The sequence below is a fragment of the Phyllobates terribilis genome, unplaced genomic scaffold (genome assembly GCF_046119375.1).
Source record: "Phyllobates terribilis strain yellow unplaced genomic scaffold, ASM4611937v1 Scaffold_2__4_contigs__length_985480577, whole genome shotgun sequence".
Classification (NCBI taxonomy): domain Eukaryota; kingdom Metazoa; phylum Chordata; class Amphibia; order Anura; family Dendrobatidae; genus Phyllobates; species Phyllobates terribilis.
In genome coordinates, this window is record NW_027362762.1 from 699055650 (window position 1) to 699127738 (window position 72089).

The following is a 72089-nucleotide window of genomic DNA, read 5'->3' on the forward strand; positions in this document are numbered from 1 at the left end:
CGCAGAATGTCATCATTCATTTACCAAACTAGCCAGTTTATTATTATACAGAAGCAAAGGTTAATTTGTATATTAAAATTAACATGTAGTTGAGCCAATGTTACTTGGCATCCAGTTTGATACAGGATAGGTAAGTCGGTCCAGTTGAAGTCATGATCTTGCATACACTTAGGTTGAAATCATTAAAACTCATATTTATTCCCTCTATAAATTCCATGTCAACAAAATTCTAGTTTTAGCAAGTAGTTTAGGATATCGACTTTGAACATCACACACAACATTTTTCCAACAAATGTTCAGAAACAGATTTATAAATCACTTCCTCAAAAGTCCAGTGGGTCAGAAGTTTACCTACAAGTTCACTGTGCCTTTAATCCTTTACTGCTACGTGACATACAATTTCATGATATAATGGGTGTGGGTATATAGAGCAGGCTCAGAAACTCCACACAAGCCAGGTACCGGCAGTGTTATACAGCCGGCATCAAACTCTAACATCAACGATCAGAGGTAGTTCCGATCGCTGCTGTTTAAATGCAACTGTCGATCTCTAACAGCAACATTTAAGTGGTGCAATCTTACCCCACCCAATGAAAAAAGCATTTTCAGTACAGCTATATCTGTAAAAGTGTGATCTATCAAAATATACAATTATTTAACCCATAAGATAAAAGTTGTCAAAAGATTAGAAATGCCAAATTGCCATTTTTTTTAATCACAGCACCTCCTTTTAAAAAATATAATAAAAAGCGATTGATATGTTATCCCCAAAATGCTACTATTACAAACTACAGCTCGGAACACAAAAAAATCAAGCCCTCAAACAGCCCCATCGACTGCAAAATAAAAAGTTATTGACCTCGGAAAATGATGACACAAACCAATTTTTTTTTTACAAAGCTCAGAAATTAGAGAAGCATTTTGCCAGGACAATAAACACTTCATAAACAAATCCTAAAAGAGATTGTTGTATTGCATTCACCCAAACTTGTAAGGGAATGGTGTCATTCAGATGGTGCCATTCAGTTCCACAAAAAACAAGGCTTCATGTGACTATGTCTAGCTGAGCTTTACAGGAGTATTAACATGGTTCGAGGGATCTTTAGCAGGCTCCCAGCTTTCATGGTGAGTGACTCATCAGCTCCTCATGATTGGCATTTAAATCCTCTAGTCAGTGATTGTCAGCAACATCTAAATAGTTAACAGCAGTGATAGGAGCTCGCTCTGGTAGCTGCTGTTACAGGCATCTGCCACATATGAAGCGGGCTCAGCTCCTGAGACTGCTTCATACACCCTTCATACACCCTGTAGCAACCTATGATGAAAATATACATCACATTATCATATTGTATGTGGCCTTCATATAGCTTGACTTTTCTTTTTTAAAACAGATAAGAGACACACTAATATAATTGTTATAGTGTAATAAATGGAAATTCATTTTCCCTTCTTTCACTTTATGCTCTAATGTACATGCATGCATATTTTAAGACTTAATCTAATTAAGCTGTAAAAATATATGAAACATAAAGTTATTTAATAGTCCTTTTATCAGCAATGGATTTCGCAGTATCCAGAACTCTCAAATGTTTAATGTGCACTGGTTTAAACAATGCTGTCTAGTTTAGTAAAAAGATTTATCATACCTTGTAAGAATTGTAACTCTGTACTGTCTCTGTACTGTAATTTGAGTCCCATATACCGCGGGTGAAATAAGTATTACACACGTCACCAATTTTCTAAGTAAATATATTTCTAAAGGTGTTATTGACATGAAATTCTCATCAGATGTCGGTAACATCCCATCCAATCCACATTGTCAAAGAAATGAAACTATACACTGTGTTCAGAATTATTAGGCAAATGAGTATTTTGATCACATGATACTTTTTATACATGTTGTCCTACTCCAAGCTGCATAGGCTTGAGAGCCAACTACCAATTAAGTAAATCTGGTGATGTGCATCTCTGTAATGAGGAGGGGTGTTGAATAATGACATCAACACCCTATATAAGGTGTGCTTAATTATTAGGCAACTTCCTTTCCTTTGGCAAAATGGGTCAGAAGAGAGTTTTGACGGGCTCTGAAAAGTCCAAAATTGTGAGATGTCTTGCAGAGGGATGCAGCAGTCTTGAAATTTCCAAACTTTTGAAGCGTGATCACCGAACAATCAAGCGTTTCATGGAAAATAGCCAACAAGGTCGCAAGAAGCGTGTTGGCCAAAAAAGGCACAAAATAACTGCCCATGAATTGAGGAAAATCAAGCATGAAGCTGCCAAGATGCCATTCGCCACCAGTTTTGCCATATTTCAGAGCTGCAACGTTACTGGAGTATCAAAAAGCACAAGGTGTGCAATACTCAGGGACATGGCCAAGGTAAGGAAGGCTGAAAAACTACCACTTTTGAACAAGAAACATAAGATAAAACTTCAAGAATGGTTCAAGAAATATCTTAAGACTGATTTCTCAAAGGTTTTATGGACTGATGAAATGAGAGTGACTCATGATGGGCCAGAGGCTGGATCAGTAAAGGGCAGAGAGCTCCACTCCGACTCAGACGCCAGCAAGGTGGAGGTGGGGTACTGGTATGAGCTGCTATAATCAAAGATGAACTTGTGGGACCTTTTCGGGTTGAGGATGGAGTGAAGCTCAACTCCCAGACCTACTGCCAGTTTCTGGAAGACAACTTCTTCAAGCAGTGATACAGGAAGAAGTCGGTATCGTTCAAGAAAAACATGATTTTCATGCAGGACAATGCTCCATCACATGCATCCAACTACTCCACAGCGTGGCTGGCCAGTAAAGGTCTAAAAGAAGAAAAAATAATGACATGGGCCCCTTGTTCACCTGATCTGAACCCCATAGAGAACCTATGGTCCATCATAAAATGTGAGATCTACAGGGAGGGAAAACAGTACACCTCTCGGAACAGTGTCTGGGAGGCTGTGGTGGCTGCTGAACGCAATGTTGATCGAAAACAGATCAAGCAACTGACAGAATCTATGGATGGAAGGCTGTTGAGTGTCATCATAAAGAAAGGTGGCTATATTGATCACTAATTATTTTGGTTTTTGTTTTTGCATGTCAGAAATGTTTATTTCTAAATTTTGTGCACTGATATTGGTTTACCTGGTGAAAATAAAAAAGTGAGATGGGATTATATTTGTTTTTTATTAAGTTGCCTAATAATTCGGGACAGTAATAGTTACCTGCACAAACAGATATCCTCCTAAGATAGCCAGATCTAAAAAAAAACACTCCAACTTCCAAAAATATTAAGCTTGGATATTTATGAGTCTTTTGGGTTGATTGAGAACATAGTTGTTGATCAATAATAAAAATAATCCTCTAAAATACAACTTGCCTAATAATTCAGAGCACAGTGTAGATGTCCATCAATTAAGTTATAAGTAATAATAAGAAATGACATAGGGAAAAAGAATTGAACACGCTTACTGAAATTTGATTAATACTTCATACAAAAGCCTTCTCAATATATATATTGTGGTAGATCGGCTCACTTGGTTGCACATAGAAGTAGACACAGGAACACTGTCTCTTTAAATCTTCTGTGGTTTATTAAGGGAACTGCAAAAAGCACGGCAACATTCGCAAAACAAACATGGCCTTCCTGGCCTAACATAACCAAACCCCTCCTATCTGCTTACTATTCCCCTAAAACGCCGCCTCTGTGCTAAATTACCATATTCCCCCCTCCCCTACACGTCACAGGGCCTGTCACAGGTTGTGCTCTGCCTCCCCTCCCGCGCATGCGCAAAGCGCCGCTCCCTCCGGCCCCATTAGGCTGCGTACTGCGCCGCAGCCTTGTATTGCGCAAGCGACAGTGAGTCACTGAGACTTCCGCTCCGCTGGCAGTACGCAGCCAAATGTGGCCGGAGGGAAACAAAGCGCGCTCCATGGGAGGGGAGGCAGAGCAGGGCACGTCACAGGGCCCTGTGACGTGCAGGGGAGGGGGGAATATGGTAATTTAGCACAGAGGCGGCGATTTAGGGGAATAGTAAGCAGATAAGAAGGACGCCAAGCCTCTGGAAAACAGACTTTATAAAACCAGATTTCTCTGCAATCAGACCTCTGCTATCGGCCATACAGGTATGTCTAGATTTACTTTTCTATCACCTGTATGGCCATAGTAGAGTTCTGATCTCGCCCAGGGGGGTGACAGGTTCCCTTTAAGCAGAGGGATGGGGATCTTTGAAAATACCATTACAGCCCTTGAAGTGGATTGGATTTGTGGCAAGTCAGAGTGTGCCGCCCCTGGATCTCTGTCAGCCCTTTTGATGTATGTCAGGCAGCTGACACGGATTGAAGAATATACTTGCCTAGCATTTCACCTGACTATGTGATTGTCATAGTCATGTGTTTTTAAATAAAACTGTTGACATTAACCCCTTAAGCCCCGAGGGTGGTTTGCACGTTAATGACCAGGCCAATTTTTACAATTCTGACCACTGTCACTTTATGAGGTAATTACTCTGGAACGCTTCAACGGATCCCCCTGATTCTGAGACTGTTTTTTCGTGACATATTGCACTTCATGATTGTGGTAAAATTTCTTCGATATCACTTGCGTTTATTTGTGAAAAAAACGGAAATTTGGCGAAAATTTTGAATATTTAGCAATTTTCAAAATTTGAATTTTTATGCCCTTAAATCAGAGAGATATGTCACACAAAAGAGTTAATAAATAACATTTTCCACAAGTCTACTTTACATCAGCACAATTTTGGAATCAAAATTTTTTTTGTTAGGGAGCTATAAGGGTTAAAAGTTGACCAGTGATTTCTCATTTTTCCAACAAAATTTACAAAACCATTTTTTAGGGACCACATCACATTTGAAGTCACTTTGAGAGGTCTTTATGACAGAAAATACCCCAAAGTGACACCATTCTAAAAACTGCACCCATCAAGGTGCTCAAAACCACATTCAAGAACTTTATTAACCCTTCAGGTGCTTCACAGGAATTTTTTGAATGTGGAAGAAAAAAATGAACATTTAACTTTTTTCACAAAAATGTTAATTAAGACCCAATTTTTTTTATTTTCACAGAGGTAACAAGAAAAAATGGACCCCAAAATTTGTTGTGCACTTTCCCCTGGGCACGAAGATACCCAATACGTGGGGAAAAAACTCTGTTTGGGCGCACGGCAGGGCTTGGAAGGGAAGGAGCGCCATTTGACTTTTTGATTGTAAAATTTGCTTGAATAATTAGCGGACGCCATGTTGTGTTTGGAGAGCCCCTGTGTGCCCAAACATTGGAGCTCCCGCACAAGTGACCCCATTTTGGAAACTAGACCCCCCAAGGCACCTATCTAGATGCATAGTAAGCACTTGGAACCCCCAGGTGCTTCACAAATTGATTCGTAAAAATGAAAAAGTGAAAAAAAAAACACTTTTTCATTTTTATGAATCAATTTGTGAAGCACCTGGGGGTTCCAAGTGCTCACTATGCATCTAGATAGGTGCCTTGGGGGGTCTAGTTTCCAAAATGGGGTCACTTGTGAGAGAGCTCCAATGTTTGGGCACACAGGGGCTCTCCAAACGCAACATGATGTCCGCTAACAATTTGAGCCGACAATTTGTTAGCGGATACCATGTTGCATTTGGAGAGTCCCTGTGTGCCCAAACATTGGAGCTCCCCCACAAGTGACCCCATTTTGGAAACTAGACCCCCAAGGCACCTATCTAGATGCATAGTGAGCACTTGGAACCCCCAGGTGTTTCACAAATTGATTCATAAATATGAAAAAGTGTTTTTTTTTCATTTTTTCATTTTTACGAATCAATTTGTGAAGCACCTGGGGGTTCCAAGTGCTCACTATTAGTGTTGAGCCACCCCCGTAGTGTTCGAGTTCGGTTCGGTTCGTCGAACACCCGTGTGTTCACCGAACTGTTCGTCGAACTGTTCGTCGAACACCTTTGAACACCGTTAAAACCAATGGCAGGCAAACAAAAACACATAGAAACACATAGAAAACACCTTCAAAGGTGTCCAAAAGCTGACAAACTGCTCAGAAGACACAACTAACACATGGAAAAGTGACAAGTACATATAGTCATGCGAAAAGAAAAGAGGTGGAGGAGTAAAAGGAGGGGGAGACACAGATATAGGCATGTCATGCCCTTCTAAAATCCAAAAAGTGAGAAGCCGACACGGCCAGTCCGCTCCTGCCCGTGCCACCTCCGTGTCGCCGGGTTTGTGCCAGAGCCGCGGTGAACCCTGATGGCCAGCCCCCCTCTCCCAATACTGGTGCCTGTCCACTGGTGGGTCGAGCGAGCCCCCCTGTGGTGGAGGCAGCTCTAAGCTTTTTAATTTAAATTGTCTCTCTAATTTGAATGAATACACTTTAAATCCATTTACAAGGATCTATTGGAGGGCAAGTCTCATGCCAGCAGCCGCGTAATTCCAGCTCCAGTAGAGTCCACTAAAGCTGCTGCAGTTAAAAAGCTTTTATAAGGATCGAGCTCGGCTGTCCACCGCAAGGCATCCTACTGCCAGTCCCAGCCCCTATGCCTTGGGGTGCCTCCTGATGCTCTTCACTGAGTATCCCATGGTCCCGAAGCATTTCCTTTGAAAAAATTAAGTGTCTAAACTACAGGTGGTGTACCTTGCTTAACAACCGGGATAATCCGCTGACTAGCAGACACTGCTACTAGGCACAAAGTATTTCCTGGGCTAGATGCAGTTAAAAATTTGTAATTAGATACTCTCGTTGGATGCTGAGAAAGCATTCCATAGAGTCTCCTGGCACGCCATATATGATTCTCTTAAAAAGCTTGGGGTAGGGGTCTAGGGGACCCTTTTATAGCCAAAATCACGGCCCTGTATCGCAATACGTCACCTAGGCTGAAGATAAATGGAACTGTAGCACCCTGAGGGCTCGGTTGCTACAGACGTATTGCACCTCACCCAGAGGTGTGATATCTCACTCTCAGGTAAGGATGGAGTGTGGATCAGGACCCGACACCTGCATGCATTACACCACATTGCCGTGGGGCAGGGCGACCAATATGCCCCTGAGATGGGCACGACAGTCCCTGTCCCTGGCTGGAGTGGGGGGAGGGAACACTGAGGAAGGGGAACCCTGTAGTGCAGGAGCAGGGAGGAAGCAGTTCCTGGGTGCATTGAGAAGGGAGTATAAAAGGTGGGCACCATCTTAGTTCAGTGCAGAGAAGTCTGAGCAGAAGTGGCAGGGAGCAGGGGCTCTGCATGAGCTCTGCTCCGGAGGCGGGCCTAGTAACAGAGGCCCAGGCCTGGAAGAGGGAGAAGGAAGGAAGAGGAGCGGAGAAGGCTCCAGGAACGAGGAATGAAGGGATCCCAGGGGTGCGGACGGGCGAGTCGCCACCGCACGCCCGAATCCACCTGCGTGGAGGGGTCAGGCCAAAGGGGGAGACCGGTCCCCGAACTAGTGGAGGCAGGAAACGACCCTCAGCTAGAAACCGGAGGCTCTGACATTTTATGTGGCGCAGCCCCTCGCTACACCCGCTAGGAAGGCACCACATAGGGTCAGGGAAACTGGCGCCAAGTTTACCAAGAGGAGGCCCGAGGCAGCCGGACAGAAGTGTTGGTAAGAAAGGCCAGACAAAGGACACACAAAGGGGGTCCTGTGAAGTGCTCCAAAGTTATCTGGGAGTTGTCTGAGCCCCTCACCTGGTGAGCACAGTACGACGTGGGCAGCCGTTACCTGCAGACGTGGTCTGGATAATAAGAACTGTGAGTAAAGGCCCTGGACTGCATCACTGACTCCGTGTCGTTACTGCTGCTGCCCTGCACCATCACCCCCATCCTCCGCATACACTGCCCTGAGGCTATACTCCTCCCGTGGGGAGTTATGCTACGCTCTGCTGCACCCACAACACCAGCCTCAGCGGTCTGCCCTGTAGCGGCGATTCACTCTGACTGCAATCCACGGGTGGCGTAGTCGGACATTTAAACATCAAAACCACATAAATAGTTCCGCCACTGGTTTGACCGCCCTGAGCCATGGAACCGGGTCGCCGCCACGAAGACTACAACCACCAGCATCCACCAAAGAGGGTCCGGCTCCGGGTGTCCCAAGGCCCAGGGGGTGCGTCAGAACATTTTCATCACCTTTCACAATCACCAATGGGACAAGGCAGGGATGTCCTCTGTCCCCTCTCTTATACATCCTAGTGACGGAGCACCTGCTCTCATCAATTCGCCATAACCCCAATTTTAGGTGGATTGAGGTGGGAGGCACCGAGTACAAGTGCTCTCTATTTGCTGATGATGTCCTAGTATATATCACTCAATCACATATATCCATCCATGCTGTTATGGCTGAAATAGATCACTTTGTTACATGGTAAAATTTTAAAATCAATGCAGCGAAGTCTGAGGCCCTCGATGTCTCCCTCCCCAAATCCATATAGGATTCCATCCAGTCCAACTTTCCCTTTGCCTGGCCCTCACAGGGTATCAAATACTTAGGAATTCCTATTCATAGAGACCTCTCCCATCTATGTTATCTTAATTTTGGGCCCTTTATTGAACAATTCCATACAGACCACGGTTGGCAAGTTAGAACTGTAAGATTCACTACGTGAACCGCTGGTGTTTTGTGGAAAAGCACATGTACACCGCGTTCCAAATTATTATGCAAAAAGTGTTTAGGAGTGATAAGGGAAGAATTTGTTTGTTTGTCAGTTAAACTCATTGATGGTGATGTGTGTCAGGGCTCTTTATATCACTGTAAGCAATTGCAGACACCTGTGCTAATTAGTTTGGCAGGTGTGTCCAATGAAAGGCAAGACTACTTAAGAAGGCTCTCTCACATTATTAAGCAGCCTACATTTTCTGCCAAAATGGGAAAGAAAAAGGATGTGTCGGCTGCTGAGAATCAACAAATTGTGGAGTGTTTAGGTCAAGGCATGACTACAATCAACATTGTGCGATGATCAGGATGAAGTGTCTTGGCAATCAAGAAGTATGTAGCTGATTCACAGTACACACGTGTGCGTGCTGATAAGGGCAAATTGAGGACTCTTTCCTACAGGCAATTACGTCAGGTTGAAAGAGCAGCGGCAAAAAAGCCTTGTCATAGCAGCAGACAAGTTTTTGAAGCTGCTTGTGCCTCCAACGTCCCCCGAACAACAAGATGCAGGGTCCTTCAGAGGTTTGCAGCTGTGCATACGCCATCCTGTCGACCTCCTCTATCCACTTCACACAAGCAGAAACGGCTCCAGTGGGCCAAACATTACATGAAGACTGATTTCAAAACTGTTTTGTTCACGGATGAGTGCCGTGCAGCGCTCGATGGTCCAGATGGATGGAGTGGAGGATGGCTGGTTGATGGACACCCCACGCAAACACGGCTACAGCGCCAACAAGGAGGAGGTGGAGTAATGTTTTGGGCTGGAATCATGGGGAGAGAGATTGTCGGCCCCTTTAGGATCCCTGAAGGAGCTAAAGATGAACTCCATAATGTATGTGGATTTTCTCAAACAGCACTTCCTGCCATGGTTCAAGAAGAAGAACCGTGTATTTCACAGCAAGATCATTTTTCTGCATGATAATGCACCATCTCATGCTGCACATAAAACATCTGCATCTCTGGCTGATATGGGCATAAAAGGGGACAAACTTATGGTGTGACCCCCATGCTCCCCTGACCTCTACCCCATTCAGAACCTTTGGAGCATCATTAAAAGGAGTGTCTATGATGGCGGGAGGCAGTTCACATCTAAGCAACAGCTCTGGGAGGGTATTCTGTCCTCATGCAAAACAATTGAAGCAGAAACCATCCAAAACCTGACAAATTCAATGGACGAGAGAGTTCAGAAGCTCCTTTCGAACAAGGGGTCCTATGTGAAAATGTAACATCACCTAGAATAAAGTTTTGAGTTGAAAACTGTTTGATTTCAGTTTCTAACAACCTGCTAATGCTTAAAATTTCAAAAATGACCATTTTTTTGGTCTTTATTAAAATGAAAAGGTTGATCGAAAAGTTTGGGGGATCTAAGAGTGTGGCAACCCAGTAGTCATGATTACTTCGAATTCTGACAATATGAGGGTCATGCTGCAGGTAGTGCAGCAAGAAGGCACTTATGTGTCTTGCGCATCTCGGAGCCCCAAAATTATTTTCCGGGCTAGATGCAGCTAAAAATTATTTTTAATTTTAAATCTGGTGGAGCTTATTATAGATGGCCTAATAGGATCAGTGCTGCACACTGCTACAAAGCCCAAATTATTTTCCAGTCAAGATACAGATAAACATGATTAGTAATTTGAAAGCTTAAAACGTTTGGTAGGGTGATTTTAACCAATCATCAAGCTTTTACTCTCCCCAGGATGACACAGGGGTAGAAAAGTCGTTTCGGATCCATGATTTGTTCATCTTTATGAACGTGAGTCTGTCTACATTATCAGTGGAGAGCCGCGTGCGCTTATCTGTCAGCACACCACCAGCAGCGCTGAACACACGTTCAGACAGAACGCTGGCTGCGGGGCATGACAAGATCTCCAAGGCGAAAGTGGCTAGCTTCGGCCATTTATCCAGATTGGAAGCCCAAAAAGAGCAAGGGTCCAGTGACACAGTCGTGGCTTCAATGTTTACTTGGAGATACTCCTGTACCATCGTCTCTAGGCGTTGACTATGTGTCAGACTTCTTGTCTCCTGTGGCCTTGCAAAGGATGGGCTAAAAAAGTGGTGAAATGATTCCGCAAAATTGATGTTACCAGCAGATACTGTGGTTCTGTTACGGTTTGAGTGCTGAACACTTGACGGTCCCACGGTTGGCAAGTTGGAACTGTGAGATTCACTACGTGCACCACTGGTATTTTGTGGAAAAGCACATGTAAGATTCTGCAACAGTCTCTGCTGATACTCCTGCATGCGTGCATCCCTTTCTATGGCAGGAATAATTTCTGCAAATTTACTTTTGTACCGGGGATCTAACAGTGTGGCAACCCAGTAGTCAGGATTATTTCTAATTCTCACAATTCGAGGGTCATGTTGCAGGTAGTGCAGCAAGAAGGCACTCATGTGTGTTGCGCATCCAGGAGCACCAAGTCCCTGTTGTGTTGGTGGCGAGGTAACAATCATGCTTCCTTCCTCTGTCCTCTCCCCCCAACCTCGCACAACAGAAATGTGATCAAGGTCTCCCTCATCTGATGAGTCTTCCATCAGTTCGTCCTCCACTTCTTCCTGGGCTCCTGCACCTTCCTCACTAGTTTGGCTGCTACCATGCGCCCTGGTAAAACCATCTCCCCCACCCTCACATGCCTGCCGCCTTGGTGCTGCCGACCTTCTGAACCTTGCAGATGTTAGCCCTTCCGCATACAACTCCTCCTCCTCTACTTCCTCCACCTCCTCTTGTGCCACCACCTGACTCCGAATTCTGTTTAACATGTGCTCCAGCATGTAAATCACCGGAATAGTCATGCTGATAATGGCATCGTCAGCACTAAACATCTTCGTCGCCATTTCAAAACTGTGCAGAAGGGTGCATAGGTCCCTGATCTGAGACCACTCCTCCAGCGTGATTTGCCCCACCTCTGAATCTCGTTGGCCCAGGCTATACGTCAGAACGTATTGCACCAGGGCTTGTCGGTGCTGCCACAGTCGCTGCAACATGTGCAGAGTTGAATTCCACCGGGTAGGCACATCGCATTTTAGCCGGTGAAGTGGCAGGCCCAACGACTTCTGTAGAGATGTAAGTCGCTGAGCTGCGGGATGCGAACGGCGGAAGTGAGCACACAGCGACCGTGCCCTCTGCAGAAGGCCATCTAGTCTGGGATAGTGGGCTAAAAATTGCTGGACAACCAGGTTCAACACGTGAGCCATACAAGGCACGTGTGTGACATTGCCCCGGCGAAGGGCCGCACCCAGGTTTGCAGCATTGTCGCACACGGCCTTCCCTGGTTTCAGGTCCAGTGGAGACAACCATTCATGAAATTGGTTCTCCAGAGCTGACCACAACTCCTCAGCTGTGTGACTCACATTTCCCAGACATTTCAATGTAAAAACCGCCTGATGACGTTGAGCCCTACTGCCAGCATAGTAAGGAGGTGTGCAGGATCCCTTCTGCGCAGTTAGAAAGCTTGTGGCATGACCAGACAGGCTTTGGGTGCAGGTGGAAGACCGAGAGGAGGTTGAGGAGGCAGAAGCAGTGGAGGAACTTTGACATAAAGAGGATTGACGCACAACTCGTGGGGACGGCAAGACTTGGACAGCAGCCCCTTGTCCTGCTGTCACCATAGTTACCCAGTGCCCAGTCAGCGACATGTAACGCCCCTGTCCATGCCTACTCGTCCAAGTGTCTGTGGTGAAATGCACCCTGTCACACACAGAGTTTCTCAAAGAAGCGGTGATGTTGTGTGCGACATGCTGGTGGAGCGCAGGCACACCTTTCTTTGAGAAGTAGTGCCGACTGGGCATCTGGTACTGGGGCACTGCGACGGACATAAGGTCTCGAAAATCCTCTGTGTCCACCAGGCGGAAAGGCAGCATTTCTGTAGCCAAGAGCTTGCAGATGGTGAAATTCAACCTCTTAGCTTTCTCATGGCTAGGAGGAAATGGTCTTTTACTTGTCCACATCTGAGGGACCGAGGGCTGGCTATTGTGCTTAGACGGGGTTGATAAGGGTGTCCCCGGCAAACTGCCGGTCTGTGAGGAAGATGCAGGCGGACATGTTAGGTTGCCTTCATCCAAAGATGGTGCTATCGATGTCGGACAGCGCTCAACACCAGCTGGTGTTACCACCTCCAAAGAAAATGATGACCTGCCAATCACGCTGGCTGTTGCGGGTAAAGAGGTGGCAGGTCTGCGCCCCAAAACAGGTGTGACTGCTGTCCCCCCAGTCACAGAGGATGAAGAGGCCGCGGATGCACAAGATATGGCAGACGGTGGTTGGCTCGGCCGGCTAGGCCGCATTGTAGCACACTGAGCTTCCCACTGCAACTTATGCTTCATGTCCATGTGCCGGTTCATGCATGAAGTACTCAAACTATGTATTTTTTGGCCTCTACTTAGCTTTTGCTGACAAATGTTACAGATAACACGAGTTGGGTCATCTTTATCGATCTGAAAAAATGCCCAGGCTATGCAAGGCTTAGCACCCATGCGACCTGAAGAGCCACCACGACTTGTGGTGAGAGGCAGAGTTGTGTTTGAGGATGCAGTTGTTGACGTGCTTCCAGTACTACGTCTCTGTCCAGGAAGGCGCAACCTGACCTCGTCGTCACTAGCATCTTCCTCCACCTCCTCTGCTGACCTCATCTCTTGGCTGTCTGTGGGTTGACAGTAAGTGGGATCTCCGACCTCATCATCATCACCCTGTGCGTTATCACACCCGTCGTCCTCAGAGCCAACCTGTTCCTGCCCTGACAAAAAACTAAAGTTGTCGCTCCAATCAGGTATTTGAGTCTTATCATCGTCTTCCTCATTGTCTCCACCAACAGGAGTTACAGTTTGGGAATGAGGGTCTACATTATGGTCAGAACCTTCTGCGTCTGGTCCTGGATCCGACTCATAAAGATTCTGGGCATCAGTGCAGATCATTTCCTCGTCTGGATTCACAGAAGCGCTGGAGTCGACCTCTGATTCCCAGGCTATAGTATGAGTAAACAGCTCTGCAGACTCAACCATCTGTTCTACCTCATACTCAGACGGGCAGCTGGAGATTTGGGAGCTGTGAGGAAGCAAGTGCGATTTGGGTGACACCTTTGAGGACTGGAGTATTTGTGATGTTGAAGTTGATGTGGAGGAGAGCCCACTTAAAGGAGCACTTGATATCCGTTGAAGCACCTGCTGTTTTTGTGCCTCATCTGGAATTTGTAGCGATTGGCGTGGCCGTAAGAAAGGGATCTTATCACATTGTCCGCTAAAAGAAGTAGACATTTTAGTTTGGCTGGAAGATGGTCTTTCTTCTGCAGATGTTACTGTTGCTTTAACACCTACTCCACGGACACAACCTTTTTTCCCCTTCCCAACACGCCTATTCCCCTTTCCACCAGCAGCAGGCCTTTTTCCACTCATTTTGGTGGTTAACTAATTCACAACTCTGGAGTTGTTTGCACAAAAAAACAATGGATGGTAACCGAGCAGAGCTGAGTGGCCAAACTGTGGTATTAGGCCAAAACTATTGGCTGGGTTAGATGCAGAAAAAAATTATTTTGAATTTGCAACCTGATGGAGGTCAGTATAGATGGACTAATAGAGAAAGTCCGACACACTACTAGAAGGCCAAATATTTTTTCAGAGGTAGATGCAGAAAAAAATATATTCAGTTTGCAACCTGATGGAGGTCAGTATAGATGGATTAATAGAACAAGACCCACAAACAGCTAGAAGCCCAATATTTGTTCAGAGGTAGATGCAGAAAAAACTATATTCAGTTTGCAACCTGATGGAGGTCAGTATAGATGGACTAATAGAACAAGTCCCACACACTGCTAGAAGCCCAAATATTTTTTCAGAGGTACTGTAGATACAGATAAAAATTAGTTTTAATTTGCAACCTGATGGAGGTCAGTATAGATGGACTAATAGAGAAAGTCCGACACACTACTAGAAGGCCAAATATGTTTTCAGAGGTAGATGCAGAAAAAAATATATTCAGTTTGCAACCTGATGGAGGTCAGTATAGATGGACTAATACAACAAGTCCCGCACACAGCTAGAAGCCCAAATATTTTTTCAGAGGTACTGTAGATGCAGATAAAAATTATTTTTAATTTGCAACCTGATGGAGGTCAGTATAGATGGACTAATAGAGAAAGTCCGACACACTACTAGAAGGCCAAATATTTTTTCAGAGGTAGATGCAGAAAAAAATATATTCAGTTTGCAACCTGATGGAGGTCAGTATAGATGGACTAATACAACAAGTCCCACACACAGCTAGAAGCCCAAATATTTTTTCAGAGGTACTGTAGATGCAGATAAAAATTAGTTTTAATTTGCAACCTGATGGAGGTCAGTATAGATGGACTAATAGAGAAAGTCCGACACACTACTAGAAGGCCACATATTTTTTCAGAGGTAGATGCAGAAAAAAATTATATTCAGTTTGCAACCTGATGGAGGTCAGTATAGATGGATTAATAGAACAAGACCCACACACAGCTAGAAGCCCAATATTTTTTCAGAGGTAGATGCAGAAAAAAATATATTCAGTTTGCAACCTGATGGAGGTCAGTATAGATGGACTAATAGAACAAGTCCCACACACTGCTAGAAGCCCAAATATTTTTTCAGAGGTACTGTAGATGCAGATAAAAATTAGTTTTAATTTGCAACCTGATGGAGGTCAGTATAGATGGACTAATAGAGAAAGTCCAACACACTACTAGAAGGCCAAATATTTTTTCAGAGCTAGATGCAGAAAAAAATTATATTCAGTTTGCAACCTGATGGAGGTCAGTATAGATGGACTAATAGAGAAAGTCCGACACACTACTAGAAGGCCAAATATTTTTTCAGAGGTAGATGCAGAAAAAAATATTTTCAGTTTGCAACCTGATGGAGGTCAGTATAGATGGATTAATAGAACAAGACCCACACACAGCTAGAAGCCCAATATTTTTTCAGAGGTAGATGCAGAAAAAACTATATTCAGTTTGCAACCTGATGGAGGTCAGTATAGATGGACTAATAGAACAAGTCCCACACACTGCTAGAAGCCCAAATATTTTTTCAGAGGTACTGTAGATGCAGATAAAAATTAGTTTTAATTTGCAACCTGATGGAGGTCAGTATAGATGGACTAATAGAGAAAGTCCGACACACTACTAGAAGGCCAAATATTTTTTCAGAGGTAGATGCAGAAAAAAATATATTCAGTTTGCAACCTGATGGAGGTCAGTATAGATGGACTAATACAACAAGTCCCGCACACAGCTAGAAGCCCAAATATTTTTTCAGAGGTACTGTAGATGCAGATGAAAATTATTTTTAATTTGCAACCTGATGGAGGTCAGTATAGATGGACTAATAGAGAAAGTCCGACACACTACTAGAAGGCCAAATATTTTTTCAGAGGTAGATGCAGAAAAAAATATTTTCAGTTTGCAACCTGATGGAGGTCAGTATAGATGGATTAATAGAACAAGACCCACACACAGCTAGAAGCCCAATATTTTTTCAGAGGTAGATGCAGAAAAAACTATATTCAGTTTGCAACCTGATGGAGGTCAGTATAGATGGACTAATAGAACAAGTCCCACACACTGCTAGAAGCCCAAATATTTTTTCAGAGGTACTGTAGATGCAGATAAAAATTAGTTTTAATTTGCAACCTGATGGAGGTCAGTATAGATGGACTAATAGAGAAAGTCCGACACACTACTAGAAGGCCAAATATTTTTTCAGAGGTAGATGCAGAAAAAAATATATTCAGTTTGCAACCTGATGGAGGTCAGTATAGATGGACTAATACAACAAGTCCCGCACACAGCTAGAAGCCCAAATATTTTTTCAGAGGTACTGTAGATGCAGATGAAAATTATTTTTAATTTGCAACCTGATGGAGGTCAGTATAGATGGACTAATAGAGAAAGTCCGACACACTACTAGAAGGCCAAATATTTTTTCAGAGGTAGATGCAGAAAAAAATATATTCAGTTTGCAACCTGATGGAGGTCAGTATAGATGGACTAATACAACAAGTACCGCACACAGCTAGAAGCCCAAATATTTTTTCAGAGGTACTGTAGATGCAGATAAAAATTATTTTTAATTTGCAACCTGATGGAGGTCAGTATAGATGGACTAATAGAGAAAGTCCGACACACTACTAGAAGGCCAAATATTTTTTCAGAGCTAGATGCAGAAAAAAATTATATTCAGTTTGCAACCTGATGGAGGTCAGTATAGATGGACTAATAGAGAAAGTCCGACACACTACTAGAAGGCCAAATATTTTTTCAGAGGTAGATGCAGAAAAAAATATATTCAGTTTGCAACCTGATGGAGGTCAGTATAGATGGATTAATAGAACAAGACCCACACACAGCTAGAAGCCCAATATTTTTTCAGAGGTAGATGCAGAAAAAAATATATTCAGTTTGCAACCTGATGGAGGTCAGTATAGATGGACTAATAGAACAAGTCCCACACACTGCTAGAAGCCCAAATATTTTTTCAGAGGTACTGTAGATGCAGATAAAAATTAGTTTTAATTTGCAACCTGATGGAGGTCAGTATAGATGGACTAATAGAATGATGCTATGCCCAAAAGATTTTACTTCACTAGGTGCAGTAAAAAAATTGGTATTCTATACACAGGTGGTATAGCTTGCAACACAGATAGGCTACTCCACTGACTAACACACTCTGCAATAGGCCAAAAAGGATTAGCTTTGCTAGATTCAGCCAAATGCTGTGAAAAAAACTTGCACAGCACTGGCACAGACCTGCCTGGCAAAAACTGATAGGAACTCATGTAACCTAGTCCTGAAAAGGACTGCAATTACAATTAGTCTTTACTCCCACAACCGATCTATTTAAGAGCACAGACCTCCCTGATAAAAGTCGTAGGAAATGCTGTAACCTAGTCCTTAAAAGGACTGCAATCACAACTATTCCCTACTCCCAAGCTATCTGTATATTTGTGCGAAAATTGGCTTGAAATTAACAAGGTATAGCGCACACAGCAACAGCGGTGCCGTCTAACACGCAGCTGCAGCAGTGAGAAAATGGTGGTGACGGGGAAAATGGCTTGGTCTTATAGGGCAAGGACATGTGACATACACTGCCAATGACACATGCCCTTGCTTGTGTGAAAAAAAGCACTTCGCTCCGTGTGTGCGCTGCTGATAGGCTGACAGATTGCACCTCCCCACTGTAAATGCGGGAAAGAGAAAAAAAAATGGAGATCTTCATTGTTCCTGCAGAGATCCATCCCCTGCCCCTCCCCCCACCCCGCTGTACACTCAAACTGCGTATTAACATTAATTTTCATCATTACTGAGAAAAAATCCAGTTATGATTTTGGTGCACGAACAGTTATCGAACATAACCTCGAACAGCCGAATTTTTCTCAAATTGTTCGTGTTCGCCGAACGGCTCGAACACCGCCCAAAACAGCTCGAATTTGAGATTGGCGAACAGTTCGAGTAGAACAACGCTCATCTCTACTCACTATGCATCTAGATAGGTGCCTTGGGGGGTATACTTTCCAAAATGGGGTCACTTGTGGGGGAGCTCCAATGTTTGTGCACGCAGTAGCTCTCCAAACGCAACATGGCATCCTCTAACAATTTGAGCCGATTTTCCATTCAATTTGCTAGCGGACACCATGTCGCGTTTGGAGAGCCCCTGTGTGCCCAAACTTTGGAACTCCCCCACAAGTGACCCCATTTTGGAAACTAGACACCCCAAGGCACCTATCTAGATGCATAGTGAGCACTTGGAACCCCCAGGTGCTTCACAAATTGATTCGTAAAAATGAAAAAGTGAAAAAAAAACACTTTTTCATATTTATGAATCAATTTGTGAAACACCTGGGGGTTCCAAGTGCTCACTATGCATCTAGATAGGTGCCTTGGGGGGTCTAGTTTCCAAAATGGGGTCACTTGTGGGGGAGCTCCAATGTTTGGACACACAGGGACTCTCCAAATGCAACATGGTATCCGCCAGCAACTTGTCTGCTCAAATTGTTAGCGGACATCATGTTGCGTTTGGAGAGCCCCTGTGTGCCCAAACATTGGAGCTCCCCCACAAGTGACCCCATTTTAAAAACTAGACACCCCAAGGCACCTATCTAGATGCATAGTGAGCACTTGGAACCCCCAGGTGCTTCACAAATTGATTCGTAAAAATGAAAAAGTGAAAAAAAAACACTTTTTCATATTTATGAATCAATTTGTGAAACACCTGGGGGTTCCAAGTGCTCACTATGCATCTAGATAGGTGCCTTGGGGGGTCTAGTTTCCAAAATGGGGTCACTTGTGGGGGAGCTCCAATGTTTGGGCACACAGGGACTCTCCAAATGCAACATGGTATCCCCTAGCAAATTGTCGGCTCAAATTGTTAGCGGACATCATGTTGCATTTGGAGAGCCCCTGCGTGCCCAAACATTGGAGTTCCCCCACAAGTGACCCCATTTTGGAAACTAGACACCCCAAGGCACCTATCTAGATGCATAGTGAGCACTTGGAACCCCCAGGTGCTTCACAAATTGATTTGTAAAAATGAAAAAGTGAAAAAAAAACACTTTTTCATATTATGAATCAATTTGTGAAACACCTGGGGGTTCCAAGTGCTCACTATGCATCTAGATAGGTGCCTTGGGGGGTCTAGTTTCCAAAATGGGGTCAATTGTGGGGGAGCTCCAATGTTTGGGCACACAGGGGCTCTCCAAATGCAACATGATGTCCGCTAACAATTTGAGCCGACAATTTGTTAACGGATACCATGTTGCATTTGGAGAGTCCCTGTGTGCCCAAACATTGGAGCTCCCCCACAAGTGACCCCATTTTGGAAACTAGACCCCCCAAGGCACCTATCTAGATGCATAGTGAGCACTTGGAACCCTCAGGTGTTTCACAAATTGATTCATAAATATGAAAAAGTGTTTTTTTTTCACTTTTTCATTTTTACGAATCAATTTGTGAAGCACCTGGGGGTTCCAAGTGCTCACTATGCATCTAGATAGGTGCCTTGGGGGGTCTAGTTTCCAAAATGGGGTCACTTGTGGGGGAGCTCCAATGTTTGTGCATGCATTAGCTCTCCAAACGCAACATGGCGTCCTCTAACAATTTGAGCCGATTTTCCATTCAATTTGTTAGCGGACGCCATGTCGCATTTGGAGAGCCTGTGATGTGCCTAAACAGTGGAGCTCCCCCACAAGTGACCCCATTTTGGAAACTATACCCCTCAAGGATTTTATTAAGGTGTATAGTGAACATTTTGAACCCAGAGGTACGACACAGAATTTGATAACATTAGGTCATCATATTGAATAAGTTGTCATTAGTCTTGAGCGCAAGTGCTCGCTACTTGAGTTTGCATCGGGTACTCAGGTATGCACCATGTACAGCGTGTGCTCGAGTGACATGCTCGAGTCCCTGCTCCGCATGTTTCACGGTTATTAGACACCCAAAAAAAAACATGCGGGGATCGCTCGGGCATGGCAGGCAATCCCCGTAAAGTTTTTTTGGCCGCGAAGCATATGGAGCAGAGACTCGAGCATGTCACTCAAATACCCACGATACTCAATGCATACCAGAGCACCCGATGCAAACTCAAGTAGCGAGCACTTGCGCTCAACACTAGTCGCCATATTGTCATCTTTTTTCTTACTTTTGAAAAAAATCCCAACCCCATCACAACCCTAACCCCAACCCTAACCCCAACCCCAGCCCTAACCGTAGCACAACCCTAACCGTAGCACAACCCTAACCGTAGCACAACCCTAACCCTAGCACAACCCTAACCCTAGCACAACCCTCACCCTAGCACAACCCTAACCCCAAACCCAGCCCTAACCCTAGCCCAATCCTAACCCAAGAGTTTATTTTTGACGCCGTTCCTCGTGCGGTATAAGTGATTAGACGACTTTATTCTTCGGGTCGGTGTGATTACAGCAATACCAGAATCATATGGGGTTTTTATGACTGACAGCTGTCACACACAAAAAGACTCATTTTTTGTAAAATCTAGTTTTGCATCGCCATATTTTGAGAGCTATAATTTTTCCAGATTTTGGCAGACAGTCATGTGACGGCTCGTTTTTTGCGGGATGAGCTGTCGTTGTCATTGGTGCCATTTTCAGGCACGTGACATTTTTTGATCGCTTTCTATTCCGATTTTTGGGAGGCAGAATAAACAAAAACCAACAATTCAGGAATTGTTTTTTTTTTTTTTTTTTATTCTGTTCCGCGTGTGGTAAAAGTGATAAGGCAGCTTTATTCTTCGGGTCAGTACTTTTACAGCGGTACCACATTTATATCGTTTTTCTATGTTTTGCACTTTTACATAATAAAAGCAATTTTATAGAAAAAAATATTTTTTAGCATAGCTTTATTCTGAGAGCTATAACTTTTTTATTTTTCGGCTGATGGAGCTGTATGTCAGCTTGTTTTTTGCGGGACGAGATGATGTTTTCAGCGGTACCATTTTTACTTATATTTGTCTTTTTGATCGCGTGTTATTCCATTTTTTATTTGGCGGCATGGTGATAAAGCATTGTTTTTTGCTTTGTTTTTTTTTTTTTTTTTTTACCGTGTTCACTGAAGGGGTTAACTAGTGGGACAGTTTTATAGGTCAGGTTGTTCCGGACGCGGCGATACCAAATATGTGTACTTTTATTGTTTTTTTTTATAATAATATTTATTGATGGGTACATTATATTTTTATTTTTGGTGGATTATTTTATTTATTTTTTTTTTATATTTTTGCAATTTTTTTTTTTTTTTTTTTTTTTTTTCACTTACTGACAGTTTTTATACTTTATTACTTAGTCCCACTCTGGGACTTTCACTTTTTTTTCTCTGATCGCCTGCATGGCACAGGAATGCAGCACCATCCCTGTGTCATACAGGCTATCAGCGCTGCACAGTAAGAAGATTGTTTGGAGATGCACTGCGCATGTCCAAAAAATCTTCCTGCTGTCTGGTGACCCGGATGTTGTCATGACGACATCGGGTCGTCATGGCAACACCCGGGAAGCCTTTGCAGACAGCGCTGGAAGCCGGAAGAGGAGGTGAGTATCTGCGATCACCTCCCCTTGCCCCCGCAATGCTGCGATCGGCTGCGATCGACTTCGATTGCAGCATCGCAGGGGTTAATGTGCTGGGAGCGGTGCAGGACCGCTCCCGGCACATAGTACCGGGTGTCAGCTGTGACAATCAGCTGACACCTGGCGGCGATCGCGCCCGCACAGCCTGTGTGCGCGCGCGATCGCGATGACGTACTAATACGGGTCTGGCTCTTAAGTCCCAGGGCACAGACGCGTATTAGTACGTCAGATGTTATTAAGGGGTTAAACACCAAAAAAATGTGCTGCATATTTTATTTGGACCATACAGTTAGATATGGTCTCACAGTGTGACGTAGAGGCTCTCGGGCACCAGGGCCCATGAGTGACGGCTACAACTACATCGCCTACAGCTGTTCCTCAGAAGATGTTCTTCTGCAAATCATTTTTACAAATATGTCCTGATCTCCGTGGCCAGCAGATCACCAAATCGCATTGCATTTTGCCATGTCAGCATCTGGGAACAAGTGAGACAGGATGCTGTAGAAGTTGCTAAGCAACATGGGCCCAGCATGCTGGATAAAATGTCTTTAATGTATGGCTGTCATGTGTTGCTGAAGCTTTAAATGACACATGCTCAAAAACGTGAGGCGAAACCTTGTGCTCAAAGAGAATCACACTGAATGCTCAGGATAGAAAGATCTTTGAGGCATTGTGTTGTCAAGGTCACACTGGTATTGGGAACATCGACTTGAAAGCTGCAGGTATAAAATGTACAGTAACAGCAATGGGAACTCTATATAGCACGCAGATTTCCAATTTTAATATATTGGATTTATAGCAAGGAGAACATTACTCTTTACAATATATACCCTTAGCTGCTACAGAACCTCTTTTCTCTATTTAAAGAAAGAGATTCCTGCCCAGCATTGATTGATTGATTATAAACATACTGTATATTATATATCATGTATTGATAAAGGCTTAAGGTTTTGGGCAATTTAAAGGAAACATGTTAATGTGGAATTCATATGCAAATCAGGCCAGAAGTGCCCTGGGGTGTGCATTTACTTCAGCTTTCTAGAACAAAGGGAATGTTTTTAATGGGGGACGGGTACCGATACAACCATTCCACTACACTTATATAAAAAGATGCTGACAGAGTCTGCTCTCGGCATAAAGCACTTACTTGGTCCTTGGATTGTAGAAGTTAAAAATGTGAAATTGTGTCTTTTGTCTTCTTGCAGAGCTAAAATTGAAAATGTTTTCTACCTAAACATTTTTAGAAAGAGTTAAGGTGAACTCTAGTTCTCAAGTCAAGGCAAAATTGGTTAATATTTGCTATCAATACTGTTACGCTGTGGAAGCACTAGCGCAGTGCTAAAAGGGAATCTGTCTACAGGTTTTGGCAATGTAATCTGAAGACAGCAGGAGATAGAGGCTGAAGCACAGAATTCAGGGATGTGTCACTTGTGCTGTTGTTTACCAACTGTGAAGGATTTATCACTAAGAGATTAACATTGTCAGACTAGTCCAGCAACTAAGCACCTCACTGTCTATGGACTTTGTACACACATAGCCTGGTGTGGGCGGGGTTAGCTTTCTCAGCTCTGCTTCAGTTTAAATCTAAAAACTCTTGATTTTGTCAGAAAGGCTGCACCCAGTAAACTAAGTGATACATCGTTGAATTCAGCATCTCTTTACATACATTACGCTGCTTTCAGATGAGGTAGCAAAACCTGCTGATAAGATTCCCTTAAAGCTGCCCATATACAGTAGTGTGACTAGAGTGCTGCAAGTAATTGAGCAAAATTTGAACCAGCCACACTTGCACACCTCCACATCAGCATGTAGCTCAAATTAGTGGAGCGCAGTGATGTTGCTCATCTATTAAGACATATGTTCGCTCCCCACAAAAAATAAATGCAAATCTAATAATATACAGTACAGACCAAAAGTTTGGACACACCTTCTCATTTAAAGATTTTTCTGTATTTTCATGACTTTGAAAATTGTACATTCACACTGAAGACGTCAAAACTATGAATTAACACATGTGGAATTATATACTTAACAAAAAAGTGTGAAACAACTGAAAATATGTCTTATATTCTAGGTTCTTCAAAGTAGCCACCTTTTGCTTTGATGACTGCTTTGCAAACTCTTGGCATTGTCTTGATGAGCTTCAAGAGGTAGTCGCCAGAAATGGTCTTCCAACAATCTTGAAGGAGTTCCCAGAGATGCTTAGCACTTGTTGGCCCTTTTGCCTTCACTCTGTTGTCCAGCTCACACCAAACCATCTCGATTGGGTTCAGGTCTGGTGACTGTGGAGGCCAGGTCATCTGGTGTAGCACCCCATCACTCTCCTCCTTGGTCAAATAGCCCTTACACAGCCTGGAGGTGTGTTTGGGGTCATTGTCCTGTTGAAAAATAAATGATGGTCCAACTAAACGCAAACCGGATGGAATAGCATGCCGCTGCAAGATGCTGTGGTAGCCGTGCTGGTTCAGTATGCCCTCAATTTTGAATAAATCCCCAACAGTATCACCAGCAAAGCACCCCCACACCATCACACCTCCTCCTCCATGCTTCATGGTGGGAACCAGGCATGTAGAGTCCATCCGTTCACCTTTTCTGCGTCGCACAAAGACACGGTGGTTGGAACCAAAGATCTCAAATTTGGATTCATCAGACCAAAGTACAGATTTCCACTGGTCTAATGTCCATTCCTTGTGTTCTTTAGCCCAAACAAGTCTCTTCTGCTTGTTGCCTGTCCTTAGCAGTGGTTTCCTAGCAGCTATTTTACCATGAAGGCCTGTTGCACAAAGTCTCCTCTTAACAGTTGTTGTAGAGATGTGTCTGCTGCTAGAACTCTGTGTGGTATTGACCTGGTCTCTAATCTGAGCTGCTGTTAACCTGCGATTTCTGAGGCTGGTGACTCGGATAAACTTATCCTCAGAAGCAGAGGTGACTCTTGGTCTTCCTTTCCATGGACTGTCCTCATGTGAGCCAGTTTCTTTGTAGCGCTTGATGGTTTTTGCAACTGCACTTGGGGACACTTTCAAAGTTTGCCCAATCTTTCGCACTGACTGACCTTCATTTCTTAAAGTAATGATAGCCACTCGTTTTTCTTTACTTAGCTGCTTTTTTCTTGCCATAATACAAATTCTAACAGTCTATTCAGTAGGACTATCAGCTGTGTATCCACCTGACTTCTGCACAACACAACTGATGGTCCCAACCCCATTTATAAGGCAAAAAATCCCACTTATTAAACCTGACAGGGCACACCTTTGAAGTGAAAACCATTTCCGGTGACTACCTCTTGAAGCTCATCAAGAGAATGCCAAGAGTGTGCAAAGCAGTCATCAAAGCAAAAGGTGGCTGCTTTGAAGAACCTAGAATATAAGACATATTTTCAGTTGTTTCACACTTTTTTGTTAAGTATATTCAACATGTGTTAATTCATAGTTTTGATGCCTTCAGTGTGAATGTACAATTTTCAAAGTCATGAAAATACAGAAAAATCTTTAAATGAGAAGGTGTGTCCAAACTTTTGGTTTGTACTGTAAATCTCACAGAAAATGCAGCAATAAGTTAATTTTCTAATAAATACCTAAAAATAAGTCATATATTTATTGATAATAGATACTGTAGTATCGGCGTCTCTGCCCCCTGACAGGCAGAGACGCCGTCCCTCTTGCCGCCGCGCTCCCCGCCCGGCGTCCCCCGGTGCTCCTGCTGCTGCTGCCGGCTCGCACAGCTTTCCGGGCACTGTGCTTAGGGCGCATGCGCTCCCTCCCTCTTAAAGGGGCCGCGCGCGCCGTCCTAAGGAGTCCCTGGCCAATGGCCGGAGGACCCCTCATATAAAAGGCACCTCCTCCAAAATGGAGGTGCCCGTGCAAGGTTGTAGCTATGTGTCCTAAACTCTGCTTCAGCCCTCAGGTCCCTCTGCTAGCCTGACTACCAGTCCAGTCCGCCAGCCTGACTACCAGTCCAGTCCGCCAGCCTGACTACCAGTCCAGTTCGCCAGCCTGACTACCAGTCCAGTCCACCAGTCTGACTACCAGTGCAGTCCGCCAGCCTGCCTACTAGTCCAGTCCGCCAGCCTGACTACCAGTCCTGTCCGCCAGCCTGACTACCTGTCTCCGCCAGCCAAGTGTACTCTCCAGCCCGACGGTCTGCCTACGATCCAAACCCGCCAGTCTGTCTATGGGCCTGGCTTGCCTGCCTACCCAGAGAATGTACCAGTTACCTGCCGTGCCTAACTGTCAGCCTACCTGGAGGCTCCTGCCAGTTACCTGCCTTGCCTATCTGTCAGTCTACCTGGAGGCTCCTGCCAGTTACCTGCCATGCATATCTGTCAGCCTACCTGGAGGCTCCTGTCAGTTACCTGCCGCGCCTACCCGGAGGCTCCTGCCAGTTACCCATGGGAGTCACCTGCTCTCATACAAGGACAGGCCCAGAGTAGCACCTGGTCCCTCTGCTCGTTCCTTCCCTGGTCACGGAGTCGATTGAGCCGCCATGCGACCTTGGTCAGTCCGAGTTGATACCTAGTTACGCCCCTCTGGTCCCTCCTTGCACCGCAGCACAGAGGTTCCACCCCCCGGATCCGTAACAGATGCTATCACTATATAGTGATGAATGAGCACTAAAATGCTCGTGTACTCGTTACTCGGGTCGAGTATATCGTAATGCTCGGGTGCTCGACCCGAGTAATGAGTACAATGTAAGTCAATGGGAAACTCAAGCATTTCTCATGCAGCCCCTTCCCCCCCAGAGGTCTGGAGGGGGTCTAATCGATGGAAATAGTGCTGAAATGACATGGGAACAGCATGGAAGTGACCTGGCAGGTCACTGCTGTGAAAATGTTGTCAGAGTATTACGCCACTTTAACGGACTTACAATAAAATATACACAAACAAAGCTAAAATGGATTTTCTTGGAAAAAATGTTAAGAAACATTCCTTCCATGGTAATGACTTGTATATAAGGCAAAATAAATAGCTATAAACAAAAATGCTCCTTCACACCTTGAGCTATGTTCACACAAAGTGTTTTTGATGTTTCTTGAATTTTTGCCTTGTCTGGCCATGTGGTGTGTGAAACATGATCAGACACATCCTGTTTCATTTATGAAGGAGGGACTCTGAAAGTCACAAAGACTATTTTACAGGACCACCAGGCAACACTTACTATTGTTAGAGGGCCAGCAGTTGGCCCTCACTATTGTTAGAGGGCCATCAGCCGGCAATGCTTTGCATAGCCGTATATTGCTGGTGCAATAAAACATATACATCTGAGGTGGGCAAATTTTCTTTTTCATATATATTCTGTAAAGTTTGAAATTTGGATGTTCAGCTGGCAACCCTCACAATTTATGGATGTCCAGCAGAGTCCCTCACAAGTTATAGAGTGCACATCATTCAACTGTTTATTGTAAAAGGAATGAGAACTACAAATAAAAAAAACACAGTACTTACAGTCAAATATGGTGGAGGTTCAAAGATATTTAAGGGTTGTCTTGCTGCCTCTGGTACAGGGTGCCTTGACTGTTTGCAAGGCATCATGAAATGTGAAAATTACCAAAGGATTTTGGGTCGCACTGTAGTGCCTAGTGTCAGAAAGCTGGGTTTGCATCCTAGGTCATCATACTTCAAGAAGCACCCAGAAATGGATGGAAACAAAGCAACAAAGTACTGGAGAGTTCTGAAGTGGTAATTCCAGCTCCAGTAGCATCATGTCTCCCACCACTACCTCTCACATACCAAAGCTACAGAAAAACTGTGAATAGACACAATAAATCAGTAAATTTTGCTAACTTTTGTTAATTTCGGTCAAATGTGAAAAATTTCTGCCAGCTTCGATGAATTTCTGTCAGCTATGATAAATTTCTGTCAACTTTGACTAATTTCTGAGTACAGATCATCGTAAAAATTATGAATCTGTCAATTAGTGTGTGGAAAAAAAATCAATAAAGTTATGCACTTTGGAAGATATGTATGTGACCAGAATGAACACTCATTTCCAGCTGATGATACCTAGCACCTGTCCCTATTGTAAAAGCAGCTAACAGCGGTATCAATAGGGAATAGAATAGATTTTATTTTTGCAGTATAAGGCAATTATCCCTGGCTGGATCTGTGTAATACGTTATCCATACTGCGATAGCTCACCCGTACACACATTTTAGATAAGAGACGTAATATTTTAGAATAAAAAATAGAATTTAACCGGCTCTGAAAAGTTTTTTTTGGTATGTTACAGCGCTAAACTGTGGAGGACCGCAGATTGTAGATTGTATTAAAAAAACATGAATCTGTCAATGATTTTTGGAAAAAAGGCAATTAAGTTATAGACTGTGTAAGAGATGTATGTGACCAGAATGAACCCTCATTTCCAGTTGATGATACCAGCACCTGTCCCTATTCTAAATGCAGCAAACAGCGGTATCAAAAGGGAATAGAATTTCTTTTGTTTGCTTGCAGCAGCAAGAGTATAAGGCAATAATCCCTGTCTGGATGCATGTACTACGCTTACCAAAGTGCGATAGCTCACCCGTACACGAATTGCAGTTAAGAGAGGTAATATTGTAGAATGAAAAATAGATTTTAACCGGCCCCGAAGGTTTTTTTTGGGGGTACATGGCAGCACTGAACTATGAAAGGAATGCAAGCAACCCTGCCTGCTTTGATGAATTTCTGAATGCAGACTATATTAAAAAACATGAATCTGTCAATGGGTTTTGGAAAAAAAGCAATCAAGTTATGGACTGTTAAAGAAATGTATGCGACCAGAATGAACACTCATTTCCAGCTGATGATACATAGCATCTGTCCCTATTCTAAAGGCAGCTAACAGCGGTATTAATAGGTTGCATCAGCAAGGGGTATAAGGCAATAATCCCTGGCTGGATGCATGTAATAAGCTATCCATATTGCGATAGCTCACCCACACACAAATTTTAAATAAGAGAGTTAATATTGTAGAAAATAGAATCGATTTGAATTGGCCTTCCCATTATTAAGGAGTAGGTCTCATATGCTGTTATTGCATATGCAGTATATGATTCAAGTCAGTTTGAGAAAAAGAGGCTATAACAAAAAAAACTATAAAAACAATGCCAAACAGAAAATTGCAAAAACAGCAAGAAAATAATTTTTACATAGAGATGAATCTTATAACAATACTAACAATTAGTGTTGAGCCACCCCCGTAGTGTTCGAGTTCGGTTCGGTTCGTCGAACACCCATGTGTTCGCCGAACTGTTCGTCGAACTGTTCGTCGAACACCTTAGAACACCGTTAAAACCAATGGCAGGCAAACAAAAACACATAGAAACACATAGAAAACACCTTCAAAGGTGTCCAAAAGCTGACAAACTGCTCAGAAGACACAACTAACACATGGAAAAGTGAAAAGTACATATAGTCATGCGAAAAGAAAAGAGGTGGAGGAGTAAAAGGAGGGGGAGACACAGATATAGGCATGTCATGCCCTTCTAAAATCCAAAAAGTGAGAAGCCGACACGTTCAGTCCGCTCCTGCCCGTGCCACCTCCGTGTCGCCGGGTTTGTGCCAGAGCCGCGGTGAACCCTGACGGCCAGCCCCCCTCTCCCAATACTGGTGCCTGTCCGCTGGTGGGTCGAGCGAGCCCCCCTGTGGTGGAGGCAGCTCTAAGCTTTTTAATTTAAATTGTCTCTCTAATTTGAATAAATACACTTTAAATCCATTTACAAGGATCTATTGGAGGGCAAGTCTCATGCCAGCAGCTGCGTAATTCCAGCTCCAGTAGCGTCCACTAAAGCTGCTGCAGTTAAAAGCTTTTATAAGGATCGAGCTCGGCTGTCCACCGCAAGGCATCCTACTGCCAGTCCGAGCCCCTATGCCTTGGGGTGCCTCCTGATGCTCTTCACTGAGTATCCCGTGGTCCCGAAGCATTTCCTTTGAAAAAATGAAGTGTCCAAACTACAGGTGGTGTAGCTTGCTTAACAGCCGGGATAATCCGCTGACTAGCAGACACTGCTACTAGGCACAAAGTATTTCCTGGGCTAGATGCAGTTAAAAATTTGTAATTAGATACTCTCGTTGGATGCTGAGAAAGCATTCCATAGAGTCTCCTGGCACGCCATATATGATTCTTTTAAAAAGCTTGGGGTAGGGGTCTAGGGGACCCTTTTATAGCCAAAATCACGGCCCTGTATCGCAATACGTCACCTAGGCTGAAGATAAATGGAACTGTAGCACCCTGAGGGCTCGGTTGCTACAGAGGTATTGCACCTCACCCAGAGGTGTGATATCTCACTCTCAGGTAAGGATGTAGTGTGGATCAGGACCCGACACCTGCATGCATTACACCAGATTGCCGTGGGGCAGGGCGACCAATATGCCCCTGAGATGGGCACGACAGTCCCTGTCCCTGGCTGGAGTGGGGGGAGGGAACACTGAGGAAGGGGAACCCTGTAGTGCAGGAGCAGGGAGGAAGCAGTTCCTGGGTGCATTGAGAAGGGAGTATAAAAGGTGGGCACCATCTTAGTTCAGTGCAGAGAAGTCTGAGCAGAAGTGGCAGGGAGCAGGGGCTCTGCATGAGCTCTGCTCCGGAGGCGGGCCTAGTAACAGAGGCCCAGGCCTGGAAGAGGGAGAAGGAAGGAAGAGGAGCGGAGAAGGCTCCAGGAACGAGGAACGAAGGGATCTCAGTGGTGCGGACGGGCGAGTCGCCACCGCACGCCCGAATCCACCTGCGTGGAGGGGTCAGGCCAAAGGGGGAGACCGGTCCCCGAAACTAGTGGAGGCAGGAAACGACCCTCAGCTAGAAACAGGAGGCTGTGACATTTTATGTGGCGCAGCCCCTCGCTACACCCGCTAGGAAGGCACCACATAGGGTCAGGGAAACTGGCGCCAAGTTTACCAAGAGGAGGCCCGAGGCAGCCGGACAGAAGGGTTGGTAAGAAAGGCCAGACAAAGGACACACAAAGGGGGTCCTGTGAAGCACTCCAAAGTTATCTGGGAGTTGTCTGAGCCCCTCACCTGGTGAGCACAGTACGACGTGGGCAGCCGTTACCTGCAGACGTGGTCTGGATAATAAGAACTGTGAGTGAAGGCCCTGGACTGCATCACTGACTCCGTGTCATTACTGCTGCTGCCCTGCACCATCACCCCCATCCTCCGCATACACTGCCCTGAGGCTATACTCCTCCCGTGGGGAGTTATGCTACGCTCTGCTGCACCCACAACACCAGCCTCAGCGGTCTGCCCTGGAGCGGCGGTTCACTCTGACCGCAATCCACGGGTGGCGTAGTCGGACATTTAAACATCAAAACCACATAAATAGTTCCGCCACTGGTTTGACTGCCCTGAGCCATGGAACCGGGTTGCCGCCACGGAGACTACAACCACCAGCATCCACCAAAAAGGGTCCGGCTCCCGGTGTCCCAAGGCCCAGGGGGCGCATCAGAACATTTTCATCACCTTTCACAATCACCAATGGGACAAGGCAGGGATGTTCTCTGTCCCCTCTCTTATACATCCTAGTGACGGAGCACCTGCTCTCATCAATTCGCCATAACCCCAATATTAGGTGGATTGAGGTGGGAGGCACCGAGTACAAGTGCTCTCTATTTGCTGATGATGTCCTAGTATATATCACTCAATCACATATATCCATCCATGCTGTTATGGCTGAAATAGATCACTTTGTTACATGGTCAAATTTTAAAATCAATGCAGCGAAGTCTGAGGCCCTCGATGTCTCCCTCCCCAAATCCATATAGGATTCCATCCAGTCCAACTTTCCCTTTGCCTGGCCCTCACAGGGTATCAAATACTTAGGAATTCCTATTCATAGAGACCTCTCCCATCTATGTTATCTTAATTTTGGGCCCTTTATTGAACAACTCCATACAGACCACGGTTGGCAAGTTAGAACTGTAAGATTCACTACGTGAACCACTGGTGTTTTGTGGAAAAGCACATGTACACTGTGTTCCAAATTATTATGCAAAAAGTGTTTAGGAGTGATAAGGGAAGAATTTGTTTGTTTGTCAGTTAAACTCATTGATGGTGATGTGTGTCAGGGCTCTTTATATCACTGTAAGCAATTGCAGACACCTGTGCTAATTAGTTTGGCAGGTGTGTCCAATGAAAGGCAAGACTACTTAAGAAGGCTGTCTCACATTATTAAGCAGCCTACATTTTCTGCCAAAATGGGAAAGAAAAAGGATGTGTCGGCTGCTGAGAAGCAACAAATTGTGGAGTGTTTAGGTCAAGGCATGACTACAATCAACATTGTGCGATGATCAGGATGAAGTGTCTTGGCAATCAAGAAGTATGTAGCTGATTCACAGTACACACGTGTGCGTGCTGATAAGGGCAAATTGAGGACTCTTTCCTACAGGCAATTACGTCAGGTTGAAAGAGCAGCGGCAAAAAAGCCTTGTCATAGCAGCAGACAAGTTTTTGAAGCTGCTTGTGCCTCCAACGTCCCCCGAACAACAAGATGCAGGGTCCTTCAGAGGTTTGCAGCTGTGCATACGCCATCCTGTCGACCTCCTCTATCCACTTCACACAAGCAGAAACGGCTCCAGTGGGCCAAACATTACATGAAGACTGATTTCAAAACTGTTTTGTTCACGGATGAGTGCCGTGCAGCGCTTGTTGGTCCAGATGGATGGAGTGGAGGATGGCTGGTTGATGGACACCCCACGCAAACACGGCTACAGCGCCAACAAGGAGGAGGTGGAGTAATGTTTTGGGCTGGAATCATGGGGAGAGAGATTGTCGGCCCCTTTAGGATCCCTGAAGGCGCTAAAGATGAACTCCATAATGTATGTGGATTTTCTCAAACAGCACTTCCTGCCATGGTTCAAGAAGAAGAACCGTGTATTTCACAGCAAGATCATTTTTTTGCATGATAATGCACCATCTCATGCTGCACATAAAACATCTGCATCTCTGGCTGATATGGGCATAAAAGGGGACAAACTTATGGTGTGACCCTCATGCTCCCCTGACCTCTACCCCATTCAGAACCTTTGGAGCATCATTAAAAGGAGTGTCTATGATGGCGGGAGGCAGTTCACATCTAAGCAACAGCTCTGGGAGGGTATTTTGTCCTCATGCAAAACAGTTGAAGCAGAAACCATCCAAAACCTGACAAATTCAATGGACGAGAGAGTTCAGAAGCTCCTTTCGAACAAGGGGTCCTATGTGAAAATGTAACATCACCTAGAATAAAGTTTTGAGTTGAAAACTGTTTGATTTCAGTTTCTAACAACCTGCTAATGCTTATAATTTCAAAAATGACCATTTTTTTGGTCTTTATTAAAATGAAAAGGTTGATCGAAAAGTTTGGGGGATCTAAGAGTGTGGCAACCCAGTAGTCATGATTACTTCGAATTCTGACAATATGAGGGTCAGGCTGCAGGTAGTGCAGCAAGAAGGCACTTATGTGTCTTGCGCATCTCGGAGCCCCAAAATTATTTTCCGGGCTAGATGCAGCTAAAAATTATTATTAATTTTAAATCTGGTGAAGCTTTAGTATAGATGGCCTAATAGGATCAGTGCTGCACACTGCTACAAAGCCCAAATTATTTTCCAGTCAAGATACAGATAAACATGATTAGTAATTTTAAATCTGGTGGAGCTTATTATAGATGGCCTAATAGAATCAGTGCTGCACACTGCTACAAAGCCCAAATTATTTTCCAGCCAAGATACAGATAAACATGATTAGTAATTTGAAAGCTTAAAACGGTTGGTAGGGTGATTTTAACCAATCATCAAGCTTTTACTCTCCCCAGGATGACACAGGGGTAGAAAAGTCGTTTCGGATCCATGATTTGTTCATCTTTATGAACGTGAGTCTGTCTACATTATCAGTGGAGAGCCGCGTGCGCTTATCTGTCAGCACACCACCAGCAGCGCTGAACACACGTTCAGACAGAACGCTGGCTGCGGGGCATGACAAGATCTCCAAGGCATAAGTGCCTAGCTCCGGCCATTTATCCAGATTGGAAGCCCAAAAAGAGCAAGGGTCCAGTGACACAGTCATGGCTTCAATGTTTACTTGGAGATACTCCTGTACCATCGTCTCTAGGCGTTGACTATGTGTCAGACTTCTTGTCTCCTGTGGCCTTGCAAAGGATGGGCTAAAAAAGTGGTGAAATGATTCCGCAAAATTGATGTTACCAGCAGATACTGTGGTTCTGTTACGGTTTGAGTGCTGAACACTTGACGGTCCCACGGTTGGCAAGTTGGAACTGTGAGATTCACTACGTGCACCACTGGTATTTTGTGGAAAAGCACATGTAAGATTCTGCAACAGTCTCTGCTGATACTCCTGCATGCGTGCATCCCTTTCTATGGCAGGAATAATTTCTGCAAATTTACTTTTGTACCGGGGATCTAACAGTGTGGCAACCCAGTAGTCAGGATTATTTCTAATTCTCACAATTCGAGGGTCATGTTGCAGGTAGTGCAGCAAGAAGGCACTCATGTGTGTTGCGCATCCAGGAGCACCAAGTCCCTGTTGTGTTGGTGGCGAGGTAACAATCATGCTTCCTTCCTCTGTCCTCTCCCCCCAACCTCGCACAACAGAAATGTGATCAAGGTCTCCCTCATCTGATGAGTCTTCCATCAGTTCGTCCTCCACTTCTTCCTGGGCTCCTGCACCTTCCTCACTAGTTTGGCTGCTACCATGCGCCCTGGTAAAACCATCTCCCCCACCCTCACATGCCTGCCGCCTTGGTGCTGCCGACCGTCTGGACCTTGCAGATGTTAGCCCTTCCGCATACAACTCCTCCTCCTCTACTTCCTCCACCTCCTCTTGTGCCACCACCTGACTCCGAATTCTGTTTAACATGTGCTCCAGCATGTAAATCACCGGAATAGTCATGCTGATAATGGCATCGTCAGCACTAAACATCTTCGTCGCCATTTCAAAACTGTGCAGAAGGGTGCATAGGTCCCTGATCTGAGACCACTCCTCCAGCGTGATTTGCCCCACCTCTGGATCTCGTTGGCCCAGGCTATACGTCAGAACGTATTGCACCAGGGCTTGTCGGTGCTGCCACAGTCGCTGCAACATGTGCAGAGTTGAATTCCACCGGGTAGGCACATCGCATTTTAGCCGGTGAAGTGGCAGGCCCAACGACTTCTGTAGAGATGTAAGTCGCTGAGCTGCGGGATGCGAACGGCGAAAGTGAGCACACAGCGACCGTGCCCTCTGCAGAAGGCCATCTAGTCTGGGATAGTGGGCTAAAAATTGCTGGACAACCAGGTTCAACACGTGAGCCATACAAGGCACGTGTGTGACATTGCCCCGGCGAAGGGCCGCACCCAGGTTTGCAGCATTGTCGCACACGGCCTTCCCTGGTTTCAGGTCCAGTGGAGACAACCATTCATGAAATTGGTTCTCCAGAGCTGACCACAACTCCTCAGCTGTGTGACTCACATTTCCCAGACATTTCAATGTAAAAACCGCCTGATGACGTTGAGCCCTACTGCCAGCATAGTAAGGAGGTGTGCAGGATCCCTTCTGCGCAGTTAGAAAGCTTGTGGCATGACCAGACAGGCTTTGGGTGCAGGTGGAAGACCGAGAGGAGGTTGAGGAGGCAGAAGCAGTGGAGGAACTTTGACATAAAGAGGATTGACGCACAACTCGTGGGGACGGCAAGACTTGGACAGCAGCCCCTTGTCCTGCTGTCACCATAGTTACCCAGTGCCCAGTCAGCGACATGTAACGCCCCTGTCCATGCCTACTCGTCCAAGTGTCTGTGGTGAAATGCACCCTGTCACACACAGTGTTTCTCAAAGAAGCGGTGATGTTGTGTGCGACATGCTGGTGGAGCACAGGCACACCTTTCTTTGAGAAGTAGTGCCGACTGGGCATCTGGTACTGGGGCACTGTGACGGACATAAGGTCTCGAAAATCCTCTGTGTCCACCAGGCGGAAAGGCAGCATTTCTGTAGTCAAGAACTTGCAGATGGTGAAATTCAACCTCTTAGCTTTCTCATGGCTAGGAGGAAATGGTCTTTTACTTGTCCACATCTGAGGGACCGAGGGCTGGCTATTGTGCTTAGACGGGGTTGATAAGGGTGTCCCCGGCAAACTGCCGGTCTGTGAGGAAGATGCAGGCGGACATGTTAGGTTGCCTTAATCCAAAGGTGGTGCTATCGATGTCGGACAGCGCTCAACACCAGCTGGTGTTACCACCTCCAAAGAAAATGATGACCTGCCAATCACGCTGGCTGTTGCGGGTAAAGAGGTGGCAGGTCTGCGCCCCAAAACAGGTGTGACTGCTGTCCCCCCAGTCACAGAGGATGAAGAGGCCGCGGATGCACAAGATATGGCAGACGGTGGTTGGCCCGGCCGGCTAGGCCGCATTGTAGCACACTGAGCTTCCCACTGCAACTTATGCTTCATGTCCATGTGCCGGTTCATGCATGAAGTACTCAAACTATGTATTTTTTGGCCTCTACTTAGCTTTTGCTGACAAATGTTACAGATAACACGAGTTGGGTCATCTTTATCGATCTGAAAAAATGCCCAGGCTATGCAAGGCTTAGCACCCATGCGACCTGAAGAGCCACCACGACTTGTGGTGAGAGGCAGAGTTGTGTTTGAGGATGCAGTTGTTGACGTGCTTCCAGTACTACGTCTCTGTCCAGGAAGGCGCAACCTGACCTCGTCGTCACTAGCATCTTCCTCCACCTCCTCTGCTGACCTCATCTCTTGGCTGACTGTGGGTTGACAGTAAGTGGGATCTCCAACCTCATCATCATCACCCTGTGCGTTATCACACCCGTCGTCCTCAGAGCCAACCTGTTCCTGCCCTGACAAAAAACTAAAGTTGTCGCTCCAATCAGGTATTTGAGTCTTATCATCGTCTTCCTCATTGTCTCCACCAACAGGAGTTACAGTTTGGGAATGAGGGTCTACATTATGGTCAGAACCTTCTGCGTCTGGTCCTGGATCCGACTCATAAAGATTCTGGGCATCAGTGCAGATCATTTCCTCGTCTGGATTCACAGAAGCGCTGGAGTCGACCTCTGATTCCCAGGCTATAGTATGAGTAAACAGCTCTGCAGACTCAACCATCTGTTCTACCTCATACTCAGACGGGCAGCTGGAGATTTGGGAGCTGTGAGGAAGCAAGTGCGATTGGGGTGACACCTTTGAGGACTGGAGTATTTGTGATGTTGAAGTTGATGTGGAGGAGAGCCCAATTAAAGGAGCACTTGATATCCGTTGAAGCACCTGCTGTTTTTGTGCCTCATCTGGAATTTGTAGCGATTGGCGTGGCCGTAAGAAAGGGATCTTATCACATTGTCCGCTAAAAGAAGTAGACATTTTAGTTTGGCTGGAAGATGGTCTTTCTTCTGCAGATGTTACTGTTGCTTTAACACCTACCCCACGGACACAACCTTTTTTCCCCTTCCCAACACGCCTATTCCCCTTTCCACCAGCAGCAGGCCTTTTTCCACTCATTTTGGTGGTTAACTAATTAACAACTCTGGAGTTGTTTGCACAAAAAAACAATGGATGGGAACCGAGCAGAGCTGAGTGGCCAAACTGTGGTATTAGGCCAAAACTATTGGCTGGGTTAGATGCAGAAAAAAATTATATTCAATTTGCAACCTGATGGAGGTCAGTATAGATGGACTAATAGAGAAAGTCCCACACACTGCTAGAAGGCCAAATATTTTTTCAGAGCTAGATGCAGAAAAAAATATATTCAGTTTGCAACCTGATGGAGGTCTGTATAGATGGATTAATAGAACAAGTCCCACACACAGCTAGAAGCCCAATATTTTTTCAGAGGTAGATGCAGAAAAAAATATATTCAGTTTGCAACCTGATGGAGGTCAGTATAGATGGACTAATACAACAAGTCCCACACACAGCTAGAAGCCCAATATTTTTTCAGAGGTAGATGCAGAAAAAAATATATTCAGTTTGCAACCTGATGGAAGTCTGTATAGATGGATTAATAGAACAAGTCCTACACACAGCTAGAAGCCCAATATTTTTTCAGAGGTAGATGCAGAAAAAAATATATTCAGTTTGCAACCTGATGGAGGTCAGTATAGATGGACTAATACAACAAGTCCCACACACAGCTAGAAGCCCAATATTTTTTCAGAGGTAGATGCAGAAAAAAATATATTCAGTTTGCAACCTGATGGAGGTCAGTATAGATGGACTAATACAACAAGTCCCACACACAGCTAGAAGCCCAATATTTTTTCAGAGGTAGATGCAGAAAAAAATATATTCAGTTTGCAACCTGATGGAGGTCAGTATAGATGGACTAATACAACAAGTCCCACACACAGCTAGAAGCCCAATATTTTTTCAGAGGTAGATGCAGAAAAAAATATATTCAGTTTGCAACCTGATGGAGGTCTGTATAGATGGATTAATAGAACAAGTCCCACACACAGCTAGAAGCCCAATATTTTTTCAGAGGTAGATGCAGAAAAAAATATATTCAGTTTGCAACCTGATGGAGGTCTGTATAGATGGATTAATAGAACAAGTCCCACACACAGCTAGAAGCCCAATATTTTTTCAGAGGTAGATGAAGAAAAAAATATATGCAGTTTGCAACCTGATGGAGGTCAGTATAGATGGACTAATACAACAAGTCCCACACACAGCTAGAAGCCCAATATTTTTTCAGAGCTAGATGCAGAAAAAAATTATATTCAATTTGCAACCTGATGGAGGTCAGTATAGATGGACTAATAGAATGATGCTATGCCCAAAAGATTTTACTTCACTAGGTGCAGTAAAAAAATTGGTATTCTATACACAGGTCGTATATCTTGCAACACAGATAGGCTACTCCACTGACTAACACACTCTGCAATAGGCCAAAAAGGATTAGCTTTGCTAGATTCAGCCAAATGCTGTGAAAAAAACTTGCACAGCACTGGCACAGACCTGCCTGGCAAAAACTGATAGGAACTGATGTAACCTAGTCCTGAAAAGGACTCCAATTACAATTAGTCTTTACTCCCACAATCTATCTATTTAAGAGCACAGACCTGCCTGATAAAAGTCGTAGGAAATGCTGTAACCTAGTCCTTAAAAGGACTGCAATCACAACTATTCCCTACTCCCAAGCTATCTGTAGATTTGTGCGAAAATTGGCTTGAAATTAACAAGGTATAGCGCACACAGCAACAGCGGTGCCGTCTAACACGCAGCTGCAGCAGTGAGAAAATGGTGGCGACGGGGAAAATGGCTTGGTCTTATAGGGCAAGGACATGTGACATACACTGCCAATGACACATGCCCTTGCTTGTGTGAAAAAAAGCACTTCGCTCCGTGTGTGCGCTGCTGATAGGCTGACAGATTGCACCTCCCCACTGTAAATGCGGGAAAGAGAAAAAAAAAATGGAGATCTTCATTGTTCCTGCAGAGATCCATCCCCTGCCCCTCCCCCCACCCCGCTGTACACTCAAACTGCGTATTAACATTAATTTTCATCATTACTGAGAAAAAATCCAGTTATGATTTTGGTGCACGAACAGTTATCGAACATAACCTCGAACAGCCGAATTTTTCTCAAATTGTTCGTGTTCGCCGAACGGCTCGAACACCGCCCAAAACAGCTCGAATTTGAGATTGGCGAACAGTTCGAGTAGAACAACGCTCATCTCTACTAACAATAAGAAAAATTGAATTAAAATTAAAAATATGACTGTGAATTTTGTTATCTTTTATAGCAATCAATTTAATTGCATTAAGCGAATCATCAAAAAATACTGCCAGTACTTAATCAGGATGAGGTTCTAGTTAGGATTCTTGGACAGGGCTACAGCTTTATTGAAAAAAAGAGGCAAGTCTTTGGGAGATTTTCTTTCTTCCAGTCTTTATGAAAATAAAAAAACTCCTGCTAAAACGTGGCTGTCACAAACTGATTTTTTCAAGTGTGGAGGTAACAAATGCATAGTTTGTCAATATACAACTAAACCAATTCTATAAAAAATAAAAACTAAGAATCTTTCAAAATTAAATCATTTATTAATTGTGATACCACACATGTTGTGTATTCAATAGTATGCACACAGTGTCATATAATGTACATATGATGCACCACCAGAAAGTTAAAAACAAAGATTGCAGTACATATTGCTGACTTTAAAAAGAAAAAAGCTGTTAAAACTTAGGACGCTGCCAAACATTTTTCTGAATTGCATGAAGGAAGTTACGAGGCTTTCACTTTTTCAGATGTGACAGAGTTAATAAACCCAAACGAGGAGGGGACTGGAAAAAAATCTTATTAAAAAATGAGGCATCATGGATAATGAAATTAAATACTTCATCACATTTGGGACTTAATTATCGCAATGATCTTATGTATATTTATTAAGGTATATGAAAGGGAAAGAAATAAGGGATAAAAGAGGAGTGGGTTGTTGTTTTTTTGGGATACTATATAGTATAAAATTCATTTCACCATTTATGGAAAGCTTTGTCTGGGCAATATAACAGTAAATGTGGATAGCTTTCATCCCAGACACATTTTGAATGTTATCCTCTATGGTAAATGGTTTGTATCTATTCAGACTCTGCGTCTTTTCTGAACAACAATATATGATTGACATCCCACAATGTCTGTCCACTATCTCATCCTTCTTCTCTGCCATATTTCTAAAACTTAACATGGATAAAACAGAATTCATCATCTTTCCACCCTCTCATTCATATCCCCCATCTGACCTATCCATCAACATCAATGGCTGTTCACTCTCCCCAGTCCCACAAGCTCGCTGCCTTGGGGTAACCCTGGACTCTGATCTCTCCTTCAACCCACATATCCAAGCCCTTTCCACTTCCTGCCGACTCCAACTCAAAAATATCTCCCTCATCCGCGCATTCCTCAGCAAAGATTCTGCAAAAACACTAGTGCATGCCCTCATCATCTCCCGCCTTGACTACTGCAACCTCCTGCTCTGTAGCCTCCCTTCCAACACTATCGCGCCCCTCCAATCTATCCTAAACTCTGCTGCTCGACTAATCCACCTGTTCCCCGGCCTCTCCCCTCTGTCAATCCCTTCACTGGCTCCCCATTGCCCAGAGACTCAAGTTCAAAACCCTAACCTTGGCATACAAAGCCATCCACAACCTGTCTCCTCCATACATCTGTGATCTAGTCTCCCCGTACCTACCTCCATGCAACCTCTGATCCTCACAAGATCTCCTGCTCTACTCCCCTCTTATTTCCTCTTCCCACAATCACATCCCCCCTACTCTGGAACTCTCTATCCCAACACATCAGACTCTCGCCTACCGTGGAAGCCTTCAAAAGAAACCTGAAGACTCACCTCTTCCGACAAGTGTACAACCTGCAGTAACCACCGCTTCATCATACCGCTGCATGACCACCTCTACCCCCACCTACTGTATCCTCACCCATCCCTTGTAGATTGTGAGCCCTACCAGTCGCTGACTCGTTTTGTTAAGGTTATGTAAATGTTTTTGCTATGTATACCCCCTTTTTCACATGTAAAGCGCCATGGAATAAATGGCGCGATAATAATAAATAATAATAAAATAATAAATATGATTCAGGGCAGATTAAGATAAAGAGATTATAACAAAAATGTGGATAGCTGTCATCCCAGACACATTTTGAATGTTATGATAAAGAGATTCTAACAAAAACTATAAAGAATGCTGAACATAAAATTGCAAAAACAACAATTGTTATGAGGAAAGAAAAATATTTAAAAATTATTATTTTTTTTATTTTTGTTTGCCTTTATTTCATTATCTTTCATTTTGCTATGTGAAACATTGTTTAAATTGCAGAATATTGTGTATTTTTTGATATTTGAATTTATTGATTCACTGCACATGTGTTTGCATATAATTAATTAATTCTAGTCATCATGTCACTGTAGTGGGAGTGTGTTAATGTTTTTAAATGAGGAAGCAACATACGAGGGACATGTTACGATTAAGACTGCTAAAGTCGAAACACGTCCACACAAGAACAGTGTCCTGTTTGTGAACTGATTTTAATGGAAATGTAATAAACCTGCCAAGATTTTACTGGAGACGCTGGCTTTTTTTGTTATATTGGATTTATTTGCTAATGGCTGAGGGGCTTGCTGGATCTGCGTAACCTATGCAATGGCGGATGCCTACAACGACGAGCTTATCTAGTTTTCTTATAGGGAGGTAATCGTTAGGAAAACAGACAGAACCACAGCAAGCTGTAGCTTCCAGGACTGACAGAAGGTCAAAACCCAAACTCCGATTTTTATTAGATCAAGGTTATGCCCACATAACTCCCCTTGGTGAGCTCATATACGGGCTGGCCGTGGACTGTGATAGGTCTTTTGGAATTTTATGAGATCTGCAACTTTTGACCCCTGAGGTCCCAGGTGGGAAATATTGTCCTCATGTTTCCTGTCACAATTTTACCTTTCTATAGAGATGAAGCATGGCGTGGATAGCATCATCCATCTGATTAATATTAGGTTGGAGGCGTTAGAATGGCCTTATGGTGATGTGAGTGAATGCATTATGATCATACCTTTGATACGACACCGAAAATAGATCTCCCATAAATATCGGATCAATGCAAACTCCAATATTCATCACTGACCACTGGCTCCAGAGAGTCTGAAACAAGTGCTATGAACAAAGGAAGCTCCGCCTCTGAATATACGAATCCTAGGCTTAGTATCTGGTTCTCAGAGCAGATCTCTGCTGTAATTACCTGTTCATGGCAGGAGATCTTATTTCAATGGAGGTTGGAGTGTCAGCACACCAGTTAAAATTAGTTTCTCACTTCCCCAGTTATAATTAATTCCAGATGTTTAATATGAGGGTGATATGTTCCCTCTCCAGAGATGTCTTTATGGATTTTAATTTTTCCCCACGACACCTCCCCCTTTTAGAGGTGGCATGGAAAACTGATTTACAGATCATCTCTCAAGCTCATGTCACGGCACAACCTCCATGGATCCCACAATACCCTCTCCTTCTTGGACTCAGATATGGGCTTCTTTGTGAGATCACTCAGCACCCCAAGACTGGCATCTATGGGTAGTACAGTATGAAACTCCTGGCTAGAGGTAGCCAGAAGTGACATTAAGGCCCCAACCTGACAGGCACCCTCTATTATCCTCTCGGGGTGAGTAACTAGTTCTGTTATCCCACTGGATGATGAGGGTCAAGAAGGCAGTGTGTTACCTGTGTTCTGGGCACTCTGACTGTGGGTGGCAGTGGCAGTAGGCTGATAACACTTTATCATCAGCTTTACAGGCTACGAGAAACTCTTTCCTCTCATCCTCACAGACTGGAGATACTACTTTACCTCCATCCTGACAGGCTATGGGTACTGCTTTCCCACCATCCTAACAGACTGTGGGTAATACTTTTCCCTCACGCTAACGGGCTGTGGGACATACTTTCCCATCATCTTGACAGGCTGTAGATAACACTTTAGCATCACCTTGACATGCTGTGGGCAACACTTTCCCATCACCCTGACAGGCTATGAGTACCGCTTTCCCATCACTTTGACAGACTGTGGAACATACTTTTCCACCATCCTGAGAGGTTGTGGATAACACTTTCCCATCACCTTGACAGGCTGTGGGCAACACTTTCCCATCATCCTGATGGGCTATGAGTGCCGCTTTCCCATCACCCTGACAGCCTGTGGGTAACACTTTTCCCTCACCATGACAGGCTGTGGGACACACCTTTCAACAACCTTGACAGGCTGAGGGGGTTTGAAAAGGCCTGCAGAGAGTACCAGTTGCCTGATGACCAGTGCGCTTGAGGCAAAGCTCTGGAAGTTTTCACCGCTCTTCCTTGAGAATAAGATGGAAACTATGAGGCCATCAAACAGGCCCTGATAAGGAAATATCACCCAACTTCTGAAGTGTACCGAAAAAAGTTCTGGACCCTCCAATGTGGACATCACGACATCTACGGTTACAAATATTAGAGACCTAGAGCAGTTTGCAAAAGAAGAGTGGTCAAAAATTCCTGTTAAGAGTTGTAAGAAGCTTGTTGTTGGTTATAGGAAGCAATTTATTGCAGTTATTTATTCCAAACGGTGAGCAACCAAATATTACGTTGAGTGTGCCAATAATTTTGTCCCGCCCATTTTTGGGCTTTTGAGTGTAATGATGTCAAATTTGCCTTTTTTTTCTAGTTTTTGTGTTGTTCCAATACACACAAAGGAAATAAACATGTGCATAACAAAATAGGGGTAATTGCAATAATTTTCTGGGAGAAATACTTCATTTTATGGAACAATTTCAAGGATGCCAACTGCCAACACTTTCGGCCATGACTGTATAGTCAATTGTAGTTGCTGTGTACAGTGATTCTCGAACGCCTTTCTTGTTAAGTATATAACAAATGTGCATCGCTCTAATTACTGCAGTAGCACAAGTATGGCAGTGTTACATTTTCTACTGGCTACTCCACTGGTCCTAGAAACAGCAAGTATTTCACCCAGGGCAGCTGCTGGTAGACTATTTTATCATCATATTGTATACTACAAACTTTAGAGTCTGAACTTTGCAGTAAAATCGATTTCTTAGCAGCAAAGATTAACTGTTCTAAATCTCACAAAACCTCTATATAGCAATCAATCCAGTTACCAAATAGTCATACTGTATGACCAGAGTGCTTTTCTTAATATAATGCTGTATATTGCAAAATAATTTACCCAGGATAATGTACCAAAATCTAATAGGGTAATAAACTTTATTAACAAAAAAAAAATGGACAACTTATAAATAAATGTGTGCAAAATTGGAAATTTAGATATCATAAAAATCAATATAACTATAACTATAGATAAGGATTTTTTTTGTCTATATAGTGCAACTGAGGCGCCGAGAGATGGGCGGGGGAAGCAGTGAATATTAATTAAGCATTTACATTTGCTTAACTGGCAGATAAGTTATTTAAAAACAAATAAACACACACAAAAGGCTATTATTTAAAAAAACACTCCCCGACAATTAACCTCATTTACCAATTTATTAGAAAGTAAAGGTCCCGCGCAGGTCTGACATTGTCCACGGCACCACGATCACTGCTCCAACGTCCACAGCATATGAAGCCTCGGTCACACAACGAAGCTTGATATGCAGTAGCAGCCGCTGCTGGTTCTCACGCAGAGGGTAGCGCGAGAGCAGGCCACTGTGACGAACGGTGACTTCAGGAAGGTTACCACCTGTCACAGATACTGTGTGACTGCGTGGAAAACAGCATCTGTGACTGGCAATAACTATACTGACGTCACCGCTGATCACAGACACTGTCGGGAGTGCTGCGAGATTGGTGTGACAGCCTATGAAGCTCCGTTCTCTGAATGGGGCTCCATATGCTGGAATTTTAGACGGGGCTCGTCGTGGGACATTGATGTGGATTATGGAGGATCCATTGGACTACAGCAGACTAACATGACATTTTTTGGCGGAAATAATTGGTTAAAGAGGGTGTCTGGGTTTTTATTTGTTAAAATAAAGGACTTTTCTGTGTGTGTGTGTGTGTGTGTGTGTGTGTGTGTGTGTGTGTGTGTGTGTGTGTGTGTGTGTGTGTGTGTGTGTGTTTATTGATTTTTACTTATAGGATTAGGTCAGGTTGTCTGACTGACTGGGGTTGTCTTACTAACCCCAGGGCTTGGTGTTAGCTCCAGCTGCTGACATCAACCCCTAATCCCTTTACACCAATAGCCACCACACCAGGGCAAACGGGAAGAGCTGGGACATGGCTAATGTGATGTGCCAGTTCTGGGGCAGCTGAGGTCTGGTATTTTAGGCTGGGAAGGGGCCAAAAAGCATGGCCCTTCCTTGCCTGATAATATCAGCGTGCAGCTGTCTGCTTTGCCTTAGATGGTTATTAAAAATAAGGGGGACCCCACGCCATTTTTTAAAATGTATTTCTAGAAAGCTGCCGAATATCTTCCGGCTATTTCTCTGTGAACTAAGGTTATCAGAGTTCACAATCTCCAAGTGTTCCAGCAGCTGGAAACTCTAGTAACCTTAAAGTCTCCCTTAAAGGATACCTTAAGGTTGCCACACCTAACAGTCGCTGGGTCACGCAGAGTGAAGTCCAGCAGTCCGACAGTCCTCGTGACCCAGTGGAAACGCTGTAGTACGTCGGACTGCCATACTGCACTCTGCTTAACACGGTGACAGCACAGTCCACCACTCAAACGTGCTACAACGATTTCGCCAGGTCACGCGGATTGGCGGATTGCCGGACTGCCGGTCATGGTGCCTCGTGAGACACCGGCAGTTGTGAACTGATGTAACCTCACAGACATCACTGAGGTTACATCAGTTCATAGTCGGCAGATCTCGCATGGCAGTGTGCCCGGCAGTGGCGGCTGCAAAAGCCTATGGAGAGTCATTACGGCGCTCCATATGCTTCAGATGACGTTGGACATCATAGTATCGTTGGACTAGTTTGGAACTGCATGGGATTTGTTTTGTTTTTTAATAAATGGGAGAACGAGGGCATTTGTCGGGGAATGTTTTCGTGAATACAGGATTTTCCTTTTTTTTTACTGGGTTAGTAATTGGGGTGTCTGACAGAAACCTCTCCATTTCTAACCCCAGGGGTTGATGCCAGTCATCAACCCCAAATCCCATTACCCCAATTGCCACCGCACCAGGGCAATCAGCAAGAGCCTAGCCAGGGTGCCAGAGTTGGGGCATCTAATGTGATGTGCCAGTTCTATGGTGGCTGTGGGCTGGTATTTTAAGACTGGGAAGGGGCCAATAACCATGGACCTTACTAGCCTGATAATATTAGCCCGCAGCTGTCTGCTTTGCCTTAGCTGGTTATTAAAAATAGGGGGGACCCCACGTCATTTTCTTTAATTATTTATTTATTGCTAAAAATGACAGGGAAATATGGTGAGAGATGTTTTTTTTTTCTTCTCCTTTTTTTATTTTGCCCTATATACAAATCATTACACAGGAAATAATGTTTCCTAACCCTTTTTCCTGTAAAATCCATTTTATCTAGGGTTTTGTATGTTTTATTGTCAGTTCATAAAAGTGGCATAACAACCTTCTTCCCAGCAGCGACCTGGGAGTCAGCGATGCATCCAGGGGTCTTCCCCATGCTGTTCCCATTCCATTTCGGCAGTGTTTCCATCCATTTCAGTGATTTTCTGCCCTCCCACCCCAGACCTCCTGGTAGGGTCTGCCAGAAAAATGCTTGAGTTTCCCATTGACTTCCATTATGCTCGTTACTCAAAACGAGCTCCCGAGCATTATGATTTGTTCGATTAGGGTAACGAGCACCCTTCCATTTTAGTGCTTGCCCATCACTAAGGCTGTGTGCCCACGATGCGTTTTTAAGCTTTTCCGCAGCGGCAATTCCGCTGCAGAAATGCTTAAAAAACGCTTGGTAGAAGGCCTGCCATGTTCCTCAATGATAATACGCATGTGCTGTGCACATGCTGCGGAAATTTCTGCTGCGGATTATCATTACGGAAAAAAACGCAGCACTACCAATTATTTTGCAGAAGCGCTGCGTTTTCGCCACCATTGACTTGCATTAGAACGCATGGAATCTGAATTACTGCATCTGTAGATGCGCATTCCATGCGTTTCAATGTGCGGATGGTCCCGGGTGTGGAGGAGAGGAGACTCTCCTCCGGACCCGGGTATCATAGAACATGTAAAAAAAAAGAATAAAATTTAAAATTAAATATTATACTTACCTTCTGATGTCCCCCGGTGTGCTTGTCTTCGCTTGCCGGCAGATCGCGGAGGACTGAAGGACCTGCGCTGACGTCATTTAGTCATGTGACGGCAGATCCTTCAGTGTACCGCGAGCTGCCGGCAAGCCAGGACGGATCGAATAAAGATTCCGGGGGCCATCAGAAGGTAAGTATATATTTATTTTTTTATTTTTTACGGTCACACTATATAAATCCATGCCGTTTGCATGGATTTATATAGTGTGACCAAGTTTTCAAGCACTTTCCAAGTGATGCTAAAATGGCTTGGAAAGCGCTTGTCAACCCGCATGCGGAAATGCATATGAAGAACACTTCACATCCGCATGTCCCTGGGAGCAAAAATGCATGTACAATCCACATGTACAATCCGCATGCGTTTTTTCTGCCTGGGAGATGCAGAAACGTTCAGGAAAAAATCCAGAACATTTCTGCATCGTGGGCACATAGCCTAATGGTTATAAAATGGGCACGAGCTGTGTCTTGTCCTACTTATACTCTTAAACACACAAAAAGAAAATAATCATCACATGCTATGTGTCCGCCCAGATACCATATATACCTACAAATGTGACACATAGTCAGAATACTTAAAATGTAATATTCGTTTCATCATCTAAAATATACAACAGGTTAAAATGGAAAAAGAATGCCCAAAAGAATGAGCGCTAAGGAGTCAGCACTTGCTATGTCATAATTGAATGGTTACAAACTACTATAGTATGGAAATGGTGTACAAAAACACATGCAAGAAATATAAATGTATATCTAAATATTGGTACCACTCACGTTACATGCCATATATATTATTAGATATAAAGTGCCTAGTGCATAAACAAAACATATCAATAAGCATACAGCATGATTATAAACAATATAGATGTTGTAAATATAAATAAATAGTGTAATACACCAAGTGTCCAATATAAAAATATCAACTATATATCACCAGATAAAAACATTATCAGAAGGGAGGCCAACTGTGTCGGGCATGGACAATCTGACACAGGGGGTGAGTGTCTACATCGATGTGATTTTCCAGCCTTTAGTCTTGGCCCTTCTGTTCTACAGCCGGAATACCATGGATGTTTTAAGGAAATTGAAGGATATGTTGGTCCCTGAAAACACGTTGTTGACTTGTCTGGGTGTCGAGGCGTTATATAGTTCCATACTCCATGATAAGGGGTGTGGGGCTGTTGAGCACTTTTTAAGATCAAGAGCCACACATTTACAACCACATCGGTGTTGGAACTCATTGACTTCGTACTGAGGCATAATTTTTTTCTTTTCAATGGGTGTGTCTTCCACCAGCTCAGAGTACTGCGATAGGGAGCCCGTGTGTACCCACGTGTGCAAATTTATTCCCTAGCCTGGTGGGAGGAGAGAATCGTCTTCTCTGAGAGATTTGGGAAATGGACCTATTCCATCATGCTATGGCTACACTTTACCGTCGACGTCATTATTCTTTGGATGGGTACTGTAGATGATTTCACTGAGTTTACGGAAGCATTAAATAATAATGACATTGGTCTTAGGGTTACTTCAAAGTTATAGCAAAGGGAGATCTCCTTTTTGGATTTAAAGATGGCCATACAGCAGAATGGTACACTCTCCACTAGAGTCTTCAGCAAAAAGACAGCAACCAACAGTCTCTTGAAATGGGAGAGCCATCTTCCTGTTCCATTTAAAACTGGAATTCTAAAAGGGCCGTTTCTAAGTGTCAGGAAAAACTCCTCAACACTCAATGACTTTAACATGCAAGCCAAAAAGCTGACGGGAAGATTTCAGAGACGGAGTCATCCTAAACGGGTCCTTATAGTGCCTTTGATCATGCATTAGCAACACCAAGATCCAAACTCTTGCTTCCACAGAAAAGGAAAGAGGAGGATCAACATATTGGAATGGTTGGTGTACCTATGATAATAAACGGAGAGAAATCAGAAATCTGTTTGACACCCATTGGCCTATCCTGAGAATTGATGAGGATCTTTGAAGGATAATTATGGAACATCCCTGTTACTTACCGATGAAGGAGGAACCTTCAGGATGACCTGGTCCATAATCACTTTATACCAGAGGTGCCGAAGACGAAATGGTTGAATCAATGTGGCTTAAAGGGAACATTCAGATGCGGCACATGCAAGACCTGTGAATATATAGGCCGAGGACCAGAGTTTGAAAGTGCATCCACTGGTCAAAAATCTGTATGCTGTGATTTTATAAATTGCAAATCCCAAGGTGTGGTTTATCTGATCACATGTTCTTGCCCCTTTACTTATGTGGGCAAAACCATTTGTCAGTTTTGCAGACGGATTCTTGAACATGTGGGTGATATTAACAGGAAGGAGGATAAACCTTTTGGCAAACACATATGACTGCACCAGAAGGATGATGACAGGTGCCTTCGTTTTCAGGGCATTGAGACTATTCAGCCATCCCCTAGGAAAGATGACTTTGACAACAGAGTATTGCATAAGGAAGCTTAATGGATCTTTCGACTCCAAAGTGTCAAACCACAGGTTCTCAATGATGCGATTTCTTTTGTACCATTTATATAGTTTTACTATTTTAATATTATTTTGATGTTTCTTTATAAGTATGGAGTTAGATATTTCTTCCTTTATAGGTAACAATTACTCAGTAGGCCCCTCCCCATGCCTTCCCTTCCCTATTATTCCCTTGTGGATTTATTTTGTTATCCATTATTGTCCCCTTTGTGGCTTTTCACACATATTAACATGGACTGGTACGCTTTTGTTCTATAGTGTGGCTGGTAGTACTGCATCTCTATTGGACAATGTGTTCCTCTCTGCTGTACTCTCTATTGACTATGTGAGCCAAGCCCACTGTGACGTGAATATGGGGAATCCCACTCTCTGAGATCTGATTCGTTACTTGTTACCCACTCGGATAGGACCGGGTTCCACGTCACTTAGTTAGCAGAGCCGAGAATGACCGGCATCTTGGCGGCGTTATTTGACATATGCTTCTGCACAAACAGGACGCACCTTCAACATCCTGCTTTTAACAATGTATATACGATTATGTCTACCCAAAAACAATTAGGTTTAACTCCCTTGAACCATAGGTAGAGTGAAGCACTGACGTGCTTAGAATGATTAGGAAGGATACGATAAGCACACACTATGGTCAGAGCGTTATGCGATATGGACAATGGTGCAATATCTTTAGGATTGAAAGTTAGATAACTGATGGATTAGGGTGTCGCGTGAGACTGAACATGTGAAGATAGCTACACGCATCCCATAAATTAAGTCTATTACCCTAAATACATAGATCAATAAAATATAATAAAGGGAATCGCCATTTGACTCAAGCTATATGTACTTCTAACTTCAGCTCCATTACCAGCTAGCATGGCTAGAGCAAATATTTGAAATTTGAAGATATCACCTACTTTTAAGCACTTAACCCCATAAGGACGGAGCCAATTATGTCCTTAATGACCAAGCCAAATTTTACAATTCTGACCAGTGCCACTTTATGAGGTAATAACTCTGAAATGATTCCCACTGATTCTGGGACTGTTTTTTGTGACATACTGTACTTCATGATAATAGTAAAATGTATTCAATATGACTTTTGTTTATTTGTGAAAAAATTTGAAATTTGGTGAAACTTTTGAAAATTTTGCAATTTTCAAAATTTTGATTTTCATGCCCTTAAATCAGAGAGATATGTCACACAAAATAGTTAATTACCATTTCCCACATGTCTACTTTACATCAGCACAATTTTGGAACCAAAATTTTTTTTGTTAGGAAGTTATAAGGGTTAAAAGTTGACCAGCGATTTCTCATTTTTCCAACAAAATTTACAAAACCATTTTTTTAGGGACCACATCACATTTGAAGTGACTTTGAGGGGCTTTTATGAGAGAAAATACTCAAAAGCGACACCATTCTAAAAACTGCACCCCTCAAGGTGCTCAAAACCACATTCAAAAAGTTCATTAAACCTTCAGGTGCTTCACAGGAATTTTTGAAATGTGGAAGAAAAAAATTAAAATTTAACTTTTTTCACAAAAATGTTATTTTAGAATGTTATTTTAGACCCAATTTTTTTTATTTTTGCAAGGCTAACAGGGAAAAATGGACCCCAAAATTTGTTGTGTAATTTTACCTGAGCACGCCAATACCCCATATGTGTTGGAAAACCACTATTTGGGCGCACAACAGGGTTCGGAAGGGAAGGAGCACCATTTGACTTTTTGAATGTAAAATTTGCTTGAATAATTAGCAGAAGACTTGTCGCGTTTAGCGAGCCCCTGATGTACCTAAACAGTGGAAACCACCCTCAAGTGACAACATTTTGGAAACTTATCTAGATGTGTGGTGAGCACCCAGAACCCCCAGGTGCTACACAGAAGTTTATAACATAGAGCTGTGGAAATTAAAAAGTCATAGTTTTTCCACAAAAATGATATTTACCCCCAATTTTTTTATTTTCACAAGGGTAAGAGGATTAATGGACCCCAAAAACTGTTGCGCAGTTTCTCCTGAGTATGCCGATGTAAGGGGGAAGACCGGGGTGTAAGTACTTTCAGAGCAAGGGATCCGGAACTGCCGGGGCCGTACCTCTTATTGCAGGGGGAAGACAGACTGCTAGCAGAGGAGTCATGTGACAGGGAAGCAGGGGGGTGTCGAGAGAGAGAGCTGGGAGGTCAGGTGACAGAGGGACTCCTGGTGTGACTAGAGGGAGGAAGAGACGAGTACGCTTTGCGCGGGAAAGCGGAGCTGGATCCGGCTCAGCAGAGCAGCGTGAGAGGGTCCAGGCTCCTGGCTCCAGGACTGGGAGCAAGAGCCGAGTGCAGTGGACCAGAGGAGTCAGGCCAACTAGAGAAGAGACGCAGGATTGGTGGAGCCGGGCACACGAGGTGCCGTGTTATGGACTAGGAGCTCAGCGGGTAAAACCGGAGACCGCCCGCTGCCACCAGAAGACAGAGCATTGTTTGGGCGGGGACGCCTGAAAAATCAACACCGGCATCAGCGTGCATCTGCCTTGTGAGGAGCGAGAGTCAGCTAAGCGAAAAAAAACTGTTGATTATAACCGGTTTGACTCTGCTACATCCAGTTAAACTGTGAACTGTCAGTGATAGACTTTTACCTGCTTTTACCTTGTTTTTCCCCTGATACTCTCTGCATGGAGATTTACCCTGTTATTATAAACTTCCCCTGTTTATTAACCCCGTATTGGCAGCTCTGTGTTTCTGTGTCGCTGCATCTAAAGTGCCCGTGTTACACCGATACACCATATGTGGGGAAAATAAACTTTTTGGGTGCACAGCAGGATTCAGAAGGGAAGGAGCACTTTGTGACTTTTTGAACGCAAAATCGGCTGGAATCGAGAGCGGACGCCATGTCGCGTTGTTTGGAGAGCCCCTGATTCGCCTAAACAGTAGAAATCCCCCACAAGTGACCGCATTTTGGACACTAGATCCCTGAAGGATTTTATAAAGGGGTATAGTGAACATTTTGAACCCAGAGGTACGACACAGAATTTGATAACATTAAGTCATCATATTGAATAAGTTGTCATTAGTCTTGAGCGCAAGTGCTCAATATTTGAGTTTGCATCGGGTACTCGGGTATGCACCAAGTATCGTGGGTGCTCGAGTCACATGCTCGAGTCCCTCCCCGCATGTTTCACGATTGTTAGACACCCAAAAAAAAACATGTGAGGATCGCTCGTGCATGGCAGGCAATTCCCGCAAGTTTTTTTTGGCCGCGAAGCATATGGGGCGGAGACTTGAGCACGTCACTCGAGCACCCGCAATACTCGGATACCCGATGCAAACTAAAGTAGCGAGCACTTGCGCTCAACACTAGTCACCATATCGCCATAATTTTTTTTCTCTTCACTTTTGAAAAAATCCCAACCCCAACCCTAACGCAACCCTAACACAACCCTAACTCTAATCCTAACCGTAACCCTAACACAGCCCTAACCCTATCACAACCCTAACCCCTATCCTAACTCTATGAGAAGACTAACCCTATCAGATCCCTAACCCTAACACAACCCTAACCCTAACACAACCTTAACATAACCCTAACACAACCCTAATCGTAACCCTAACATATCCCTAACCCGAATCCTAACCCTAACACAATGATAACAGTAACTCTAACGCAACTCTAAACATAATCCTAACCCTAACACAACCATAACTCTAATCCTAACCCTAACACAACCCTAACCCTAATCCTAACCCTAACACAACCATAGCTCTAACCCTAACACAACCCTAACCCTAACACAACTGAAACCCTAACCTTAATACAACCCTAAACCTAACACAACCCTAACCCTAATCCTAACCTTAACCCAACCCTAATCCTAACCCAAACCCTAGCACAACCATAACCCTAATCTTAGCCCTAGCACAACCATAACCATAATCCTAACCCTAACACAACCTTAACCATAACCCTAACACAACCCTAACCCTAATCCTAACCCTAACACAACCCTAATCCTAATCTTAACACAACCCTAACTCTAATTCTAATCGTAAACCTAACATAACTCTAACCCTATCAGAACACTAATCCTAACACAACCCTAACCCCAACACAACCTTAACATAACCCTAACCCTAACACAACCCTAATCCTAACCCTAACACAACCATAACAGTAACCCTAACACAACCCTAACCCTAATCCTAACACAACCCTAACCCTAACACAACCCTAATCCTAACACAACACTAACCCTAACACAACCCTAACCCTAATCCTAACCCGAATCCTAATGCTAACCCTAACACAACCCTAACCCTAATTTTAACCCTAACACAACCCTAACCCTAACTTTAACACAACCCTAACCTTAATACAACCCTAACCCTAATCCTAACCTTAACCCAACCCTAATCCTAATCCTAACCCTAACACAACCCTAACCCTAACACAACCCTAACCTTAACCCTAATCCTAACACAACCCTAACCCTAACACAACCCTAACCCTAATACTAACCCTAACACAACCCTAACCCTAACTGCAAAGAATGGAAAAAAATATTTTTTTTATTTTATAAATTTTATCTAACTAAGGGGGGGACATATGGGGATTTGATTTATTATTTTTTTTTATTTTGATCACTGTGATAGGGTTTATCACAGTGATCAAAAGGAACCAATAGGGAAAATTCCATGTTATTGCCAGGCACCAGCCGGCAGATCTCACATTTTCACGGCGCTGGGGAATAAGTACTCTTAACTGCCGCAGTAAAAATGCGTTACGGCGGTCATTAAGGGGTTAATATACCTACTATATAAAGCTAAATATATGGTGTACCAGTCACATTTAACGGTGGTAGTCCCATGTGAAATTATAGGACACATCTATTAGGCTACTTGTGCATGATTATTATTTTATGGGCTTTAGTCTCTCATCTAATGTGAATATGTTACAGTGTCTCGTGATGAGTCGCTAATAGCGATGAGCGAGCGTGCTCGCTACTGCTTGGTACTCGTCCGAGCATCTCACTGCTCAAGATGCTAGGCGCTCAATGAGTATTTCCGGGATGCTTGGGCGGGAGCTCGGGTCCCCACCCTGCATGTTTGGCGCTCTTTAGAGAGCCAATGAACATGCACGTATTGCTTGCCACACACTGTAATGCCATAGCCATGTTGGTTATGGCATTACAGTGATTGGCTGGCCACATAGCGTCATCGGGTCTATATAAGACATTTTACTGCACCATTTGCTTTTTAGCACTGCAGAATACAGACAGATCTTTTCCATCATCATACGTGATCCCATACTACAGCGATAAAAATCCAGAAATTTGTAGTGGTTGTGAAAAATATTGTCCTCCATTTACAGTTTGTAGCAGTGTGTCAGTGACGCTATTCACACGTAGTTACTGGCAATAATAGGAAGCTACAAGCCCACTATTTAAAACCGTGGGCATCCGTCAGACATATCACATATAACTGCGGTACAAATCCAGCCATTTGTAGCAACCATGCAAAATATTGTACTTCATTTACAGTTTGGCAGCAGTGTGTCAGTGAAGCTATTCACAAGTGGTTGCTGGCAATAATAGGAAACTACAAGCCCACTATTTTAAACCGTGGGCATCCATCAGACATATCACATATAACTGCGGTACAAATCCAGCCATTTGTAGCGACCGTGCAAAATATTATCCTCCATTTAAAATGGACAAGGAGCGTGGCAAGGGGCGGGGAAGTGGACGTGATGGTGATGGTGCATGCAGAGTCCGAGGCCGTGGGCAAACTGAAATTGTGCCACAACTAACACCCACATCTTGTCACCTGACCTTCCTGTCCCAATTACTAGGGGACCGCAGCACACCACTATTGAACCCAGAGCAGTGTCAATAGGTTGTTGGTGGGATAGCAGATAATGCTTCCAATCACTTTGCCACCACCACCACCCGTGAGTCTGGACCGCATATTCCTCACCCTGATCCTCCTGCCTTCCACCATGCCGAGTTCCCGGAGACAATTGATCCCACACTTGGACACTCCGAAGAGCTGTTCACTTTTCCATTTATAGATTCGGGCCTCTCACTCGACCAGCTTCAAGTGGGGCAAGAGGAGAACGCATACAAGAAGGCAACGGTGGGAAAGGGCAATTACTGTCGCAAGAGGTGGATGATGATGAGACACAATTGCCAGAAAGTCAGGAGGAGGACCAGGGTGCGGAAGTGGAAGACGAGGTGGTGGATGATGAAGTCACTGACCCAACCTGGCAAGGTGTCATGCAGAGCGAGGACAGAAGCACACAGGGGGAGGGAGGCGTAGCACCACAACAGGCAGGAACAAGCAGTGTGGTGGCCACAAGGTGGGCAACCGTTCCCCATAACACCAACACGAAGGAATTTGCCAGTACAACTCTTAGGTCTTCCCGAGTCTGGTTGTTTTTTAAAGACTCTGCAGATAACCCCAAAAAGTCCATTTGCACCATCTGCCAGGCCAGCATCAGCAGGGGTAGCAAAACTAGCTCAGGGACATGACAGAAAAGCACCCGACTTGGTGAGCCGAATGCCAGGGTCCAGAGCCAGTGTCTGCGCATGACACCACTGCTTGTTCTACTATTGTGCGTGCACGCCTCCGCACATAAGAGCTCAGGAGTGGGCAAGAGCTTCTTGTCAAAGTAATGAAAAAACAAGCAGAGATGTCTGCACATTCCAACGCGTTTCGGCTAAGCCTTATTCATGGAATTTATTCCATGAATAAGGCTTAGGCGAAACGCTTTGGAATGTGCTGTATTTGAGAGCCGTTATACTGCTTTTACTGTAACTCATCCTTGGCTTTTATAATATGAAATTAAAACTGAAGTTTTAACAAGATATCTACAACCCTGGTCCTGCTGGAGACATCTCTGCTTGTTTTTTCATTACTTGAACTTTGGTAGCCCGTGACCTGGGCGTCTCCGCTGCAAGATTATCCTGGGTCTGGATGAGTCTGGCTACTACTTGGTGAGCTGACAACGTTTTCCCTTTTCCCTTTTCCTTTGCTTGATAATTACTTCTTGTCAAAGTCAGCTACAGCTTCCGCCGCCCTTGCCGTTCTTCATCAGCGTTTGCAGCTTCCAGCTCACCGACTGTTGTGAGATGTCCCCACTAGTGATGGATGAGCACTAAAATGCTCGGGTGCTTGTTGCTCAGGTCAAGCGCATTAGAATACTCGGGTGCTCGACCCGAGAAACAAGCCCAATGTAAGTCTATGGGAAACTCGAGCATTTTTCAGGCGGCTCCCCCCGGCGGTCTGCAGAGGGCCTAAAATTTGCCCAAATTGATGGGAACAGTGCTCAAATGGCATGGGAACAGCATGGGGAAGACGCATGGAAGCATTTCTGACTCCCAGGTCACTGCTGTCAACAATGTTGTCAGAGGTATTACGCCACTTTTACAGACTCACAATAAAACATACAAAAACAAAAACAAAATGGATTTTCCTGGGAAATATGTTAAGGAACATCCTTTCCAGTGTAATGACTTGTATATAAGGCAAAATAAATAACTAAAAACAAAAATACTCCTCCACACCTTGGGCTATGTTCAAACGTAGCGTTTTATGCATTTTTGCACTTTTGCATTGCTTTCAACAATGACAAATGCATTCACCGGGAAATGTCAACCTTATTTGGCCATGTGGTGTGTGAGACATGATCAGACACAACCAGTTTAATTTATGAAGGAGGGACTCTGAAAGTCGCAATGCCTATTTTTATAGGACCATCAGGCGGCCTTTACTATTCTTAAAGGGCCAGCAATCGGCCCTCACTATTCTCAGAGAGCCATCAGCCGGCTATGCTTTGTTGTTCCAATTACTAAAGAGTGGGTATCCTATACTGTTATTGCGTAAGCAGTGAGTGGCAGGGCTGCTCAAAATTTGGACGCAGCCCAATACCCCTTTGAAAATTTGGACGCACCCCAATACCCCTTTGAAGAGACTTAGAGGAGAGCCTACTGAAAACAATGTTCCCATTATTAGGAAGTGGGTCTCCCATTGTGTTTGCCTATGCAGTGAATGCAACGGTTGCCAAAAATTTGGAGGCACTCCAATGCCCCTTGGAAGAAACGTGGAGGTCAGAGGGCCTCCTGAAAAAATGTTCCCATTATTAGGAAGTGGGTCTCCCTTTGTGTTTGCCTATGCAATGAATGCAAGGGTTGCCAAAAATTTGGAGGCACTCCAATGCCCCTTGGAAGAAATGTGGAGGTCAGAGGGCCTCCTGAAAAAATGTTCCCATTATTAGGAAGTGGGTCTCCCATAGTGTTGGCCTACACAGTGAATGCAAGGGTTGCCAAAAATTTGGAGGCACTCCAATGCCCCTTGGAAGAGACGTGGAGTTCAGAGGGCCCCTGAAAAAATGTTCCTATTATTAGGAAGTGGGTCTCCCATAGTGTTGCCCTATGCAGTGAATGCAAGGGTTGCCAAAAATTGGGAGGCACTCCAATGCCCCTTGGAAGAGACGTGAAGGAGAGCCTCATAAAAAAGCATTCCCATTTGAAATGAGCGGGTCTCCAATACTTGTAATGCCCATGTATGAGCTGACAAACATTTACCCCTGGGGGGTATACATGAACATACTGTATAAAAAAAAAAATTACGGGCATCATAAACACCCTTTAAAAAAATTATGTGGGTGTTGCATCACGGACCACGGTCACCCTGGTTATATGGTGGTGGAGGATGAGGATGAAGAGAAGGATGAGGACAAGAGCAAATAACAAAAATCAGGAAGCGTATACCCATGTGTGGGTGTGAAAAGGTGCATGGGAATACACCTCCCAAAAAATACTGGATTTGAGTTTATGTTACGCTGCTATCATTCGGTGGTGTTGAGAATTTGGAGGAACTCCAATGCCCGTTGCAAGAGACGTAGATATGTTGATATGGTACATATGGTGGTGATATGGTGGTGGAGGATGAGAATGCGGAGAAGGAGGAGGACAAGAGCAAATTGACAAAATCAGGAAGCATATATTCATGTCTCGGTGAGAAGACAAAGGTGCATGGGAATAGAGTTAGACCTCCCAAAAAAAGACACTCTATTTGAGTTTATGTTACGCTGCTATCATTCGGTAATGTTGAGAAATCTGGCACAATCCAGCCCTTGTTCATTTTTATAAAAGTCAGCCTGTCAGTATTTTCAGTTGACAGACGGATGCATTTATCAGTTATAATTCCACCAGCGGCACTAAAAACCCGCTCTGATAAAATGCTAGCGGCAGGGCAGGCCAGGACCTCCAAGGCGTAGAGAGCCAGTTCATTCCACGTATCCAGCTGGATACCCAATAATTATAAGGCACAGAGCAATCACGGAGGATGTTTGTACAGTCGGCAAGGTACTCCCTCAGCATCTTCCCAAACTTTGCACTCCTTGTGAGGGTACCCCGTGCCTCAGTGCCTGTGTGATGGGAGGGGCTAAGAAAATTCTTCCAGAACTTTGACAGTATTCCCCTTCCTCTGCTGGATTGGAGTTGCATCTCTCTTGCCTGCACTCCTTGGTTGTCCAACAAACTGTGACCTCTGCCGCCAGCATTTTCAGATGGGAATTTTTTTAATAGTTCCGCAACAAGGGCCTTCTGGTACTGCCCCATTTTTGTAGACCTGTTCGCCTCAGGAATAAGAGATATTAAGTTCTCCTTGTAGCGTGGGTCGGGAAGTGTCACCAACCAGTAATGACTGTTACCCAAAATTTTGAGAACGCGAGGGTCATTGGAAAGGCAGCGAAACAAAAACTCAGCCATGCGTGCCAGACTGCTAACAGACAAGACTTTTGTGTCCTCACCAAGAGGACGACTGACCATGATCTCCTCCTCCTCCTCTCTGTCCTCAGGCTATCCACGCTGAACAGACAGTATGACAGTTGTGCAGGTAGTACCGTCTATAGCGCATGAAACTAGCTCCTGTTCTTCCTCCTGTTATGATCTGCAACATGTACTAAGGAAAGATAGGGGAAAGCTGTCCCTACAGTAAGACTAAGCTGAATCGCTATGATGTAGCGGGCTGCCTGTTTCTAGTGAACAGACCCACCTTAGTCCTCGGCTAGTCTGAACGAAGACCTATAGAATTAAGGGAGGGGTCCCTAAAAGAACTAAGGACTGGGACAAAAATGGGACACCTCCTAAACAGAGAAGTTGTTGCAGAACACAAAAAGACAAACTGACAAAAATGTACTAGAGGTCCCAGAGGACCAAGCGCACTGACAGAGAAAGGCACCGAAGCACCAGGCTAGAGAAACAGTCAAACACTGAAGTTCAGCACAGCCATAAGGGCGGAGCTGGAATATAAAGACAGATGGTCACGTGACCGCAAAACACAAGATGGAAAAAACAAACAGGAGGGTTCTAACACCTCCTCCATCTCTTCCTCATTGTCACCCAATCCACTTTGGGATGAGATGAGGCTGGGCAGTGTGAATTCATCCTGTATGGTTCCTTGCTCCATCTCATCGTGCTCCGCCTGCAATGCATCCTCTTTGATTGTGAGCAGAGAGCATTTCGGAAGACAGAGTAGCGGGATGGTGACGCTAATTATGGCTTCATCACCGCTCACCATCTTGGTGGAGTCCTCAAAGTTTTGGAGGATGGTACATATGTCTGACATCCATGTCCACTCTTGAGGTCTTATGTGTGGAATCTGAACTGAATACCGATGGCCTTGTTGATGCTGGTACTCAACAACTGCCCTCTTCTGCTCACAAATCCTTCCCAACATCTGCAGTGTAGAGTTCCAATGCGTGGGGACATCACACACCAGTCTGTAAGCAGGAAGCTGCAAACACTGCTGAAACACGGCAAGGTCGGCGGAAGCTGTTGGTGACTTTCTAAAATGGGCATACAGGCGGCGTACTTTAACAAGCAGATCTGGCAACTCTGGGTAGGATTTGAGAAACCGCTGAACCATGAGGTTAAGCACATGGGCCAGGCATGGTACGTGTCTGAGCTCGCCTCGCCTCAGAGCCGCCACCAGGTTCCGGCCATTGTCACACACGACCATGCCTGGCTGTAGGTTCAGCGGTGTGAGCCACAGATCTGCCTGCTCTTTCAGAGCTGTCCACAACTCTTCAGCATTGTGTGGTTTGTCACCTAAGCATATTAGCTTCAGCACAGCCTTTTGCCGTTTGGCCGAGGCAGTGCTGCAGTGCTTCCAGCTTGTGACTGATGTGGTCATTTCGGAGATGGAGGCTGAAGAGGATTAGGAGCCTGAGAAGGATGAGGTGCAGGAGCTGTAGACCGTGGGGGCAACCCTGATTGACCTAGGGCCCGCAATCCTTGGCGTCGGGAGGACATGTTCCGTCCCAGGGTTCCGACTGGGTCCCGGGTTCCACTATGTTAACCCAGTGTGCCGTCAGCGAGATGTACCATCCCTGCCCACAAGCACTTGTCCACGTGTCCGTGGTTAGGTGGACTTTCCCGGTAACTGCGTTGTTGAGGGCACAGCTAATGTTTTGGGACACGTGCTTGGCACACCGGGAGAAATAGTGGCGGCTGGGGACTGAGGGACGGCCGTCACCATCAGGTTGTGGAATGCTTCCGTCTCCACGAGCCTAAAAGGCAACATTTCGAGCGCAAATAGTCGCAAAATTTGGGAATTTAGTAGTGTGACCTGTGGGGCGTTGGCTGCGTATTTGTGCTTGCATTCCAAGGACTGGGGTATTTACAGCGGAACGCTGCACTGGGATAAGGATGTGGGCGTGCTTCCTGATGCTGCTGCTGGAGAGTGTGCAATGACAGGTGCAGGGCAGTAGGCATCTTCTCAAGCACCCTGGACAAGGGATTGGCTTGCATGCACAACAACGGAAGAAGCAGTGGTGCCACCCGCAGATACTGTTCCCTGGGGTTCAGCCCACAAAGTCGGGTGCTTTGCTGCCATGTGCCTGATCATGCTGGTGGTGGTCAGGCTGGTAGTTTTGCACCCCTGCTGATGCTGGCCTGGCAGGTGGTGCTAATGGCCTTTTAGGGATTATCGGCAGAGTCTTTAAAAAACAACCAAACTCGGGAAGACCTAACAGTTGTACTGGCAACTTCTTTCGTGTTGGTGTTCCGGGGTACGGTTGCCCACCTTGTGTCTGCGGCCACCACACTGCTTCTTCCTGCCTGTTGGGGTGCTCTGCCTTCCTCCCTCTGTGTTCTGCTGTCCTCGTTCTGCATGTCCTCCTGCCAGGTTGGGTCAGTTACTGTTAGAATCTATGTTGTTTTACTATTGGCCATCTTGTTGTGGTTTGCTGGCTTCTAGTCTTTTCCTCTGGTGAAGGGTTTCTTGGTCACGTGATCTCTGCACTCTTTATTACTCAGCACCTGGCTCCCATTCCCCGCTGGACATCAGTGTTGTTACGCTTGTGCTCTGGCTAAGTAGCCTTGTTAAGTTCTTTGTGCTTTGGACAATTGATTTCCTGGGACTTCTTGTTCCACCAGTTTTGTTCCCTTTTATCTTCGTTTCTGCAACTAACTTTTCTGTTAGGAGGTCTCCTGTTTTTTCTCCCAGTCCTTAGATCTTTTAGGGACCCCTTTCCCATTCCTTCAGGTCTTCGTTTGAGTTCAGTGCAGGAGTTTCGGTGGGGATATTCACAAGGAATAGGGCACCCACTCCAGCGTAGGGTTCAGCTGAGTCTCAGTGCAGGGACAGCTTTTCCCTCCTATTCCTTAATTCTAAGTTGCAGTACATAACAGTTAATATATCATCCACCACCTCGTCTTCCACTTCCACACCCTGGTCCTCCTCTTGTGACACTTTCCCACCGTCGCCTTCGTGTGACCGTGGCTGCTCAAATATTTGGGCATCACTACTTGCGATCTCCTCTTGCCCCACTTCAAGTGGACCGGGGTGAGAGGCCCGAATCTATAAATGAAAAAGTGACAGCTCTTTGGAGTGTCCAAGTGTGGGATCAGTTGTCTCTGGGCACTCGGCATGGTGGGAGGAAGGAGTTTCAGGGTGAGGAATATGTGGTCCAGACTCATGGCTACTGAGACTTGACCGTGTGGAAGACAGGGTGGTGGTGGCTACGTGACTGGAAGCATTATCTGCTATCCAACCAATAACCTTTTCACACTGCTCTGTGTTCAATAGTGGGGTTCTGCAGTCCCCTATTAATTGGGACAGGAAGGTCGAGCGAGAAGATGTGGGTATTTGTTGTGGCACAATTTCAGCTTGCCCATGGCCTCAGCCTCTGCATGCACCATCACCATCACGTCCAGTTCCCCGTCCCTCGCCACGTGCCTTGCCCATTTTAAATGGAGGACAATATCTTCCACGCTCACTACAAATGGCAGAATTTGGAGTGAACTTATACGTGATCCGTGTGACGGACAAACCACAGTTTTAAATAGCTGGTCTGTAGGTAACTATTTTAAGCAGCAAACTGGTGTCAATAGCTTCACTGACACACTGAAAAAAAATTTCAATGGAGGCCAGAAATGGCAATATTTTCAGTGCAATTATATGTGATTCTTGTGACGGACAAACCACAGTTTTAAATAGCTGGATTTTTATCGCTGTAATATGGAAAGGACCTGGCTGTATTCTGCAGTGCCAACAAGGAAATGGCACAGAAAAACGGTGTTCTCTGTATTGCTTTTTAAGCAAATAATGAGGATTAAGTTCCAAAAATAAATTATTCCTGGCCCCTGAGACCTGGGCCTATGTCTAGAAATGTCTAACAGCAGCAGCAGCAGACAGAACTGGAATGGACCCTCTTGTGCTATATGCAGTGCAGTCTGCTATATACACTGCCTGTCTGATATCTCTGCAGATGGATTAGTCCTCAGAAGGACTGTTTGTTGAGATGGATATGTGTAATATACTTCTGTTCTACCTACACTACCTAATAAACAAGCAAATCTCTCCCTAGCTCAGCAGCACCTCTCCCTACACTGTCTGATTCCGGAGTGACTGTGATGAGCATGGCGGCGCCAGGTCTGATATAGACCTGATGACTCTGTGCGGCCAGCCAATCACTGTAATGCCACAACCAACATGGCTGCGGCATTACAGTGCGTGGCAGGTAATCCCTGATTGTTCATTGACTTTGGAAAGAGCGCCAAACATGCAGGGAGGGGCCCCGAGCTCCCACTGAGCAACCTCCTGAAATACTCGGCGAGCTCAGAGCATCTCAAGCAGTGAGATGCTCGGGTGAGCACCGAGCAGTAGCGAGCCTGCTCGCTCATCGCTAGTCCCCACATATTGGAACGCAACGTTGCATATGTTGGGAAGGATTTGTAAGCATCACAGGGCAGTTGTTGAGTACAAGCTTCAAAACGTCCATCGATATTCAGGTCAGCCTCCGCACATAAGAGCTCAGGAGTGGGCATGGATGTCAGACATCTGTGCCGTCCTTCAAAACTTTGAGAGCTCCCCCTAGCTGGTGAGTGATAATGGCGCCATAATAAGCGTCATCATCCCGCTACTCTGTCTTCTGAAACAATCGCTGCTCACAATTAAAGAGGAGGCATTGCAGGAGGAGCACGATGAGATGAAACAAGGAACCACACAGCCCAGACTCATCTCATCCCAAAGTGGATTGGGTGACAATGAGGAAGAGGAGGAGGAAGAACAGGAACTAGTTTCCTGTGCTATAGATGGTAGTACCCACACAACTGTCATATCATCTATTCAGCGTGGATGGCCTGAGGAGGAGGATGAGGAGGAGAGCATGGTCAGTCGTCCTATTGGTGAGGACATGGAAGTCTTGCCTGTTAGCAGTCTGGCACACATAGCTGACTTTATGTTATGCTGCCTTTCCCGTAACCCTCGAGTTCTCCAAATTTTGGGTGACAGTCATTACTGGTTGGTGACACTTCTAGACCCACTCTACAAGGAGAACTTTCTATCTCTCATTGTCGCAGCTGACAAGTCTGCTAAAATGGTGCAGTACCAGAAGGTCATTGTTGCGGAATTATTAAAAAAATTCCCATCTGAAAACACTGGCGGCAGGGGTCACAGTTCGTTTGACAACCAATAAGTACATGCAAGAGAGACACAAATATGATCCAGCAGAGACAGGGGGACACTGTCAAAGTTCTGGGACAGTTTTCTCAGACCCTCCCATCACACAGGCCCTGATGCGTGGGGTACTCTCACAAGGAAGGATGATTTTACAAAGATGTTGAAGGAGTACCTAGCCAAACGTACCAACGTCTCCCATGATTCCTCTGTGCCTTATAAGTATTGGGTATCCATGCTCGACACGTGGCATGAACTGGCTCTCTATGCCTTGGAGGTCCTGGCCTACCTTGCCACTAGCGTTTTGTCAGAGCGGGTTTTTAGTGCCGCCGGGGAATTATAACTGATAGGCGCATCTGCCTGTCAACTGAAAATGCTGACAGGCTGACTCTTAAAAAAATTAACAAGGGCTGAATCGGGCCAGACTTCTCAATATCACTGAATAATAGCAGCGGAACATAAACTCAATTCCAGTATCTTTTTTGGGAGGTTTATTCCCATACACCTCTTCACACCCAGACATGGGTATACGCTTCCTGATTGTGTCTACTTTCTGTTGTCCTCCTCCTTCTCCTCATCCTTATCCTCCACCACCATGTCAGCAGGGTGACTATGATGCAACACCCATATAATTTTTTTTAAGAGTGTTTATGATGCCCGTAGGAAAAGTTTGTTATACAGTATGTTCATGTATAACCCCTAGGGGTAATTTTTTTTCAGCCTATGCACTTAGTGCATGGGCATTACAAGTATAGGAGACCCACTCCTTTATAATGGGAACATTTTTTTATGAGGCCCTCCTCTACGTCTCTTCCAAGGGGCATTGGAGTGCATCCAAATTCTTGGCAGCCCTTGCTGTCACTGTATATGCAAGAGCAGTATAGGACACCCGCTCCTTTATAATGGGGATATTTTTTTCATGATGCCCTCCTCTACGTCTATTCCAAGGGGCATTGGAGTGTGTTGAAATTTTTGGCAGCCCTTGCAGTCACTGCATATGCAAGAACAGTATAGGAGACCTGCTCCTTTATAATGGGAACATTTTTTTCATGAGGCCCTCTTCTATGTCTCTTCCAAGGGGCATTGGAGTGAATCCAAAATTTAGGCAGCCGTTGTAGTCACTGCATACTCAATAAATGTATAGCAGAACCTCCGCTTTATAATGGGAACATGTTGTTACGGAGGCCCACCTCTATGTGCCTTTAAATTGGTATTGGGGTTTTTCCTACATTTAGGCAACCATTGCAGTCACTAAATATGCAATAACTGTATAGCAGAATCGCTAATTTATAATGGGAACATGTTGTTATGGAGGCCCACCTTTATGTGTCTTCAAATTGGTATTGGGGTACCTCCAAAATGTAGGCAGCCATTGTAGTCACTGCATACGCAATAACTGTATAGCAGAACCGCTCCTTTATAATGGGAACATGTTGCTATGGAGGTCCTCCTCTATGTGTCTTTAACTTGGTATTGGGGTTTTTCCTACATTTAGGCAGCCGTTGCAGTCACTGTATAAGCAATAAGTGTATAGCAGAACCGCTCCTTTACAATGGGAACATGTTGTTACGGAGGCACTCCTCAATATGTCTTCAAATTGTCATTGGGGTTTTTCCTACATTTAGGCAGCCGTTGTAGTCACTGCATACGCAATAACTGTATAGCAGAACTGCTCCTTTATAACAGGAACATGTTGTTATGGAGGCCCTCCTCTATGTGTCTTTAAATTCGTATTAAGGTTTTTCCTACATTTAGGCAGCCGTTGCAGTCACTGCATATGCAATAAGTGTATAGTAGAACCACTCCTTTATAATGGGAACATGTTATTAAGGAGGCCCACCTCTATGTGTCTTCAAATTGGTATTGGGGTTTTTCCAAAATTTAGGCAGCCTTTCTGGTCACTGCATATGCAATAACTGTATAGCAGAACCGCTCCTTTATAATGGGAACATGTTGTTACAGATGCCCTCCTCTATGTGTCTTTAAATTGGTATTGGGGTTTTTCCTACATTTAGGCAGTCGTTGTAGTCACTGCATACGCAATAACTGTATAGCAGAACCGCTCCTTTATAATGAGAACATGTTGTTACGGAGGCCCACCTCTATGTGCCTTGAAATTGGTATTGAGTTTTTTCCTACATTTAGGCAGCCCTTGCAGTCACTGCATACGCAATAACTGTATAGCAGAACCGCTCCTTTATAATGGGAACATATTGTTACGGAGGCCCACCTCTATGTGTCTTTAAATTGGTATTGGGATATTTCCAAACTTTAGGCAGCCGTTGTAGTCACTGCATACGCAATATCTATATTGCAGAACCGCTGCTTTATAATGGGAACATGTTCTTACGGAGGCCCTCCTCTATGTGTCTTTAAATTTTTATTGGGGTTTTTCCTACATTTAGGCAGCCATTGCAGTCACTGCATACACAAAAACAGTATAGGAGACCCACTCTTTAATAATGGGAACAACAAAGCATTGACGGTTGATGGCCCTCTAACAAAAATGAGGGCCGACTGCTGGCCTTTTAAGAATAGTAAGGGCCGCCTGATGGCCCCATAAAAATAGGCTTTGTGACTTTCAGAGTCCCGTCTTCATAAATGAAACAGGATTTTTCTGATTATGTCCCACACACCACATTACCAGATAAGGTAGTAAAATGTTAAAATGACATTTACTGGTAAATGTATTTTTCACCATTGAAAGCAATGCGAAAGTGAAAAAACGCATCAAAAATACGCTACGTGTGAACATAACCCAAGGTGTGGAGGAGCATTTTTGTTTTTGGTTATTTATTTTGCCTTATATACAATTCATTACCCTGGAAAGGATGTTCCTTAACATTTTTCCCTGGAAAATCCATTTTGGTTTAGTTTTTGTATGTTTTATAGTGAGCCCATAAAAGTGGCGTAATACTTTGACAACATAGTTCACAGCAGTGACCTGGGAGTCAGAGTTGCTACCAGGGGTCTACCCCATGCTGTTCCCATGTCATTTGAGCACTGTTCCCATTGATTTGGGCAATTTTTAGGCCCCCTGCAGACCTCCGGGGGGCCGCCAGAAAAATGCTCGAGTTTCCCATAGACTTACATTGGGCTCTTCGCTCGGACTAAGCACTCCAGCATTCCAATTTGCTCGACTCAAACAACGAGTACCCGAGCATTTTAGTGCTCGCTCATCACTAGTCGCTAAGCATAGAGCCTTTAGATAATAGTTATATGTGATTGGAAGACATATCACATGAGTGAGACTTGGTGTTTATGTTTGTTTTGTTAGTTTAGTCATTTCCTGAATTTTCAGGATCTGAGTTACTATAGTGCACTTTGGTAATATGTCGTTATTGGTTATTTATATTAATTAATTATTAAAAGTTAAGTTTTATTATCCCTCCCCAGTGAGATTTCTGTAATGTATTGCTAAACTCTTAAAACACTTTGTTGAAAATCAAATTTAAAAGTGAGACTGCAGATTTGACAGTGGATTATATTGAATATGGAAGAATGATTCAGTAGTTTTATGTGGTGGACAGGATAATCTAAAGAGTGGTGATTTTATAGACTACTTGGTCGCAGCTAAAGCCTGGTATTGTGGTAATGCTACTCACTTGTCTGCTACTGAGGTAGAGAAAGGAACACTTGGGGTTAAAGTCCGTGGCTGGTTTATTGCTTCATAAACCAGTGAAAACAAAATAATAACACAAAATGGACCTTTCTGACATAACTGAAACTTAACAGCACATAGCAAGTCCTTTCCACTGTGGCTCCAGCCTTGAGGGAAACAACAAATTTCAGCTCACACTGGAGCTCCAGACTGGAGACTTCCTTGCCTCCAAACACACAGACATTTCAAATCAACTCAGTCGCTGGACATTTATCTTCCTTTGGGGTGCAGATATGGTGAGTAGCCCTCCCGCCAATCTCTTACAGATACTCCCAAAAAAAAAAACCCTGTCATGGCCGATTAACCCCTCATCACATAACATGCTGGAGAGAACTTTCACATCATGGAAGATAGCAACCTTTGTGACATATATCTCCCCTTAAATACATTGCCAGTAAACCTGTCACAATATACTAACTCCGGTTGGCAGTAGTAGTATTTCCTATACTGCCTTTCAGGTGGCTTATGCAAGCGCTGTTCTGTTATCAATTGACATGGACAGCACAGGCATTAGCAGTGGCATAGTATAGTGACAACATTCAGATAAGTTAAATATTTGGAAAGACAATGTTGTATATACAGTGGCTTGTGAAAGTATTCAACCCCCTTGACTTTTTACCTATTTTGTTTCATTACATCTAGGGAAGAGCGGACCCATGGAAGTTCGGGTTCTGATACTGTACCCAAACTTTATTCCAAGGTTCAGTTCTGGTACCAGAACTTTACCCAAACTTTAACCAGAACCCGAACCCCATTGAAAACAATGACGACCCAAACTTTTGAGCTGGAAAATTCTCTCTCTCTCTCTCTACAACGGACTGCCCCCGGAACTTCAAACATTGCAACAGACTTCCGGGAGAAGTCTGTGTTCGGCGTTTAGCACCGAACACTATGTGTTCAGTACAAACCCTGAACTTTTAAGTTCTGGTTCGCTCATCCCTAATTACAACCTGTGTTTAATTATTTTTGTAATCCGATTTGTGTGTAATGCATGAGCACTAAATATTCTAAGTTGATGAAGTGAAGTGAGAAAAATATTAGCATAAATTTATAGGATCAAATAACTAAAAATTGGCTTGTGCAATTACCTTCATAAATCACATGCTTAGTGAAAACAAGTCCACCTGTGTGCAATCTAAGTATCACATGGTCTGTCAGTATATACACACAGAGGCTGCAACATCATTAAGCAAGAGGCACCATTAACCAAGCAACACCATGAAGACCAAGGAGATATCCAAACAAGTCAGGGACAAAGTTGTTGTGAAGTACAAATCAGGGTTGGGTTATAAAAAATATCCCAATCTCTGATGATCCCCAGGAGAACAATTAAATTATCATCAAATGGAAAGAACATGCCAAGAAAGGACCGCCCACCATTAATCAGAGAGGCAGTGCAGAGACCAAAAGTAACCCTGATGAAGCTGCAGAGTTCCCAAGCAGAGACTGGAGTATCTGTGCATACGACCACAATAAGCCATACTCTCCATAGAGGTGTCCTTTATAGAAGAGTGGGCAGAAGAAAGCCTTTACTTGCACACAAAAATTGTAAGGCTCTTTTTGAATTTGCCAAAAGACATGTGGGAGACTCCCCAAATTCATGGAGTAAGGTGCTGTGGTCAGATGAGATCAAAATTGAACTTTTTGGCCACCAGGGTTAACACTATGTCTGGCAACAAACCAACGCAGTTCATCACTCAAAGAACACCAGCAAGGACAGGGAAAATGGTCTAAGTCGAGGGGAAGATGAATGGTACAAAATGCAGGGATATTCTTGAGGAAAACCTGTTTCATTCTGTCAGTGATTTTGAGACTGGGGCAGTGTTTCTCCTTCCAACAAGACAATGACCCAAAGCATACTGCTAAAGCAACACTCGAGAGGTTTAAAGGGAACCTGTCACGTCCTAGCTACTATCTACACTGCACAGTGAAGCTGCGAACTATACAGCCTCACTGTGCACACGCGGGAACATAGCACATGCGCAGTGAAGCTGGTAATCACACAGCCTCACTATGCACGCGCGGGGAATAGAGCATCATAGCGTGTGCGCAGTGAAGCTGCGAACTACACAGCTGCACTGCGCATGCGCGGGGAACATGGAGCTTGCGCAGTGAAGCTGGTAATCACACATCCTCACTGCGCAAGTGGCCGGACATGTACAAATCCGCATGCGCCCCACAATAATAGCGCTTGCCGGGAGCATTATTCAAATACATCGGCGGCGCCAGCAGTAACTGAATGCTGCACTCTCCTATGCTGCACTCGCCTATGACTAAATATGAGAATCACACCCATATGACTGAAGACGAGCAGGTAGGACAAAGTATATCAAAGGTTCTAAAATCATTATAATACCAGCAATTTTAATGAAAAAAGCTTGTTAGTGATGCACATTGCATCACTAACAAGGCTATGGGGGCAGTGTAGATAGTAGCTAGAACGTGATAGGTTCCCTTTAAGGGGAAACGTGTAAATGTTTTGGAGTGACCACCTAGTCAAAGCCCAGACCTTAATTCAATTGAGAATCTGTTGTCAGACTTGAAGATTGCTGTTCACCAGAGGAAACCATCTAACTTGAAGAAGCGGGAGCAGTTTTACTTTGAAGAATGGACAAAAATCCCAGTCACAAGATGTGGAAAGCTCATAGAGACATATCCAAAGTGGCTTGTAGCTGTAATTGCTGTAAAAGGAGGCTCTACGAAGTATTGACTTTAGGGGGGTGAATAGTTCTGCACACTGAGGTTTTCAGTTATTTTGTCCTATTTTTTGTTTGCTTCACAATAAAAAGAAAACCAGATGTTCCCAGTTGTAGACATGTTCTTTACATGAAGTGATGCAAACCCTCAAAAAAGCAGTGAAATTCCAAGTTGTGAGATAGCAAAACATGAAAAATGTCAAGGGGGTGAATAATACTTTAGGTTTAGTTTAGGCCACTGTAGGTTTGCCCTAAGCATGAATTTTTGGATGTTTTTGACCAATTACACATATTTCTAGCAAAAAACTGAATAGTCAATTACTCGTATCTAAAAGAATGTAGTTTAATATGTTAACACAACCAGATTATGCAATGCTGTTTTTCATACTCCAAATTACTATTCTTCTATATTAAGTCATATCGTATTAATCTATATTCTCTGAAAAATCAAATTTTCCTACAATTTAATTAACATAACTTTCCAAAAAAATCCTAAGTTTTATTAGATGTGCAGAACAGTGGAAAAAAAATAAGAAAGAAAAGGAAATAAACCATTAAATCATACATTTCTGCACCACTCGAGAGATCAAAAACAGCAAATTCAATTTTAATGAATTTCTTGAAATGCTTGTCGGCTCTTCTAATCTCCTTAAGCTATAGTACATGGAATCTTTGCCAGCAAATGTCATTACCTTAAAACAAGGCTATGGGCATTTATATGAAGAACATGAAAGACTCATGTCAAGAAGAATTGATTTCTAAATGTTTCAACCACAGCGATACTGTAATAATGGAAATATTGTAGTTCTCCATGTGCAATTGTAAAACTAGTTACGGTTAGTATAGAGCCT